This window comes from Hypomesus transpacificus, chromosome 21 (assembly GCF_021917145.1).
Source record: "Hypomesus transpacificus isolate Combined female chromosome 21, fHypTra1, whole genome shotgun sequence".
In the NCBI taxonomy this organism is placed as follows: Eukaryota; Metazoa; Chordata; class Actinopteri; order Osmeriformes; family Osmeridae; genus Hypomesus; species Hypomesus transpacificus.
Window position 1 is genome coordinate 3,991,960 of NC_061080.1, and position 66,519 is coordinate 4,058,478.

Sequence of the window (66,519 nt, forward strand, 5' to 3'; positions counted from 1 at the left end):
GATGTAGTGGTTAAATAAGAGATTGTCTTCTAGCGATTCACATCGATTCCCAAATTTCAGAAATCTTGTTTTTATTTTTACGTAAACATATATTTAATCAAAACTTGACAAAAAAAAAAAAAAAAACGTGAATTGATTTATCGAATCGTGACCCCAAGAATCGAATTGTGAGGTACCAAAACATTCCCACCCCAATAGACGGTAAGCTGTACATTTATGGTGAATATTTAACCGTGTTGCAGAAATAAGTCTATTAAAGAATTGTCTAGTAAAGAAGTCAACTTATCGTCACTGTATTTCGTGAAAGATTTTCTTAGAAATCCTTCAGAAAACTTTCACTTGTTTTGTAAGTATGATTAGAAGGCAGAGTATTCTGTTTTATAACTTGGCAGTAGCAGAAACAAAACCTACGTTGTTCTTTGGCATTCAGTAGTGTCACAAGGGCAATTACACTGTCTTGTAGAAAGTAATTTTGTAGGAACCCTCTGTGGCTCAGTGGGTAAGCATTTGTATCATCAGGTCTACTATCAGTTAAGTAATATATATGTTATCCACAACTCAATAAATGGAGGGAAATAACCACACAACAACTTGAGGCTTTTAACTTTTTTTTGTGTCTGTTTTGTCTGTATTATGAGATTCAGTTTGGAGCACTTTAAGAATAATTCAGAATTTCACACTGTTTGGTGAAATAGTTACTTTAGTGCCTGAAGTTACACTGTTGGGACTTATGGGATTTAGATAGGGACACACCTTTTAACAAAAGAGGCAGAATAATCCTTCATGATGGATTGAACATGAACAATTCATTATTTTTTTTATTATTATAAAGCATCATCATATCAACTCAGACAAAATTATTACACTTATTTATATTTTAACCAAGTAATTTGTGGGGGCACAGCATTCCATTTGGGCAGGCATTGCCAACTATTAATTCTATTTGACTGGTTAATCTAATTGATATAGTCTAACAATTTACAAGCATCGTCCTCACAGGTAACCTAAAAACACACAGAAACAGGAAAGAGAACTCCAGGAAAAAATCATTGAGAGGAATCTGACTTTTGGGTTAAATCTACAGCAGTCCATCCATGGTCCGTTAAAAGTTAATGGACCGTAGAATGTAGATTTCAAACAATCGTCCAGCCAAATGTGTCAGAAAAGGTTTTGTGGCAAGGCCAAGTTCAGACTTGTATTTACAGCGTATACAAATAAACGTTTTACAAGCAAAGCCACAGAGGGCTTCACATACGCCCATAGAACTGACCCTCAACCAACCTAAACCCTCAAGGAAGACAAGGAAAAACTCCCAGAAAAACAAATTGGAAGAAACCTTGGGAGGAGCAATTCGGCGAGGGATCCCCTCCTCCAGAGATGGTTGGTGACAGAGGAAAGCAGAAGTTTGAACTGTCCATCCCGGCCTTCGTCAACCTGTATCTTGAATCAGATGATCAATGTCATTGTGACAAGATGTGCTTAGTCGTCATCATCAAATCCTTTTTGCCTCCAGGTCCAGAAACTTGGATTGCTTAACTTCTAAATAAATAAATAAAGACACCCAGATTACAGAATTAGCCATCCCGAAATATTGATCAGAAGCTGGTCTTAAAAAATTGCGCCCAATTGTGTGCATCTCATAACAGTACGAGCATCTATCGCAAGCAAAGAAAGGAAGGGATTGTAACATGTCAGTTAACATTTCTTTCATACCCAGTCCATCTCCTCAGATTCCTCATCGTTGTGACAACAGGTTATTCCTCCAGACATATCAGCCTAAATGAACATAGAAACCGCATTCTACATGATACCATATTGACAGTATATCGCTTCCATTGTCTAACCCTTGAAGTCAGGTCACATACCCAGTCCATGTCCTCCTCTCCAGACAAAACTAGACCCTGGAACTTTACGCATTGCTGAATAAGCTCCTAGTAGAAAATCAGAGTTAATTAAAAATTAGATTGAACCCTGTTGATATGCTTGACAGTCATGGATTTAGGTTTGTTTACAACTAACATGCTTGACCATCTGATACGGATATGAAATAAACCGGTTAATCAATGAGAATACATATTCATGGGAATATGGGCAAAATGTATCTGTACCCAATCCACTTTGAGCAGGTTGTGTGTCGCTTGACAAGCCTAGGGAGATCCAAAATTATGATTAGAGAAATGACAGGTGATATAAAATCTTATTCTGCAAACTAAACATTAATTGAAATGACTGTATTCAAATGAAAACAAGGAATACATGACCGGAGTCAACTTGGTGGCTTCAACGCAGTCTGGTAGTGGCTACACGCCGCTGGTAGGCATACGTGATCTGGTAGGTAAACGTAGCTGGTAGGCATACGTAGTCTTGTAGTAGTATCAAGCCATTTGTTTGACGGCACATTTTAGCCATTTGTTTGGTAGCATATTTCAGCCGTTGTATGTTTTTTGTACATGTGTACTGGCTACATACAGCCATTTATCTGCGCCCTTCCGGCCATCACAGAGGGAGAATAGAGACAGAGAGAGAGAGTGCATAGAGTACACCACAGAGTGCAGACAGTGCAGAGTACAGATACTCAGAGAAGAAGAGATGCAGAACATTGACACAAAAAGCAAAAGAGGATGGTTATACACCACAATTAATAATCCTTATAACAATACATCTATCATTTGAATTGAATATCAATAAACATCAATGGTTTTTGCTCCAGAAGCAGTTGCATTCTGTGTATACCATTATGCCAATTCAAGTGGATTTTCAACTGTAGCTTCTAGACTTGTGGGAACTTGCAGAAGAAAGAACAGCACTTCTCAGGTATTTTGATGTAACGTAAGAACCTGTAAAATGTAGAGAAGTCATTAGCTCTGGCTTCATTTTGCTTTCACGGTTAAAGAGACAAATGCTTAGGTCCATGTAAAATAATCCTACACACCACTGAAAGGCAACAGTCTTTTGTTTAAAATGAAATGTCTTTAAAAGTGTATTACTTTAAAACATTGTATTATCTGCCCCATTGTTCCCAAATGAATACTAATTGGCAATTGTCTCAATAATTCTAGTTCAACCAACATCAAAAGGTAAAATACAATGTTTCATTGTAGAAATACAAATCTGAAAAATTCAGATTTCAGAAACATGAAAGGAAATCATACTCACCAGACTTAACAGGCAACAAAACTGTTGATGTTTACCAGCTGTGGTTTTTATACACCCCTTCGATTCACGTCATACCAGGGAAATGGTGACTGTCAAGCTGAAACGAAACTTAACTATCCTGGAGCATTCTTCTGCTTATGCAGATGTTCATCAAAATAATTTCCTTGTACAAATTATACATATATATAAAACGTTTTATTTTATTTTTAAGTAATGATAAACGTCTGATGGTCCATCCACTGTTCAGCTTTGCCACTGTATTTTGTAGTAGCAATAGAAGCAATGAGGCTGTAATCAACTTTCAGGTTAGTGCATACACCGTCATGACAAACATGTCATGACAGTTGTGTTACAACCTCATTTTGAGTATGGTTTTTATTTCTACCAGGGATAATTTGACCGGATGGTATGTCACAAGCCTGTTTCAAACCCAGGGCCTGAGAGGAGGAAGCCCACAGCGGCACAGTTCAGCCAGAGTGTTTAAGAGAACAGTTCAGCCAGTGTTTAAGGATTCTCTGGTTCAGCTCTAGAACAGTTCAGCCAGAGAGTGTTTAAGGATTCTCTGGTTCAGATCTAGAACAGTTCAGCCAGAGAGTGTTCAAGGATTCTCTGGTTCAGCTCTAGAACAGTTCAGCCAGAGAGTGTTTAAGGATTCTCTGGTTCAGCTCTAGAACAGTTCAGCCAGTGTTCAAGGATTCTCTGGTTCAGATCTAGAACAGTTCAGCCAGAGAGTGTTTAAGGATTCTCTGGTTCAGCTCTAGAACAGTTCAGCCAGAGTGTTTAAGGATTCTCTGGTTCAGCTCTAGAACAGTTCAGCCAGAGAGTGTTTAAGGATTCTCTGGTTCAGCTGTAGAACAGTTCAGCCAGAGAGTGTTTAAGGATTCTCTGGTTCAGATCTAGAACAGTTCAGCCAGAGAGTGTTTAAGGATTCTCTGGTTCAGATCTAGAACAGTTCAGCCAGAGAGTGTTTAAGGATTCTCTGGTTCAGCTGTAGACACCGCAGCTGCACTGGGCCAAACTATTAAACCCAACTGTCACAGTTTAGGAAGACTGAGCATCAGATGGATAAAAGAAGCATCACAGGAGTTAAGAACCTTTAGTTACCATACTGTATTTTATTTTTGACTGTGTACTTTTGCCAAAGAAAAATAGAAATATTAATTACAAATATATATAGAAAGGCACATTGTCAAAATACAATTTGGCATGCATTTTACTTTTTAAAAAATTGCAGTAAACATTCAAAAAGACTTGACCCATCTTGCCTGCATCTAGGAACCAACAGGCCTCAGTCACACTATGAGCACCCACCATCTTGGTCCTTGTACAATAGAGACCACCGCAGCATCAGGAGAGGGGCCCATGTACTTAAATATACACATAAATATACATTCACAGGAGAGGGAAATAAACATGCAGTAAAATACAGTTTGGTCCAACTTTACAGTAGTCAGCTCAAGTTGAGTATTGACCCAAACTCATCCTGAGAGAGACACACCAATCACTTCACCTTTTCCCCAAAGAACATGCAATACTAGCTAGACATGAGGGAGGAGACCATTTTTGTTTTTGGCACATTTACAAGACCATTTTTGTTGTTTTGGGTCTAATTCTAATAAGGTCCCCTTGATTTGTTCATAGAACCAAATGTCTGACTTTGACATTATTAGCCCTGTCCAACATTGGTGTCTAGTGGTATATACACAATTATAATCATGTTCTTGTTTTTTTTTTTGTTGCATGGCTTTAAAGCAGAAGCGAAGCACATAAAAAAATATTCCAGTAAAATAAGAGCGGTGAGGATCAAACAGATTAACAGGAACGGCCTACAGTACCCTGTAAATCCATAGGAGGTGCTGTTCAGCTTGGTACACAGTGGATCGACTAACTTGAGGCCAAACCACAGAAATAACCCTGAACATCTCGTCTTTCCAGTTCCTGGTTAGTCGATAGACTAATGTGCTGTCGGTCTTTCAAAACCAGAGCAGTGGAAGGACCTTGTGTTCCCTGGTTTGTGCCTTTTGAGATGGGCTAAAGAAGGAATTTGTTACTTTTAACACTTTGCTTCGCGGGTCTTTCGCAAAAGGCGAGCCGCTCATTTGGAGAGTTTGCTGATGACTCGGATAAGGGCAGAATTCTCATCCTTCAGCCTCTGGTTGTCGGCTCGGAGGTCCACCAAAACCTGCCGGGGAGGGGGGGAGAAACATCATCAAGTAAGTAAGGGGCAAGACTGCCTTCATGAACTTCCTGACAACGCCTCGACAGTCCTGAACAGAGGGATCCAGTTGTCGTTCTATGTCCTGCCACTGAGCCGTCAGCGTGGCGTAACCCTAACTCTAACCATGTGACTTAGGATACACCAAAGTCTCCCAAGTATCTTTGGGGATAAAGAGAGACTCCAGGTAGCATCATGACAAGCCTTAGAAGATTAATGATGGCTTTAGATGATGTATGATAGCTTTAGATGATGTATGATAGCTTTAGATGATGTATGATAGCTTTAGATGATGTATGATAGCTTTAGATGATGTATGATAGCTTTAGATAGGCTGCTGGGGATAGTCAAGTAGAGCAGACTCCAATGTACCTGTGTAACTTTGATACAAATGGCAATAAACCTGAAACTTTAACTTGATAAAATGGTCTCATTTGCAATGTGCCTTTGTACCTTTAATTCATCCTCCAGTTCCAACGCTCTTCTCTGGAGTGCTCTTTTCTCCTGCAGGAAGAAAAACTAGCAATGAAAATCATCGTTTCACACAAGCTTTCCAAGCGTGCTCTACTGACAACAATTTCAATAACACAGTCACTAGCACTAATAAACAGTCGTGAATACAAAAGGTGAGTCGACAAATCGCTGGCAGTTGGAGACTTACAAATCGTTCCAGTTCTAGCAGAGCCGGTCTGTCAGCACTGCTCTCTTCTTGACTCTGTGGTGGAGACAAACATTTAAGCGTGGTGATGCATGAGCCACACCGCAAGGCTAGTGAGCAGCCGCTTCTCCAAATTGGAGTACTAAACACTTTTCTTTTTTTTAAGGGGATTGTGGGTCGGCCCCGTGCAGCTGTGCAGAAATCCCTAGGTGTGGTGCATTGTGGGATGCGTGGTGGAGGCTGACCTGTCGGAGTTTCTCCAGCTCCACCTTGCTCTGGCTGAGCAGCAGCTCTGTCTCCTGCAGGCGCTCCTTCAGCAGGCTGTTCTTCTCCACCACCTCCGAGTACAGCTGCCAGGGAAGCAGCACAAGAGACGCTTTTAGCTTGGCATCCTCCCCCCCCCCCCCCCCCCCCCCCCCGCCACCCACACTGTTTTAGGCCGTTTCCGTGTGGCTGTATCAACAGGACGTGTCCGCGAATAGAAAGCGCCACTCACCGTCTTGTAGTCGGGTGAAGAATTCCCAGCTTGAGACTCACTGAAAAGGCAGGGCAACAGACGGGGGTTATTGTTGGGGTTGCCCCCCCCCCCCCCCTCACACGCCGGAAACACGTCAAGGTCACAAAATGCGTTGCCCGGTCGGAGGGGACACCTACCTCGGAGGGTCCTTGGCGTGAGAATCACCCAAACAGAACTCGTTCTCGTCTTCATTCTGAGCAAACGATTGTGACGTTAAATCGTTGGCATGGTAATACAAAACCAGCATTTGCTGTTTTTTTTTGCTCAATTCACAAGATTAACTAAATGATCCAGATAGCAGTCGCTTCTCTCCGTGACGATGTGTGTAAGGTCTGTGAGACACTGGTGGGACAGAGGCCACATGAGACCATGGACGGGGTCGCTCTCACCTCTCCAGGCAGCTGGACGATCCCAGTGGAGCGTCTCTCCTTCCTCCCCCTCCGTCTCTCCCTCACTCCCAGACGAGACTCTCCCTCGGGCTCCTCCAGCCTCACTGGGTCAGTGTCTGGAACACAGACACACAGCACACTGTTCACTATACACTCCTGACCAAAGACCTCTGAATCGAGACTACTCACAATAGAGACTACTCACAATAGAGACTGCTCACAATAGAGACTACTCACAATAGAGACTGCTCACAATAGAGACTGCTCACAATAGAGACTGCTCACAATAGAGACTGCTCACAATAGAGACTACTCACAATAGAGACTGCTCACAATAGAGACTACTCACAATAGAGACTGCTCACAATAGAGACTACTCACAATAGAGACTACTCACAATAGACTACTCACAATCGAGACTACTCACAATAGAGACTACTCACAATAGAGACTACTCACAATAGAGACTGCTCACAATAGAGACTGCTCACAATAGAGACTACTCACAATAGAGACTACTCACAATAGAGACTGCTCACAATAGAGACTACTCACAATAGAGACTACTCACATTAGAGACTACTTTATTGCACTCTTTATTTTCTTTATTTTTAAGGTTAAACTGTAAATTATGGCTACTTATATTTTATTTTTATTCCCTTTAGTATTATCTAAACGCCCCTTAGTATTAGCAAGACTTTGCTCCTTTTGTATAGTTAGTCCACATATTTAAGTTTCAATATTCCTATATGTTTAATGTATGCACCTCCCTGCCAAAGTTAATTCCTTGTTTGTGCAAACATTCACGGCGAATAAAATCCCTTCTGATTCTGATTTTACTCACAATAGAGACTACTCACAATAGACAAAACTAACATAGTAAACCCTGATTGTTTTTTGTAATTGCATAAACAGTAGGAAACTCATTCTTGTGCATGTGTATTCTTTCAGGGAGGGCTACAGTTGCTTCAGATAAGTATAAAATCAGATATGTGCGGCGCGTGTCCAGTTCCCCTGTGGTCTGGGCCCCCACCTCTCTCTGCAGGCGTGACGGTGACGATGGGACTGACGGGCTGGACGGAGCGCGCTGGCTCTGTAGGTTTAACAGTCTTCTCTGCCTCCTTCAGGTCAGTGAGGGTCACACCCTGTCATGGAAAACAAGCACGCTTTGATGAGAGAAGTGACCCCCCCCCCCCCGGACCAGACCCGAGATGTATAGCGTGTTTGATTTGTCAACGGCTGTCGGTTGAGCGCTGTTCACCTGGGTGGAGCGTCGAGACTGTCGCATGAGACGTGAGCGGGCTTTCCTCTGGAACTCGGATTCCTCGTCTCTGACTGGGGCCTGGAACCTGAGAGAACACACATCCACGATGCAGACGCATTAGTACCCATCACCAGAACCCCCGGTGGAACGTTCATTCCGCTCCAAATGGAAACCTCCGCGTTCTTCTCATCTGCAAACACAACTCGGTTTCGCCAGCCTAAGTATCCCTTCACTCACTGCATCCATGAACACTGTCATTTGACAACAGCCGGAACTTCAGAATCTCCCCTCTCTGAGGTCCACCTAGGGTGTTTGTGAAGTGGCGTGTGGGGTGGGGGTCTTACTTGCGCCTGTCAGCGTTGGGGTTGTTGGGGCTCTCTGCCGGGCTGTCCCTCCTCTGGGGGGTGGGTGGGACCCGGGCGGTGCGGCTGGCCAGGTCCTGCTCCTTCTCCTCCACATCCCGCTCCTCTGGAGTCTGGGAGGCAGCAAAAACAAAAACGGAGAAGGTGATTCAAATTACAAAAAAAAAAAAAGCGGACTCGTTCTTTAGATACCTCATTCACGTTTGTAGGTTAAGCTACTACAAAGAGCACTCTGTACAGGCAACAGATCAATACGGTTACACAGTACAAGGAGAACTACAAATATGGCCGCGTGCGTATTACCTTCTCAGCGGGGCTGTAGGCGGGGGTGGGGACACTCTCACTATCAGGACTGGACACAGCGGAACTCTCTGTCACACAAAAAGGTCATACGTCAACACCAAAACTGAGGTCCCTCTGGTTGTGCAATCTACAGCGTGAAGTCTAAACCCAGTCAAAAAGGAAGTCACGCTCAGGAAAACATAGCACGGTGCAAATTTGAATCAATTTAACTTATGCCCGACATTAGTCTTTAGCCTAGCAGTGTTGTAATGTGTGCATTTAGCAGACACTTTAATCCATAGCAACGCATAGGTGGTGGTGGTGGGAGGGGCATCCCCTTGATCTAAAAGCTCCACCCACCGAGTAACACACAGTTTGTTTACCTGAGCCGCTCTCTCTCTCCTCGTTCAGCTCCAACCCTCCCGACACGCCCCTCTCCTTCGACTGGTCCTGGACGTTCATCTTGTCCCTGCTGCTCATCCTGCACACGGAGCTCCTGGACACACAGGCCACGCAATGGGGTTAGCCTCATTAACATCGCTAACGCTTCAGCACGCCACATGGTTAGCCTTGTTAGCCTCGCTAACGCTTCACCACGCCATGGGGTTAGCCTTGTGAGCGTGCGTGTATGTGTGTGTGTGTGTATATATATATATATATATATACACACACACACACACGCTATAGCCTTCTCTAGACTCTCCAGGTAAGGACATTAATCCTTAACCCATTGACTGGTGTCAGAATTTCCCCCTAGAGCAGCCTTTCCTGACCCTGGTATTCAGGGACCACTGCCCTGTATGTTATAGTTTCCCTGTTCCAGCACACCTGATTCAAATGAAGGGTCGTTATCAGGCTTCCATAGAGCTTACTAATGACCATTCACTGGAACCAGGTGGCCTTGTGCGTGGTTAGGAGACCCCGGTGTGGGAGAGACAGATGGGCTGGGCCTTCAACACACCTCCGCCGTTTGCTCTGGGCGTTGGCAGCGGCGGATCCCGGCTGGTTCAGTCTGTCCACGAACGACTGTTCGTTACGCCACTGTGGGGGAGAGGGGACACGAGAAACCACAATGTTTGATATTGTACCGTTGTCAAACAAAAAGAGACAGGTTATCACGGACGACGTCCGTGGCTAACAGGATATACGCCGCCAAATTTGATTCGCATGAACGGAAAAATACCAACATCGAATGGATGAGTAATTAGCATGTTTAGGTTAGGAGGCTGATTTGCATATGGCATAGGCACAAATCATCTTTTTGCACAGTCAAAAGAGTAGGACATGAATCTCACGTTGGCTTGCTTCAGCGACAGCTCCTTCAGCAGGGCGGCTACGCTCTCGTCAGCGACATCAAACGGCGTCTGACCCTGGAAGAGTTATTTTTGCAAACAAACTCAAGTTAAGAAGAAGTAGCAAAACGTGACACAACGAAAGCCCCGCTCGGCTCGTCTATAAACGTTGTGTGTGTAGTTATGCGTGTGTGGCTGTGTGTGTGGGTGTGTGTAACAGTGTGTGGTGTGACCCGCGTTCGAAGTTCAGACACAAGGCACGGAGCGCGTTGTCAAGAGAACAGTGCGCATACCTCGCATTGCTGAGTGACAGTACGAGCAGAGGGTTCATAACACCAGGGTTTCTGCCTTAATTACGTTGTTTTTAATTAGCGATATTCACAGTTTTCTCCCTTTCATTCCAATGGCAGTCTCCCTTCTCTAGAGAACTTCGTTTTTGGAGGAAAACTCTCCCCCCCCCCCCCCGTCCATCAGCAAATCTCACCTTGACTAACACATTTTCTGCAGGAAACCCTGATAACACACAGGAGCCCCCCCCCCCCCCCCCCTCCCCATATCACCTCCAACCAGAACAGTTCAAAGCGTATATCCACAGGTGCTGCATTGTCATTCCCCCACAACACACAAGGCGTCCTACTACAACGTGTTTGTGTAGCAGCACCTGGATCACACTGATTGAAATGGGGAGTGGCGTGTCCGCCGGGTGTGTGCCTGTGGGTCTCACCCCGTTGCTGCGGGCCTCCATGTCGCACAGGTGTTCGGCCAGGATCTGGCAGGCCTCTCCCTGGCCCCAGTGAGCCGAGGCGTGGAGGGGCGTCCAGCCGTCACAGTCCATGGCCGACACTTCCAGCCCGCACTGGCACAGCAGCCTGAAAACACACCCACGTGAGGATCCCCGAGTTAGGGCTCGACGCGAGGCTGGGACGAACCGTACGCGTCCAGATGTGTCGATATCGGCAAACCCGGACGGCTTGTCATGGTGTACGACGATGTGAAATGTATCGTACAAGGGAAGAAGAATAAGGAAATAAAAAACAGTTGCTCACTTGATGGCTTCCAGGTAACCCTTGGCTGCCGCTACGTGCAAGGGTGTGGCCCCGGTCCGAGGGTGGCGGAGGTTCGAGGGCAGCCCCTCCGTCAGCCAGGCCCGGGCGTCCGTCATGATCTGCTCCTCCTCCACCCGCTTAGCTGCCTCCACATCCACACCTGACCCACAGGAGGACAACATACTCAATACATACATACAGTCCAGTTGGGAGGCCTCACAGGGAGTTGGGCTATTAATCAGAAGGTTATTGGTTCGATTCCCGGGCCCTGCCAAATGACGTTGTGTCCTTGGGCAAGACACTTCACCCTACTTGCCTCGGGGAGAATGTCCCTGTACCTACTGTAAGTCGCTCTGGATAAGAGTGTCTGCTCAATGACTAAATGTAATGTAATGTCCAGTGTTTCCCACAGATTAGAAAAGCAATTTATGGCTCGGGAGGGGGGGAGGGGTAGCATTGCTAGTGCTAAATAACTATTTAGCTGGTCGGCTTCATGACGCCGGGTAAGTAGGGCTTGTGAGACAGCTCACTAAAAATTAAAACATGTTCGTAGGTACCTAGCGAAAAGTACCCTAAACTTTCCTAGACTTTTAGCTACGGTACTAATGCGGAAGGCTCGCTGATATTGCATGGCATCGTTGCTTACGTGTGCTGACGTTGTGACTGTGTGTGTGTGTATTTTAGAGACGCGTGAGTGACAGAGACAGAGGGAGAAAAGGGAAAAGTAAATGCAGCTGACCGAAAACGCTGCGTGTTTTAAATAGCATTAAGAATAATAATAATAACGAAACGCAATATGTGGCAGCTGGTGTTGATTCTGTGGCGCACCGCCACAAATTAGTCTATGTGTGGGAAACACTGCAGTCATATGCAATGCTCACAGTCTATTTGAATGATTTCTTTTTTTGGGGGGGAATGCATTTGAACATAATAATAATAATAATGTTATTATTAATGGGACGGCTATAACCAACAGCTTAGAGAAAATGCACCACATCTGCGCACTGGCCTTTGACTTTGTTTTTTAACTCTGCATGGAAGTTAAAACACAGGAAGTGGCAAGGCTATGAAACTAACTTTCGAACCTGACGAAAGAGGAAACTCCATCTTGCCAGTTTAACAGGCCAAATGTCAACATGGTGCAATGATGAATATACCCCTTCCCCCTCTCTCTGTGTCTCTCTCTCTGTGTCTCTCTCTGTGTCTCTCTTTGTGTCTCTCTCTGTGTCTCTCTCTCTCTGTCTCTCTCTCAGTGTCTCTCTTTCTGTGTCTCTCTTTCTGTGTGTGTCCCTATCTCTCTCGTCTTCTGAGCTGTGACTCAGGTCCTGCCTACGGGTCTCCCGTGGGCCCACCTTGTCTCTGTGTGTACACCTGGAGGAAGGACTCGGTGGCCTCGTCCTCGGCAATGTCCAGGGGGACGTCCCCGTCACAGTTCACGGCACACAGGGAGGCACCCCGCTGCAGGAGGAAACTGCGACACAGACACATGGCAAAGTTATTACCCGGGCAACGTTCAGTGCGAAACTCTTAACAGCTTTTTCAACAAACTCAAGTCTACTCAGTGTTTTTTGGGGGGGTTGTTTGATTGAATCTTATTACACACAATAATGGATTAAGCTTTTTCCTCTTTCTATCGTATCGAGGCCACGGTCGGTTAAAAGCCGTCAACAAATGGGGGGAAAAAAACAGCTCAAGCTACTAAGAGAGGAGGAACTAAGCTTCTGGGAAAGAGGGCCTTTGCCACACAATCTGACGCCTGTGTCCATTTCTGCTTCAGCTTAAATGCTATGGTCACGCCAAACAAGGCAACAATAGAACGCATTGTTTGACAGCACAAAATAGCCCGCTGCCCACACAAACTGGCCACACCACAGAATTTGACCAAGTCCGCCCTTTGGTTTATGGGTCAGGGCAGTTTCACAGAGTCCTTGGCCTTATCTAGGATTAAATGGTTAAGTAGGTACATACTCAATGATCTCCAGGTTTCCACAGGTGGCGGCCACATGCAGAGGAGTCCAGCCTTCACTGTCCACCTGGTTGACATTGGCACCATGGGCCAAAAGAAACAACACCACATCCATGCTCCCATCTATACATGCCTGGAATGGGAAAACAAACTGTTTAGGTATGGCAATGATACAAATCTGATACGGGCAGCTGCTCAGTGGCACTTCAGAACCATGCAGTCCTTTACCTGGTGAAGGGCTGTGATTCCGTCAGCGTTGGCACAGTTGACAATCTCTGCCTGGTGACGTTCTCCGTTCTTTCCCTCCATCTCACTCGCCTCTCTCAGCATCTCCTTGGCTTCATCTATGTCTCCACTGGCACAAGCAGCCAGGAACTCTGCTGCTATGTCGAACCTCACTCGCCTCCTTTCCATTGAACAATTTAACATGTTTTTTTAAATAGTAACTTAATATGTCTCACATGACAACTCATTTGACATAGATTGGACGTGGGTAGATAGAGTAGTTGTTTGCTGCCTATAAAGAAGCGTTAGGATCATACAGTAGGTCTTAGCTACTTATTTCAGTAGCACTATCGGGCCAAATGTGTAGTGTCTTGGTGGAAATAAATATGTTCATGTAGTTCAGCTAGATGGATAAAATGAGCGTATTGGGCTAAACAGGCTAGCTAGCTTCCTAGCCCACGCACAACATTCCTCTCTAGCATCCGGTGTAGATACTAGCTAGCCTAACTTAAGCTATCTTAGAAAAACTAACAGAAATAACATCTGTATGTGTATGATTTTTGTTGGATAATACGTAAATAAAAGTAGCTAGCTACGACACCTTCGTTTGAGTAGGTGACTGGCTTCCCCTGTGGTATTTACATCCCGAGAAGGGTCCTTTAGCTTGGCGTTGTCTACGGCCTCCGTCTGGTCAACATCCTCGACATCGCCCCGCCACCTTCGTCTGGGCACAGGCGGTTCTCGGTCCGTGCTCGAGCCAGCCCAGCGCTTCAACTGTTCCCGCCGTTTAACCTTTGCAGCGTCCCCCATTATTATCCAACGAGGACTTTATAAAATAAAATATATATTTCATGGAAAAGACACACCCTCCATGTGTATACTTTCACTTCCTTATATCGAGCAATGGGTGTGAAACTGGGGTCTATTCGAGAGAGTAGTGAGAGCGCAAAGCTGCGCAAAACTGCCTTACGTCATGAACCTAGTTCTTTTTGAGGGGGGGGGGGGGGGGGGGGGGGAGACAGTGCCTCCTAGTGATTAGGCCTATTACATTTCCAATTTAGCATCATTAGAAACAAAAACATAATTTGTCAGTGAAATATCTGCAGAACTATCAACAGACAATTTGAATTGCATTAATCGATTGCTGCTAATCCGAGAAGGGTCTGGCTAATCCTGCTAAAATTGCTTGTTAATTGCTTGTTAAATTGCCATCAGATCGTATTCATGATACTCGGTCAAATGTTGGTTTAGTGTTATACAGTGAAAATGACAACATACAGAAAATCTAAAATAAGAAAACATATTTTGGAAGTTTTACCCCACTTGTATCGAGATGACTGAGTTCACAACTTCTTCAGTCAGTGTGTCAACATTGAAGGGTCAAATTCCAATACTGAAGAGCATGTGTAACTACTAGAGACCATTCAACAAAAGAAGAGGATTTTTTAGTCCATTGCCAAGGAATATATAATATTGTTTGATAAGTAAGGTCAGTAAATAATGTAGTCCTATGTTCCGTATTTAATTTAACATATTCTGTAGTTCCTTTTGTTGGAATTATGTATCATTTAATTAATTTAAACGATTAAACAGGTTATCACGTATTTGTTCAGGCTGTGTTTTTCCTTTTACTTTATAACCTAATTTACAACACTCAAAATGTGTTGCGTCTTAAAGGTCTTAAATGACTTAAAGATCAGTCCACACTACGTCAAATTATTAACTTATTTTGTCTCCGTTTTTTGTAAAAAATGTTTCGATGATATGCTACCTTAGGCCAATGGTTTAATGTGAAATTGAAGTGATATTTGGAAACGTGGACTCGAGTCATATGACTTGGACTCGAGTCATGTGACTGTTGGTTGCCTTCTACTGTCATTGGACTTCCGACTTCAACATTAGTGACTCGTTCTGTGTGAAGCGCTCGACTCTCACAATACTTTTATCATGTCAAGCAGGAAGCCAAAAGTCATTGCTTATGGTTTCAAACATTTCAGGGTGGAGAACAACAAAAGAGTAGCTGTATGCAAAATATGTGGCAAACAAATTAACGATGTCATCTCAACCACTTCAAATTTTGTGCGGCATCTGAAGTCACATAAAGAGAGGTGAGAAAACCCGTAAAGGAACACATGTGCAGTTCCAGATAGCAAACTATAAACCTGCGAAATTATGTATCCAGTAACCACTGACATAAATATTCCATTGTTGCCTATCTCAAACATTATGCAGAGATGGCTAAACTGGGATTGGGTTGCTCTGGTGACGATGATGCATGCAACTATTTGCATGCATGGTCCTTCCCCACGTTACTGTTTTCTGAAAGCGTTCGGGTAGGGTTTGCTATGTGCCCTAGTGCAAAGAAGATGAACTGTTGGATACGTTTGACAACTTTACTACCAAGATAGTTATAACATGATATTATATGTATTATTGAAATTAATTTTGTCTACCCGCAATGTTTTTGGGGCTATCATTGTTTATGAATATTGACCTATGCACTTTTTGTAAAGCTCTTTCTTGTAAGTCACTTTGGATAAAAGCATCTGCTAAATGAATACATGTAAATACATGTACATGATACAAATCTGCAACTAAGATGAGTAGGTCAGATAGGGCCTACATAATTGGGCTGTGCTTGCCTTCGGCGAGCGCAAACCATTGTTATCTCACATATATATTTATGTATTTATAATGATTCATGTATCAAACTAGTTTACCTGTCCAGTTTGCCTCGGACAAATGTGGTGACTGACTGTCTATTTTGTAGTTTTACTGAATACCAGAACACAACATCCATCCACATTGACCCTCTGCAACCTGGCACATTCCAGCTAGAGCATCAACAGATAAAAGTAAACCATCCAAAACACCAAAAGACACTATTACCTTTGAATATCCGCTAATTTCTCTGTTGAGACTTACCTAGAAAGGGGTTATTTTTCTGTTTATACCAATGGCAATAAACTTGAGTAGTCTATTATGCCATCGCTCTCATACAAACGTAAGAGAAAGTCTAAAGGGAACTATGTAGCTTAAATAAGTTAATTTATCATGTAAACTGTTATCATATTCAAATACCAAATCTAATGTCATTCTTCTTTTCAATAGGACGACCCATATTCACCTATCAGTATGAGCCAGCCACAACTCGACCTATCACACTCAATCCCACCCCACGCGATTACTCGCCTGGTACGTGATTGGCTGGCAGAGGACACGCCCAACTTCGACCCTGCAGGGGTGTGTGTGGGGTCACAGGACGTTGAGGCTACGTTGTTTTGTAAATCACCCTGTAGTATTTTGGCGGGAATCCCCTTTTTCACAGCAGTGTTTACCGAGCTTGGCTGCACTGTGGAATGGATGTACCAAGAGGGGGCAGACCTGGGTATGATTCTGTGAAATTCCATCCAAGACTAAAATAACTTGCAGTAATCCTACTGAAAAAGTGTTTTTTGTTATCATATTAGTTGTTGAAAACATGACTGAAATCGCCCCATTCCAAAGCCAGGCAAACATGAATTTGAATCCAGGTCTTACATAATTGAGCAATCTTACCCCACCAGGTCCAGGGGCTGTAACCCCAACTGCTGTGGTGAGAGGCCCAGCCAGGTGTGTCCTCCTGGGGGAGAGGCCAGCCCTCAACTGCCTGGCCCGAGCTTCTGGGATTGCCACTCGCTGCTCCAAGCTGCAGTACATCACCTCAAAAGCTGGATGGCAAGGGCAGGTGGCAGGCACACGAAAGACAACCCCTGGCTTCCGATTGGTGGAGAAGTATGCCATGCTGGTGGGCGGAGTGTCCATGCATAGACAGGATCTGAGCGGGATGGTGATGCTGAAGGATAACCATGTTTGGGCTTCAGGAAGTATCACACAGGTAAAGCTCTCTTACATTTACATTTAGTCATTTAGCAGACGCTCTTATCCAGAGCGACTTACAGTAAGTACAGGAACATTGCTCCCAAGGCAAGTAGGGTGAAGTGCCTACTCAAATCAAATCAAATTTATTTGTATAGCCCTTTTTACACGCAAGCATGTCACAGAGGGCTTCACATGCGCCCATAGAACTGCCCCTCAACCAACCTAAGAGGGGGTGTGCAGGACACTCACATACTGTACCCTGGTCGGGAACCACACAATAGGATGTAAATGTGTTAGATCGGACACTCAAATGTATAAGATATTCAGTTACACGTGTACCATCCTTAACCCCCCCCCCCCCCCCCCCCCCAGGCGGTTATGGATGCCCGTGCTGTGTGTGGCTTCAGCAGTAAGATCGAGGTGGAGTGTGGTTCCAGGGAGGAGGGCAGCGAGGCAGCAGCAGCAGGAGCTGACATAGTAATGCTGGATAACTTCAAGCCTGAGGTGAGACTGTCTGGGATTGATAGTAAAAGTAGTCGGTCAGATAGTAAAAGTAGTCGGTCGGACCTGGGTCAAATCATATTTGAAAAGTTCTGTTACATACTTTTGATTGGAGTTTTTGGTTTGATTCAATTTTCTGGTCCCTCCTTCACACAGGAACTGTGTGTTGCAGCCCGGCTTCTGAAGGAAAAGTTCCCCTTTCTGCTGATTGAGGCCAGTGGAGGGGTAACACCCAGTTCCCTCCTTGAATACCTCTCCCCTCATGTGGACATCATATCCCTGGGTTGCATAACGCAGGGTTGCCCCATTGTTGACTTCTCTCTCAAGGTTCATAAAACAGTTTTTGAACCCTTTTATGGGGAATCTAAATCTTAAATTTAGTAAAGAGTAAAGAAGAATCCAGCTAAAATAAATTGCAGTTGCGATACTCAATTCTATTTCCATTTTTTGTTAAGTGATTTTGTTATTCTATTTGTTTGAGGATATAAACCTGGAATTACTAGAAACAGTATAACATATTTGATTAATTGAACTGTAACACACCAAAAAAATGTAATAAAAGAGAAATGAAACAAGACTGTTTCCTCAGAGCATTGATTGCCAAATTGTACAAAAGTCTTAGGCCCACAAGAAAACAACTATTTTCTTAAGTAAGCATTTGACCAAAAACAAAAACCTGAGAACATCTTGGGTGTCTGAGCTTTGTACTGTACATTTAAATAGGCTATTTACATTTTATTCATTTAGGAGATGATTTTATTCAAAGCAACATAAGAAAAATACATAGTTCTAATAGAATTGTAATGGTTAGAGCCAAGGGACATTTTACCAGAGGGTGTAAAGGTCTGGGTTTAGCGTCTCATCCTCAATTGACACAGACTTACCATTAATTTAACATCATGTCCATATTTGTATCCAATCTGTTTTAGTATAGCAGAATATATTTGAATCATGTAAAAAAAATTAAGACAAAAAGAGAACTACAGAGACTAAAACGCCAGCCTTAGCAACACCTCAGCTGAACAGGTTGTGGTTTTTGCACCTGTCACACCCAAACACAAATGCTGATTATGCAGTGACGTTACCACACCAAAATACACAAGTACTTTGAGGGGTTTGGCCAATTCAGTCATAATTGTACATGCATGTTAAATTTAGTTTTATTATGAATTGGACCACGGGTTATAACATATATTCTTTACAGATATGTTCAAATTGGTCTTAATATGGTGTGCCTCTGAGAAGTTAAATAAAGAGGCCCTCTAATGACGAATATTAAAACAAAAAATTCTAGGTAAAATATAAACTAAAAGTAGGCACATGAAGTGTGGCGTCTGTACAAACTTCACTCTACGATGAAAATATATTTCATTTATTTGATAAACACAACAAAATAGAAATGCAGTCTGTTTGCGGAGTATGGTGCAGTGTAGGTAGTCAGTGAAAAAGTCTAACGTTTTGGTGGGTTTATTCTCCAATGGCAGGAAAGAGGAAATTGCACATAACAGAAATGTCAGAGATGAGCATCTGTGTGAGAACATGGATGTGCGACCAACGCAAAACAAGAGCGGAAACACCCTTGTATAAAAACCTGACAGGAAGAACAGTCACTTTCATACTTCATGCTTACAAGACATAGAGGGGATATTTGATCAGCATCAAAAAACTGAAAGAGAAAATGGTCAAAATACGACTTATTCCTTTGCTCACCTGCATGACAAACATGGGTAAGAAATGACAAGGATCTTTGATTGTAAACTGTCAGCAATATTAATCTATCAAGCATTAAACCCTTTTATTTGGTTTAATATTGTGAAACAATCTAATCAAATGTTTGGGGGGTTGATAAACGTAAACTCTGTGTAAACTTTGAAACAAGAAATGAGGACAGTAGGTCAGTATGTGAATTGACCACATGTGCTGTGTACCTGGGCTGAACACAGGAAAAACAGTGTATAGGTTCAATGTGTATCTACTTTAGGATCTTTCAGTGCTAATGTGAACCTAATTCATGCAAAAAAAAATTATCAGCATCAAAAAAACTGAGGAAGAAGTGAATTAGCCACATCATGGCCACACTTTTTTTTTTTTTTTATCTCTTTCAGTTTTTGGGAATAATTTACCTTCACAAATGCAATTTAATTAAAAAAAAAATGAATTGCATATAGGTTAAGTGGACAGCTAAACATTTTGTATTGTGTTATGAAAACACTGCAAAATAGTGCCTATTATTCAGATTCAGTAGTGAAGCTGTTGAACTGTTCCAGAACATACTTTTTTCACCTCGCCAGGTGCTGACACACACAAAACTTAAGTAGTCGAGATCAAATACTGATTTACACTAGTAGTACATTCTATGATGTGACAGCAGAAGATCTCTCTAATTTTGTCTTTTTGCTAGTTTTCTCTGCTTCCTGGGCTTTCAACATTGATGTTGCAAACCCCCACATCTATACTGGAGAGAAACAAGATTTCTTTGGTTACAAAGTAATGCAGTACATATCAGGCAAGGAGAAAGGGTAAGTTAGAAAGGTTACCAGGATATTACTATTGTAACAGCAGCAGAATGTTTTATTTTCTTGAAGCGGACAAAAGTTTCTTTGCACCTACAATCAAAAGATCACATGGCTATTAGTCCAGATATTTTGAACTACATACATTGTTTTATTTATCTATAAAAGTAATGTGAATATTACAATGAGCAGAGGAAATGTTGACTTCATTTCCTATCACACCTCAAGCAGACACTTCTGCGATATGGAGACAAAAAACAAGCCATACATGGAAACAGAGCTGCAATTGGTGTAGCCTTGATTTAGCCTTTTCATAACATACTGAAAACAGCCATAAAACATTGGTACCCCCCCCCCCCCCCCTTACAGGATAATGGTCACTGCACCACTTCAGCAAAACAGATCTGGAGGAATCTGTAAATGTGTTCAGAACCAAACAGTTTGTTACAATCCAGGTATCTGTGGGATTCAATACTCTCCAATTTCTAGAAACAAACAACACCTAATGTTATATTGTCACATTTAACCTCTAAATGCAGCATGAGTTAAGTTGACTATTAATTGTTTACAATTTATTCTGACTTGCGTTGCCCAAAAATGCCATAGCCATAGCCATTCCTCTTCCAACCGAAGATAGCTCATTGAAATACACTGGACTGTCCTTGGCAGTTGACTCAAAAAATCCCCCAAACTTTGTGGTAAGATGTTAATCTTATACCATTATATGATAAAAATCTTGTACGTTAGATGATGAACTACAGGATTATATCTATAGCTAACATTTCTATTTTTATATCCTTACACAGGCCTGCAGCCCAGGTCTGGTTCATGAGTGTGATGAGAACTCCCATCTGAACAGTGTGTGCTACAAGTTCAACAGCCAGTTCCAGAAAACCGCAAACTTCACACCTGCCTTTCAAGGTACAAGAATGAGCAATGCTTCAAATAGTACTAAAAGTAATACTTAAATGTTCAACAAAGAATCTCACTGCTATTGCACTTCATAACTTCCGCTCTCTACTTATCTCCTACAGAATGTACGAAGAAGAAAGTGGACCTTGTGTTTCTGTTTGATGGATCAGAAAGCATGACAGGGGATGAATTTAACAAAAACAAAGGATTCATTTTGGATATCATCAAACCACTCCAAAAATCCTCAATTAAGGTTAAGAAATGCTATACAAGGTTTCTGAACACAAATGTTCAACAACCCAATGCAAACCAAATACATTTTTGGTTCCCCCCACAGTTTGCTGCAGTACAGTTCTCAAAGGAATCCAGGACAGTTTTTGACTTCAACGACTACCAAAAAGGGACGGCCGAAGTAAAGCTTCAGAAAGAAGAACATTTTAAATCCTTAACCAATACACACAAGGCGATAGACTTTGTACTGTGCGTAACTTGAATGATTAAATAACGACATCGAAGCAAAATTAGTGACATTTTAAGTGCAAGAAAGGCGCATTTCACATAAAATCTATGATTCTTATTATTATGATACTATTATAAAACACAGAAAGGAGAAGGAAACTGCTAAAGAAACTCATCCACAGAAAATGGAAATACAATAATATAATAATTATTAATAACAACAATAATTTTGCATAATAATCTGACAGATGTGAGAAAATGCACAACCTTTCTTTTTCTGTTTAAGGAAAAACCTATTTGATAACTCAATTGCTGGCGCCACGCCTGATGCAACAAAGGTCCTGGTTATCATCACAGATGGAGTTCCCACTGATAGTGATAGGAATTTAAAGTCGATCAAAAGAACAAACGAAAAAAACATCATACGCTTTATTATTGGTGTAAGTTCTCATGTTCAAGATCACATTTGATTTTAAATACATCTACAGTAAGACATGATGACCTGCTTTTAGTTAACATTGAACTACTATCAAACCCATCAAATGTACGGAAGTTTTAAGTGTTAAATATATATGAATAATGATTTACACAATATCATACAAAATCTGCAGGTCAAGAACCCCTCAAACAAAAAGAACTCCAACGTAGATTTTTTGGAAAAACTACAAAAACTGGCATCAGAACCAAAGGATGACAACACATTCCTCATTGAAGACTATAATGGACTGTCAAGAATCCTGGACATTTATCAGAAAAAGATTTTTAACATCGAAGGTACTGAAATTAAGTTGGACTTTACTTTCCAGTAAAGTGCAATAGCTTCCTTCTGTTGTTTTTAATGTTGTTATATTTCTGATGCTTTTAATGTTTTTTATATACCTCTGTACGGTGTCCTTGAGTGCCGAGAAAGGCACCTTAGGAAGTAAAATGTATTATTATTAATATACTTCCAATGTTGCTTTTAACTCTGCAGTTACGATAAACTGTTTAATGGTAGATCATTTTGATAAAATCTACTCCACTTTATATTTAGGTACCAAGACTGCTCGGGCAGGAAACTTAAAAAAAGAGATGTCTCAAAGTGGATTCAGCAGTCAGTTCCAGGAGGTAAGATACCTTTCTTTATTTTCCAAAATACATTTTCTTAAAACTGTCGACAGTCCCAACCTAATTTGAATCAACAAATGCAAGAAATAATTCTCAACCGCACTTTATAAATCCTTGCGCAGGATATCTTGATTTTAGGGTCTGTGGGATCAAATGACTGGCGAGGATCTCTCACTGAGATTCAGGGCCCAGGATCGGAGGAAAGAGAAATTGTGGATCCCTCCTTAGAAAAGGACTCCTACATGGGTAAAGTCATGGTCTTCTCAGAGCACAATCGGGCAAATAGGTCTTTCCTAAAATGAATTAGGATTGACCAGTAACCTAGTTAAGGTTACTTAAAATGTTTCAAATTATTTTATCACCATTGCAGTTGCGTTTTCTCCCGCTAAATGTGGATGATAGTATTTGTAGTGTTGCTAATATTATTTTCTTTGCCTTGTAGGATACGCTTTAACTGTTGCAAAGAAGAACGATCACCGTCTGTACCTTACTGGTGCTCCTAGATTTAAACATAAAGGACAGATCCTCCTTTTTACTAAAGATGAAAACAATAACTGGAAAGTGACTACAAAAGAGTATGGGGAGCAGGTTGGTTACATTGTGTCTACTTATGATGCATTTTTCATAGAATGATAATATTCAATATTATGTCATTTGGATAACTACTGTCCATGGTGTTCCTCTTAGATTGGGTCCTATTTTGGGGCAGAGCTGTCTGCAGTTGATATTGACTCAGACGGCAACACAGACTTTCTGCTGGTGGCGGCTCCAATGTTCTACCAGTCTCAGAGTGAGGGCAAGATCTATGTCTACCAACTGACTGATAAGGTTGGATTTTCCTTGGCTCTGACAGCTGATTAAGTAAAAAAAGTTGTCAAAATTCAAATAGGATAAGAAGAAGTCTTATCAAGACAGTTGAGAAAGTGTGTTCTGTTTCCTCTTCCTAAGCTGGAACTGAGGAGTGTGATGAACGTGTCAGGACCTTTTTGGGGAAGATTCGGGTCATCCATCTCCTCAGTCACAGATCTGAACGGTGATGATCTAAAGGATGTGGCCGTGGGCGCTCCCCTCGAGGATGAAGGCAGGGGGGCTGTGTACATCTACCTGGGTGACAAACTTGGAGGAATACGCAAAAGCTACACTCAAGTGTGGAAGCAAAAAAACACAAATAATGAATGTTTGTTGTTTAAAACAAACTTTTGTCTCACCAAAACTATATGATTTAATTGCAGAGAATCGCTGCCAAAATGCTGAGTAATGATCTGGAGTTATTTGGCCAGACACTTGATGGGAGAATGGATATGGGCCATGATGGCTTGATTGACATTGCAGTTGGTGCCAAAGGAAGAGTTGTTTTGTTAAGGTAATACTTTACTTATACAGTACTGTGCAAAAGACAGTCACACAATTTTTTGGTCTTCTGTATTTGTGTGGCATTTAGAGTGGAATGTTGAGAACATTGTTGTACTCTTTTTATTTAATTACTTCTAAAGCATTTTGGCTTAACCTTTTTTACTGTGCCTATAATTTTGCACAGATCTGTGTATTGAGAGATAGACAGACATTGGAAGAGAGAAACATACATTTCCTTTCTAATACAATCTTTGTTAAAGCTATGACTTATTTTGGTAACTTACAGGTCCAAGTCTGTCTTCAACGTCTCTGCTGGTCTCTCATTCCACCCCTCTGAGATCAGCACTGATCAATTTGACTGTCTCACCAGTGAGGACCAAACCTTCCCAGTGTTCACTATAACAGCCTGCTTTAGTATGGTGGAGGCTACCAAGAGTGGTAAGAACTCACTACCAGTTATATCTGTTCTACTGGCCTCTTCAACAAGGCCAAGGACTCCCACTGACATTCATTTATTTAACTTTTATAAGTCCATCTAATGGCAATTACACTATGCATAAGCCACCTTTATCTTAGTATCTGATTGCACTGTTGACCACTCAAGCTGCAGATTCTTATTTTTAAATATATTTTATATTTAAATTGTTTTATTCTCAGATTGCTTAGTTCTTAGATTGTTTAGTTCTTAGAAATAGTTAAACTTTTGACTTACGTAATTTAAGATTCGTATATGTTTATTGTTTGCACCTCCCTGCCACAGTCAATTCTGTGTTTGTACAACATACATGGTGAATAAAGCAAATTCTGATTCTGATCTATGATGAAGTTCAGTGGAATGATGGTAACATTGTCTGAATGTGTCCAGGAGTGCGGAATGCAGAGATAAATGTCTCTTACATGCTGGAAGTGGATCCTATGAGGCACACCAGTAGAGGTCTCGTCGGCAGGAATGGAACCAGAGGACTTCAAATGATTGAGAAGCTGAGCAAAAATGTGACCTGCTTTAACCACTCAATCCACATGAAGGTAAAATCTTAACACGTCAGAGCCTGCATTAACACCTTTATGCAAAACATATATATTAATGCAACTGCAGTGTAAATCTGGTGATGACAAATGGAAAAGGTTTTGATAAAAACAATTCTTCACTCCAGAAATGCGTGAAGGATACATTGTCCCCAGTTGTTATCAAACTGACATTTTCTCAGAACTCGACAACACCACCAACTGGCATCTTGAATGTTGACAGCCCTACACAGGCTTCCATTGAGGTACTTCAAAAGGCTCTGATTACATACCATTGAATTAACATTCCCATAGTGCCAGACAGTACTGTAAGGCTTAACTATGACCTATCCGGAGGGTATTTAAAATAAAACAATTCGCTTCCTTGAAGCTTCTTTGGAAATTACAATTCACGATTGTCATCAACTTTGTCGTTCTGGATAAGAGCGTCTGTGACTTAATGACTAAATGTAACTTGTTGTAGGTGCCCTTTACGAAGAATTGTGAAAACAAAGAAAAATGTGTTGCAGAGCTTGAAGTAAACTTTAACTTCACGTATGTATTGAATCGTAACAAAGTCAATGAAGTCAAAAGCCAACCAGGAAGCACCAAAGGTATACAGTATAAATACAGACTATTCAATTTGAAGTGCCTCTTTTTTATTACCCAGAACCTCAACTTTAATTGTGATGGACCAAAGCTACTTCAACGTAACAGTAAGACTGTCCAATCATGCAGATGATTCTTATAACACCAGCCTCACATTCCTCTACCCACCTGGCCTATCCTTCTCTAAGATGCATCTGGAGAAGGTATATTTAACATTTTTTCCATTTCAGTACTTGCAATTAAGAATATATTCCTGATCTCAATCAACAATATTCCATACTATTGGTGTTACAAAAGTACTGTAGCCAGGCTTCCCTGTTGTAACTTTATGTACTAGGCCACAAGGACGACCCTCCACAAATGCAGCGATCTAGAGGGGGTCACTGACAGGACCCTGTGCAGCATCAGCCTTCCTGTCTATCGCAGCAAAACAACAGTAAGGGGTGTACTACCTGTAAACTGAGCTGACACTGTAGAATGTTCACAGTAGAAAACAGGTTTTCATCCCCCAAAAAATTTCTTACCAATTTATTAAAATGTTGTTCTATTACATTTACATTTGGTCATTAAGCAGACGCTCTTATCCAGAGCGACTTACAGTAAGTACAGGGACATTCTCATCGAGGCAATCAGGGTGAAGTGCCTTGCCCAAGGACAAAACATGGGAATCAAACCAACAACCCTCTGATTAATAGGCCAATTCCCTAACCGCTCAGCCATCTACCCCCCCCCCCCCCCCCCCCATTAAAATATTCACTAGTGTGATCCCAGATTCATCAATATTTACATTATTGCTGCAGTTGTCAATTATTAACTAAGAGCAATATGTAACACAAAAATGTGTAATTTTCTTTTTTTCAGGCATCATTCAAGAGTTTATTTCGCATTTCAAATTCCTATAATTGGAATGACACCATGTCCATGACCATCATTGGACACAGGTATTAGTACAACTCCATTAAACAATTTTCTCATATACTGTGATTGTAAGAAGTAACCCACACTGTTTACAAGACTTGATCTGGATTCCATTGTTTATCTACAGTGATAATGACAACTCCACCAATGCTACAGTTACCAAATCCATTCCTGTTCAGTTTGCAGTTGATTTGGCAGTAAAGGCGTACGTTCATGTTTTTACACTAACAATACTTTTGTTAAATACTTTGTTGAATCATTCTGGCATAACAATTCAGGTTGTATTTCACTTTAGGAATTACGAATACTCCAACACGTATATTATCTTTGATCATGAGGATAAACGACCAAAAAATCTGGTCAACACATATGAGGTATGGCATAAGTTCTTCTTGAACAAATCAACTTCAGATCCACTTTTTGCATGCTCAATGTTTTTTCTCCTACAGAATGTACCAAGAATAAAGTATTTCTCAATGTTTTTCTACTAATGCTACATCAGGAAGTCTTTTGAATTAGGTTGTGCAAAAATATTAATACAAATAAAATACTAATATTTGAACGATATTCACAGGTGAAGAACTTGGCTTGGAAGTCTTTGCCTGTTACAGTAACCTTCACCTTCCCAACTCTGCTTGGGCATCGATTTGAAATGAGGAATTATAAAGTGTCAGTCTCAGAGGTAACTTGTTCAAAGTTGTTATGTATAATACTTGACATTCTTGTTTTGCTGTCACTTTCAACAAAAATATTCATCACAATGCATTTCTTATGTTTTTTAGAACCAAACTAAATGTAAACAAACTATAATGGCAACATCTGATGTGAGTAAACCATGTAATTACATATATAGCAATCAAATTTGAATGGAAGTTTTAAAATATCTACTGAAACTTATGAATAAAAAAAAACTGTTCTTTTACAGTACTGCACTAAAGAAAAGAACTGCAAGTCCATTAAATGTAATGATTTTATATTGGACAAATATTCGACTGTTCAATTCAAACTTTGGGGAAGTGTATCTTTTGAGGGCCTTGAGCAGTTTGTAAAGGTATGTCTTGCACAAAGCTATATTGCTATCAGTTCTTACCGTAATTCATTAGAACTGTACAGAGTTAATTGTACAGACTGAAATATCGTAAAATATTTTACAAATGAATCCTCAATTCACAGGACATGCCACTGTCCAAAATGTTCACTGGCGATGAAGCAGACGTCAGATTCAAAAGTTTTGTAAATGTTGACTATGACAAGCAACGATATGTCCAAAAATCAAGTAACCATGAGGTAAATTTAGTTAAACTACAAATAATTTAATCCTAGTAATAAAGGCAATACATTTAATTCATTGGTTTTGTTTTTGTCAGAACAAACATTATACAAGTTTCCACCAGGCACAGGTAAAACTGAGATTTAAATTAAAGGAGTTCCGATTGTCTGTGTTTATATCAAACTAATCTGAGCTAATCTCCCCGTTTTTCTTACACCTCTGACATTAACAAAATGTCTCATTTAACAGATTGATGTTCGAGCAGAGTTCATCATTCCCCCAAACAAAAAGCTGATTATAGCAACAGGTGCTGGTGGGGGGGTCCTGCTTCTCCTTATTATTACTGTGGTCATGTTTAAGGTGAGAACCTGTCTGTGAACCGCACCTCAAAATCTAAATGTTTCGTGTAAGAAATAGACGTTTTGACAGTTTTTCTTTTTCATTAGATGGGATGCTTCAAGAGTAAAAAGCCCATGGAACAAGAGAATGATGGGAGCGGACAGTTTGAGGAAAACTGTATGAATCACGATCCCGAAAGCATGGATTCCAAAGACAAGGAAATACCTGAGTCTTGTGGTAGCACAGAAGCAAAAGCACTCATGGAAAATTTTCAAACGCCTAAAGAAGAATAAGGAATGGAGGAAAGTCTTAAAGGCTGCTACTGTACCTCCGTGGCAGGCTGGACTATTAGTATATTTAAGTTCAAAAAGTGATATGGATGAGACAAAGCCACATCTTACCACATCATCATCCTGGAACACCTTATTTGGACCATGAACATTGTTGGGAAGTTTATCCAACTTTGAACTTGTGTTTTGTACTGAAATTGGAGCGATACAGGATCTTTGAAAGTTGTCACATTGTTTCAGTTTCAAGTTACCTTGTACACCAAACCCCGCTATAATGGGTTATTTATTTAACAAATTCCACAGGGGGGGGTTTCTGTAAGGGTGGCAGTATTAGGCTCCCCCCTTATGTGTGTCAGTGGTGTGCTGTATTATTTTCCCCCGCCTCTCTCCTCCTCCCAGGTGTGTCTGTCCTCCTCTGGTGGTGGTGTGCTGCAAGTCATCTGTACACTGGCATCCCATCAACGGACAGTCCGTTTGCTATACATCTGCTTCTTCCTTTTATGTGTGGGAGAAGATGTTTGGAGTACGGGGTGGTTCCGTATTGAGACATTTTCAGTCCTAATCTTTGACCCCCATTTGACTATGGTTCAGTCTGGTTTTCCAATCACTATCAGAGTAGGGCTTGGTAAGAATGCTCATGTGTAAAAATATCATATAACCTTAATAATAGTAACAGCAGATACCCTTTTGTTAAATCCCATAGTTTTGAAACAAGTGGGTGAAACCTTTTTCTGTAGCACTCAGGGTTATTAGGTCAACTTTGGTTATTACAGTAGCATCTGGTTAGAGGTGTTGGCAAGCCAGGGCCCTTTGTAATTCTTTGTGGTGAACGCTTGCAAGGTCCTTCTGCTTCCTTCTGTTAGTTTAGATTCCTATTTGTTTGAGGATTTAAACGTGGAATAACTAAGAATATTGTAAAATATTCCGATATATCAATTGATTCATTGTAACATCAACATGCTTTATAGTCAAAGTTAAACAAGACTGTTTCCTCAGAGCACTGATTTGCCGTATTGTGCAAAAGTCTTTGGTGCAGAAGTAAAAAAAATGTTTGTTGCCTTTGTTAAGTAAGAATTCCTAATGACAAATAAAAAATCTAATAAAATATCTCACACAGTGTAAAAGACTTTGGGTGTTTGAGACTTTCACTTTGTACTGTACATTTTCATTGGCAATTTACACCCACACGCAAGGGAAACGAGGAAGGCTCTCAAGAACCAAGTATGTTAAGTGAATTAAGTACTAAATATATATATTGTAAACAGGAACAAGGCGTGAAAAGGACTGACAAAGGGGGGAAACATACGGGGCAGGGCAGGAATGAATGGAGCCAGGAGAGAGAGGCAAAACTAGGGCGGGAAAAAAAACACTTGGCAAGGAAGAACTGAAACTACAAGACAACAACAAGGGCAAAAACAAGAGTGGAAACAACCTTGTATGAAAGATCGAAGGAACAGCAGCCTCTATTAAGCTTCATCCCTACAAGAGACAGCAAGGATCTCTTTATATTTGATCAGCAGCAAAAACTGATGAGAGAAAATGACCAAAAGAAGACTTATTCCTTTGCTCACCTGCATGGCAACTATAGGTAAGAATTTACTAGGATTTGCGATTTTGCTAAACCCTTTTATTTGGTTTAATATTTAGAATAAATGTGTTACAGATGTTTGAATGAATCACATGTTTGGAGGATGCATAAACATGAACTCTGTGTGAACCTTTACACAAGAAATGAGGATAGAGGTTAGTATGTGAATTGACTACATATTGTAACGTGTGCTGTAACACAGGAATAATGGAAGGTTCTATTTGTATCTACTTTAGGGTCTTTCAGTGCTACTATGTATGTTGCCATTTTGCAATCCCCACCAAGAAAAAGAAAAATCTAATCAGTCACATCATGGCCAATACTCTTTAAGCTTTAGAGATAAATACATTACAAACAATAAAGGTTTACTTGTCTTGTGAAAATACTGCACAATAGTGCTTCTTACAGTTTTTTACAATCGCTATGAGAGTTTTTTTAATACCTTAAACAAGTTTCCGAAACTCTTAACACAGTTAGCACAACATCCGTCTGTGTTGGCTATACAACACATTTCTTGTTGCTTTGACACAAAATGCATAGAGTAAACACACATTTTAAATGCTTAAACTTCTTTTACACACAAGCTCAACCAAGACCAAAACAATCGATTTTTACGGACCAATTTACCAATGCTTTAACACTGTATGTCAGAACAGATGACACAATGTTCAAAACCTAATTTATCGGCTAAAGTCAAAGTGAACAGCTGTTCATATTGTGAATTGAAACACAAATATATCCCCTGTATTTTATTCCATTGCTATTGAGATAAAGCTGGTTGAAGTTATGCAAATACTACAAATTACAGTTGATTCCCAACTAGGAAGCACTATGGTGTTGAGGTTCTTTCAATCGCATGACTATATGGTATATATACTGCAAAGTGGAGCTCTTTGTGCTGATCTTGTGTGGGAAAAAAACAATATAGAGCAACATACCGTAATACCTGCATGAAGGAGAGGAAGCCAAGTACCAGGACAAGGGAGAGGGAGGCGCTCAGAGAAGAGCCAGAGCTAGGGTAATACTGTAAATGGCAGCTGTATTGCATATTTCTTGCATTAATGTGCTGTTGCAAATGAAGCCTTTACTGCAGCAATTATGTTTCTGTCTTCTTTTTTTCAATACAGTAACCGTACATTCTATAAAGCTACTCTGACATTGGTCATTCATTTTTTGTTTTGAATTTCTGCAGCAAAAGAAACTAAATGCATGCATTTACTAAACCCAACAAAACAAAAATGTAGAGGCTTCAAAAGAAACTGCATCACAAACACAATCTATAATCTATATAATGTGAGACCTGACACATATTAAAGAATGCAGTTTCTGTAATTCCATCTGATGTTAGTGTTTTTTTATGACAATGTGCTATGATTGACTAAATGTTCCTGTGAAAAGAGAACATGTGTTAGTGTTAGGTAGACATGGTGTCATTTTAAGTGTATTTTTGTGTTATGACGATTAGTGTTTGAGTTTAGTTTACAATGTGTGATTCTGAGCATGAAATTAACAGTTTTGCCAATTGTGTGTGGTAGGTGTGTTGGTGTGTTAAGAGTTTAGAAAACTTGTTTAAGGTATTGAAAAAACTGTCATAGCGATTGTAAAAAAACTGTAACAGGGTCATTCTATGATCAGGGTGGTAGCCATAAGGTCAGGGCCGGCGCAAGCACCTTCGCCGCTCTAGGCAAGATATTTCAACAGCACTGAAATATATGGGAGCGCAAATCGGAGAGACGCCCCCCCACCCCGCCCTCGGTGCCCTCTGCTGGTGGTGCGGGACGGTTAATTAATGGTCACGTGGTGACCAGGGGGGGCCACGGCCACCATTGGTCAGAGAATGTTTTTTTGTTTGTTTTTAAACCCTCCTGAACAGAAACGTTATAAAGCTGAAATAAATGCATTAGTATTTTTTTTATAAAGTCGTCTTATATTGTCATTGGTCACTTACGCTACAAGTTGGGCCATGCCCCCATCAACAGCGCAACACAAACTAACGTAACTGAATTCTGACAGCGCTTCAATGGAGACTAGCAGCTAACCACTGGATAAACTGCTGCAGTGATGCAGTGTGTGAGTTTTAAAATAGTAGTTTTTGACAATAAAGTGCCAGCCCATATAAAAGACTGGCCAGAGCTGGCCCCCCCAGAAATAATGTCCTGGCTACGCCCCTGTCTATGATATAACAGTAACTCTAATGTCGTTTTTTATGTTTGTCTTTTTGCTAGTTCTCTCAGCTTCTTGGGCTTTCAACATCGATGTAGCAAACCCCCACATCTGTACTGGAAAGAAACAAGATTTATTTGATTACAAAGTAGTTCAGTACATATCAGGCAAGAAAGGGTAAGTTAGAAAGGTTACCAGGATATTTCTATTGTAACAGCAGCAGCAGAATGTTTTATTTTCTTTGAGATTCAATTGGTCTAGCCTTGATGATGACATACGGAAAACAGCCATCATAATACATAGGTACTTTAACCCCCCCACCCCCCCTTTACAGGATACGGGTCACTGTACCACTTCAGAAAAGCAGCACTGGAGGAATCTGTAAATGTGTTCAGAACCAAACAGTTTGTTACAATCCAGGTATATGTGGGAATCAAAACTCCTAACAAAATTCAAGTTCTAGAAACAAATAAGACCTAATTGTATTATATTGTCACATTTAACTTTTACATGCCCCATCAGTTTTGTTGACTAATGATTGTCTACAATTTATCCTGACCTACGTAGCAAAAAATGTAGCCCTTCTTCCAAACGGAGATAGATCATTGGAGTACATTGGACTGACTTTAGGTGATGACTTAATGAATCCCCCAAACTTTGTGGTACGATCATAGATGTTAATCTTTTTCCATTTTATGATAAAAGTCTTGTAAGTTACTTGATAGAGTACAGAAAGCTAATTATTGTTTCAATTTTATATCCTTACACAGGCCTGCAGCCCAGGTCTGGTTCATGAGTGTGATGAGAACTCCCATCTGAACAGTGTGTGCTACAAGTTCAATAGCGAGTTCCAGAAAACCTCAAACTTCACACCTGCCTTTCAAGGTACAAGAATGAGCAATGCTTCAAATAGTACTAAAAGTAATACTTAAATGTTCAACAAAGAATCTCACTGCTATTGCACTTCATAACTTCCGCTCTCTACTTTTCTCCTACAGAATGTACCAAGAAGAAAGTGGACCTTGTGTTTCTGTTTGATGGATCAGAAAGCATGTCAAGGGATGAATTTAACAAAAACAAAGGATTCATTTTGGATATCATCAAACTACACCAAAAATCCTCAATTAAGGTTAAGAAATGCTATACAAGGTTTCTGAACACAACTGTTCAACAACCCAATGCAAACCAAATACATTTTTGGTTCCCCCCACAGTTTGCTGCAGTACAGTTCTCAAAGGAATCCAGGACAGTTTTTGACTTCAACGACTACCAAAAAGGGACGGCCGAAGGAAAGCTTCGGAAAGAACAACATTTTCAATCCTTAACCAATACACACAAGGCGATAGACTTTGTACTGTGCGTAACTTGAATGATTAAATACTGACATCAAAGCAAAATGAGTGACATTTTGCGTACTATAAGCTATTGTGCCTGTATAGCGGTTTAAGTGCAAGAAAGGCGGATTGCACAAAATCTATGATTATTACACAAAGAAGGAAGAAGAACAAAGAAGAAAACTGCTAAAGAAAGTCATCCACAGAAAATTGAAACATAATAATAATAATTATTAATAATAACAACAATAATTTTGCATAATAATCTGACAGATGTGAGAAAATGCACAACCTTTCTTTTTCTGTTTAAGGAAAAACCTATTTGATAACTCAATTGCTGGCGCCACGCCTGATGCAACAAAGGTTCTGGTTATCATCACAGATGGACTTCCCACTGATAGTGATAGGAATTTAAAGTCGATCAAAAGAACAAACGAAAAAAACATCATACGCTTTATTATTGGTGTAAGTTCTCATGTTCAAGATCACATTTGATTTCAAATACATCTACAGAAAGACATGATGACCTGCTTTTAGTTAACATTGAAGTACTATCAAACCCATCAAATGTACGGAAGTTCTAAATGTTAAATATATATGAATAATGATTTACATAATATCATACAAAACCTGCAGGTCAAGAACCCCTCAAACAAAAATAACTACAACGTAGATTTTTTGGAAAAACTAAAAAAACTGGCATCAGAACCAAAGGATAACAACACATTCCTCATTGAAGACTATAATGGACTGTCAAGAATCCTGGACATTTATCAGAAAAAGACTTTCAAAGGTACTGAAACTAAGTTGGACTTTACAATGTTGCTTTAAACTCTGCAGTTACAGTCAAATGTTCAATGGTAGACAATATGGATAATATTTACTCCATTTTGTATTTAGTATACAATACTGCTTGGGAAGGAAACTTAAGAAAAGATATGTCTCAAAGTGGGTTCAATAGTCAGTTACAGGAGGTAAGATAAGCTTTTTAAATTCTCCAAAATAAATGTTCTTAACTGTCGACAGTCCCAACCAAATTTGAAACATCAAATGCAAGAAGTAATTCTTAACTGCACTTTCTAAATCCTTGCACAGGATATCTTGGTTTTAGGGTCAGTGGGATTATATGAATGGCGAGGATCTCTCTCTGAGATTCAGGGCCCAGGATCGGAGAAAAGAGAAATTGTGGATCCCTCCATAGAAAAGGACTCCTACATGGGTAAAGTCATGGGCATGTCTCAGAGCACAATCTGGCAAATATGTCTTTCCTAAAGTTAATTAGGAGTGACCAGTAACCTAGTTAAGGTTACTTAAAATGTTTCAAATTATTTTATCACCATTGCAGTTGCGTTTTCTCCCGCTAAATGTGGATGATAGTATTTGTAGTATTGCTAATATTATTTTCTTTGTCAGGGTACGCTTTAACTGTTGCAAAGAAGAACGATCACCTTCTGTACCTTACTGGTGCTCCTAGTTTTGAACATAAAGGACAGATCCTCCTTTTTACTAATGATGAAAACAATGACTGGGAAGTGACTACGAAAGAGTATGGGGAGCAGGTTGGTTACATTGTGTCTGCTTATGATGCATTTTTCATAGAATTATAGCATTCAATATGATGTGATTTGGATAACTACTGTCCATGGTGTTCTTCTCAGATTGGGTCCTATTTTGGGGCAGAGCTGTCTGCAGTTGATATTGACTCAGACGGCAACACAGACTTTCTGCTGGTGGCGGCTCCAATGTTCTACCAGTCTCAGAGTGAGGGCAAGATCTATGTCTACCAACTGACTGATAAGGTTGGATTTTCCTTGGCTCTGACAGCTGATTAAGTAAAAAAAGTTGTCAAAATTCAAATAGGATAAGAAGAAGTCTTATCAAGACAGTTGAGAAAGTGTGTTCTGTTTCCTCTTCCTAAGCTGGAACTGAGGAGTGTGATGAACGTGTCAGGACCTTTTTGGGGAAGATTCGGGTCATCCATCTCCTCAGTCACAGATCTGAACGGTGATGATCTAAAGGATGTGGCCGTGGGCGCTCCCCTCGAGGATGAAGGCAGGGGGGCTGTGTACATCTACCTGGGTGACAAACTTGGAGGAATACGCAAAAGCTATAATCAAGTGCGGAAGCAAAAAAAAACACAAATAATGAATTTTTGTTGTTAAAACTAACTTTTGTCTCACCAAAACTACATGATTTAATTGCAGAGAATCGCTGCCAAAATGCTGAGGGATGATCTGGAGTTATTTGGCCAGACACTTGATGGGAGAATGGATATGGGCCATGATGGCTTGATTGACATTGCAGTTGGTGCCAAAGGAAGAGTTGTTGTGTTAAGGTAATACTTTACTTATACAGTACTGTGCAAAAGACAGTCACCCAAATTTTTGGTCTTCTGTATTTGTGCGGCAGTTAGAGTGGAATGTTGAGTACATTGTTGTACTCTTTTTATTTAATTATTTCTAAAGCATTTTGGCTTAACCTTTTTTACTGTGCCTATAATTTTGCACAGATCTGTGTATTGAGAGATAGACAGACATTTGAAGAGAGAAACATACATTTCCTTTCTAATACAATCTTTGTTAAAGCTATGACTTATTTTGGTAACTTACAGGTCCAAGTCTGTCTTCAACGTCTCTGCTGGTCTCTCATTCCACCCCTCTGAGATCAGCACTGATCCATTTGACTGTCTCACCAGTGAGGACCAAACCTTCCCAGTGTTCACTATAACAGCCTGCTTTAGTATGGTGGAGGCTACCAAGAGTGGTAAGAACTCACTACCAGTTATATCTGTTCTACTGGCCTCTTCAACAAGGCCAAGGACTCCCACTGACATTCATTTATTTAACTTTTATAAGTCCATCTAATGGCAATTACACTATGCATAAGCCACCTTTATCTTAGTATCTGATTGCACTGTTGACCACTCAAGCTGCAGATTCTTATTTTTAAATATATTTTATATTTAAATTGTTTTATTCTCAGATTGCTTAGTTCTTAGATTGTTTAGTTCTTAGAAATAGTTAAACTTTTGACTTACGTAATTTAAGATTCGTATATGTTTATTGTTTGCACCTCCCTGCCACAGTCAATTCTGTGTTTGTACAACATACATGGTTAATAAAGTGAATTCTGATTCTGATCTATGATGAAGTTCAGTGGGATGATGGTAACATTGTCTGAATGTGTCCAGGAGTGCGGAATGCAGAGATAAATGTCTCTTACATGCTGGAAGTGGATCCTATGAGGCACACCAGTAGAGGTCTCGTTGGCAGGAATGGAACCAGAGGACTTCAAATGATTGAGAAGCTGAGCAAAAATGTGACCTGCTTTAACCACTCAATCCACATGAAGGTAAAATCTTAACATGTCAGAGCCTGCATTAACACCTTTATGCAAAAAATATATATTAATGCAACTGCAATGTAAATCTGGTGATGACAAATGGAAAAGGTTTTGATTTAAAAAAAATCTTCACTCCAGATATGTGTGAAGGACACATTGTCCCCAGTTGTTATCAAACTGACATTTTCTCAGAACTCAACAACACCACCAACTGGCATCTTGAATGTTGACAGCCCTACAAAGGCTTCCATTGAGGTACTTCACAAGGCTCTGATTACATTCCATTGAATTAACATTCCCATAGTGCCAGACAGTACTGTAAGGCTTAACTATGACCTATCGGGAGGGCATTTAAAATTAAACAATTCGCTTCCTTGAAGCTTCTTTGGAAATTACAATTCACGATTGTCATCAACTTTGTCGTTCTGGATAAGAGCGTCTGTGACTAAATGACTAAATGTAACTTGTTGTAGGTGCCCTTTACGAAGAATTGTGAAAACAAAGAAAAATGTGTTGCAGAGCTTGAAGTAAACTTTAACTTCACGTATGTATTGAATCGTAACAAAGTCAATGAAGTCAAAAGACAACCAAGAAGCAGCAAAGTTATACAATATAAATACAGACTATTACATTTGAAGTGTCTCTTTTTCATTACCCAGAACCTCAACTTTAATTGTGATGGACCAAAGCTACTTCAACGTAACAGTAAGACTGTCCAATCATGCAGATGATTCTCATAACACCAGCCTCACATTCCTCTACCCACCTGGCCTATCGTTCTCTAAGATGCATCTGGAGAAGGTATATTAAAAAAATTCCATTACAGTACATGCAATTAAGAATAGATTCCTGATGTCAATCAACAATATTCCATACTATTGGTGTTACAAAAGTACTGTAGCCAGGCTTCCCTGGTGTAACTCTGTGTACTAGGCCACAAGGACGACCCTCCACAAATGCAGCAATCTAGAGGGGGTCACTCACAGGACCCTGTGCAGCATCAGCCTTCCTGTCTATCGCAGCAAAACAACAGTAAGGGGTGTACTACCTGTAAACTGAGTTTACACTGTAGGATGTTCACAGTAGAAAAAATGTTGTTAGGTTAAAGAATTCACTAGTGTGATCCCAAATTAACCAATATTTACACTATTGCTGCAGTTGTCAATTATTAACTAAGAGGAATATCTAACACAACAAATGTGTTTTTATTTTTTCAGGCAACATTTAAGAGTTTATTTCGCATTTCAAATTCCTACAATTGGAATGACACCATGTCCATGACCATCATTGGACACAGGTATTAGTACAGCCCGATTAACCAATGTTCTCATATGCTGTGATTGTAAGAAGTAACCCACACTGTTTACAAGACTTGAGCTGGATTCAATTTTTCATTTACAGTGATAATGACAACTCCACCAATGCTACAGTTACCAAATCCATTCCTGTTCAGTTTGCAGTTGATTTGACAGCAAAGGCGTACGTTCATGTTTTTACACTAACAATATTTTTGTTAAATACTTTGTTGAATCATTCTGGCATAACAATTCAGGTTGGATTTCACTTTAGGAATTATGAATACTCCAACACGTATTTTATCGTTAATCAAGAGGATAAAGGACTTAAAAATCTGGTAAATGTATACGAGGTATGGCATAAGTTCTACTTGACCAAATCAACTCTAGATCAATTTTTTGCATGCTCAATATGTTTTGTATTTTTTCTCAAGGTGTTTCTACTAATGCTAAATCAGGAAGTCTTTTGAATTAGGTTGTAAAAAAATATATTAATACAAATAAAATACTAATATTAGAACAATATTCACAGGTGAAGAACTTGGCTTGGAAGTCTTTGCCTGTTACAGTAACCATCACCTTCCCAACTCTGCTTGGGCATCAATTTGAAATGAGGGATTATAAAGTATCAGTCTCAGAGGTAACTTGTTCACAGTTATGTATAATACTTGATTGTTGTTGTTGTATAATACTTGATATTCTTGTTTTGCTGTCGCTTTCAACAAATATTCATCACAATGCATTTCTTATGTATTTTTAGAACCAAACAGAATGTAAACAAACTATAAACGCAACATCAGACGTGAGTGTACCATATCATTACATATATGGCAATCAAGGAAATGTAAAATTTGAATGGAAGTTTGAAAATATCTACAGAAAATTATGAAGAAAAAAAATATGTTCTATTACAGTACTGCACTAAAGAAAAAAACTGCAAGTCCATCAAATGTAATGCTGTTATATTGGACAAAAATGCAACTGTTCAATTCAAACTTCGGGGAAGTGTATCTTTTGAGGGCCTTGAGCAGTTGGTAAAGGTATGTCTCACACAAAGCTATATTGCTATCAGTTCTTACCATAATTCATTAAAACTGTACAGAGTTCATTGTACAGACTGAAATATTGTAAAATATTTTACAAATGAATCCTCAATTCACAGGACATGCCACTGTCCAAAATGTTCACTGGCGATGAAGCAGACGTTCGATTCAAAAGTTTTGTAAATGTTGACTATGACAAGCAACGATATGTCCAAAAATCAAGTAACCATGAGGTAAATTTAGTTAAACTACCAATACATTTATCCTAGTAATAAAGGCAATAAACATAATGCATTATGTGTTTTTGTTTTTGGCAGAACAAACATTATACAAGTTTCCACCAGGCACAGGTAAAACTGAGATTCAAATTGAAGAAGACCGATTGTCTGTGTTTATATCAAACTAATCTGAGCTAATCTTCCGGTTTTTCTTACACCTCTGATATTAAATAAATGTCTCATTTAACAGATTGATGTTCGAGCAGAGTTCATCATTCCCCCGAACAAAGAGCTGATTATAGCAACAGGTGCTGGTGGGGGGGTCCTGCTTCTCCTTATTATTACTGTGGTCATGTTTAAGGTGAGAACCTGTCTGTGAACCGCACCTCAAAATCGAAATGTTTCGTGTAAGAAAGTCATTTTTTACCGTTTTTCTTTGTCATTAGATGGGATGCTTCAATTCAAAAATGACATGGACTCCTGGGAAAGAGGAGATTGATGATGGAGAAGAGAATTATGGGAATGGACGGTTTAAAGAAATTGGTTGGAATCAGATTGCCTGACAAGAAAATGCCTGAGTCTTGTGGTGGCACAGAAGCAAAAGCACTCATGGCAAACATTTAAACGCCCCAACAGGAGTAAGGAAAGGAAGAAAGCAATGGCTGTGTGTGATAAAAAGGCTAAAGACGCACTTGTTCTGGGAGTACAACAATACTTAAGAAATATTTGTTGGATCAGAAGTTTATTTCCTCCAGGAACACAATCACACTTATTGAGGGGATTTGTAGCACTTGTTGAGGCTAGCTGTAACTGATTGAACTACTTTTACTCTCTGTGAATTATATTATTGGGTGTGCTCACGCCTTTGGCAAGCATAACCATTGTTCTCTCACATATATATTATTATTCTTTTCCCACCCCTAAGGATCCATCAATATTCTGACTACATAGACAACGTTGATGTCAAAAGTTGTCTTGGTCCCGATTGAGTTGCTTGTATTTTTATGTACGTTCCGTTGCACAGTTTAGGAGGTTACGTTTTTGTGGAAAAAACTGCCTTATGTCAATGAAGGGTACTCAGTGCTAGCCTACCTCACAACGTCAGCAACGATAAAAGCGTCTACTAAATGAGTAAATGTCAAATGTAAATAATAAAAACATATTTTTATTTGTTTACCTTAAATAAAATTTAAATTTTCTTTTTAAATCAATGGTTGAAGTTGTGTGCCTCAAGGCTCCTTCACACCATAACGTTCTGGCTAACGTTCTCTGAAAGTTCTAATCGTTCAATTTCGAGCGTTCTAGGGCGAGGTGTACACATCTGGCGTATGACTAATGTGTGACTATAACGCATGACTAGCGTGGGACTGACCATGAGGAGCGTGTAACAGCGAACAAGTAAGACACCCCAGAAAACTATTAGCGTGTGAGGACGTGTTAATGGGTCGCGACGATGTGTAACGAAAGCAAACAATGAATAACAACCAAGTAACGCTAGGGTAACGACTGACTAACGATAGCCAAACGCGTGCAACGTTAGTCAAACATTCCATAAACATTCATCAGCGTTATCCAGCGTTTAAAAATAAATGTTGAAGAACGCTGGTCTCCATCAGAACTTTTGTGCATGTTCAAAACTTTTTTTTTGGACCAGCGTTCTCCGACGATCACCGACGATTACCAGCATCACCAGCGTCCACACAGCGCTCATCTGGCGCTATACCAGCGACCATGGATGATTAACAATGTTTCCCTTTAACGTCATAGAACGTTGACCAGAACGTTATGGTGTGATGGGGCCATAAACACCATTTAATCCAGGTTATAGTGAAATAAAATAAACCTGAGTTTATTGTAATGTAGCAATTGTTTATTTGGGAAGTTTTGCAATTTAGTGAATACTAAACCATATTGAGAGTGAAAATAAAAACAATCATTAAGAAAACAAACAAACAAACAGTGCTTGAACAGATAGTTACCATTTTCATGTGGGAATTTAAAAAGGCTTCCTTACATTTACATTTATGTTGCTTCCTTCACCTTATCAAGTGCAAATGATGATCCTCTCAGCTCCTCAAAGGATAATGTCAACACACTTATAAAAACAAAAACGTACGAATCTTTAGAGACTGCAATCACAAAAGCTACTGACCAAAAGGGGATGCTGTTGGGTCAAAAGTCTTGAAAAGATCCTTCAATTGCGTCATGCTTACATTGCTCTCGTTCCTCGTTTGTCTAGACAGCGCTTTCTGCGACCCGTTGGTGGGAGGTCGTGTCAGTAGTGCCACAGCTTGAATAGGTAGGTTGTGGAAACCAGGGGCACCTACCTGGGCTTGACTCTTCAGGGAAGGACGAGGTTCTACCACAGCCTCATGGGAGATGGAGTCTTGTAGGGACGGCTCTTCCGTCCCATTACACCCCACAGGCGACTTTGTATCATCCTCCTCCGTCTTTACGTCCTTTTTTTGCTTTTGTTTCTCAGTGCAGGGAGGTTGTTTGGCGTATTTACTGACGCTGAAGCCATCTCTTACTGAAAGGCAGCAAAAAGAAAGTTTTGTTAATTCGAGTTGGATGGTTAAACAATGGGTGTGCATTATTACTACATGAAGTTTGTCGTTTTGTTCATCCTTTATGTATGAACAAATCACCCACATTAAACCTGCTTTGTTTTTACAGCATGAGGAAAAAGGAAACAAACATGACATATTTTAAAGGATAACACACATGACCATACCAGTGTCTTTGCTTTGCTTTCCCTCTTGGCGACATGGAGTTAGGGACTGAAAAAGGGTCTTGAAAACCGCCTTGGTCTCAGCTGGTTCTGCAGTCAATAAAAACATCGAAAACATTTTTAAATCAATGTTTTGGTCATATGAAAAGACAAATTAAAAGCAAAGATTAAAAGGCAATAACTTCACCTGTGTGTGACGCAAGATCTTGTGGTCTGCCTTTGACCTGGTTGCTGCAGAAATCTGGCTTGGCCTGTGTGGGAGACTCTGGTGGGATGGCCTCACCAATGGGTTTAGCAAAGAGGCTGGAAAAGGGTTTTTCCACAGGCTTAGAAGACTCGAGCGGAATCTCAACTGAACAAAGACCTTCATGCTTATGATCTGACAAGCCGATAGGACTACTGGGCGAATTCTGAGTCTGAGGGGTGTGCATAGGAGCCGGGTTGATGAGGCCGGAAAATAGATTATGAAAGGGTTTCCTTAAGGGATTAACATCGATTTCTCTGGGGCCTGGTGGGGAACCTGGGGTCTCTTTTGACTTTTTGTGACCAGATAGGGTTGGAACAGGAGGAGATTGGGCAGTAGAAGTCTGGCCTATTGACCCTGCAAAGAGGCTATTAAATGTTTTTTGAAGCGGTTTGCCGGATGCAATAGACTCAGTAGAAAGGGAAGCCTTCCTCTTACGATCTGTAGATAATCTTGAATGAGTTTGAGAAGACGGTATCATCCGCAGACCGGTTTGAGTTCTGAGGGGATATTGATTTGCCTGTGCAGGAGCTGTGGAGCATTTAGGAGCTGTCGTCTGACTGATGGGAACTGCGAAAAGGGAGAGGAAGGATTGGTCCTGGGATGGTTTTGTTCCTCCCTTATCTGAAAAGGACACTTGGGAGCTATGTGGAGGATCGGCACACATCTTCACGGGACTATGCAAGTTCTGATCGATGGGGCGTGCAAAAAGCTTCTGGAAAGCTGTTCCGGAGGGTTGGTTATTTCCAACCATTTCAGCAGGGCGTTTAGTTTTGCAGTCTTCAGAGTACGACTTGGAACAATGTGAGGATCCTTCTGTACTTGGGTGAGTTCTCAGGGTACCAGATTTTGTTTGAGGAGCAAGAGGCCTGGGCGAGCTATAGGCCTGAATGATAGGACTGGCAAATAGGCTACGGAAAGGTTTTTCTTGCATTTTTTGTGACCCGAGGGAATTCGCAATTGCATAAGAAACCTTCTCCTTACATTCTGTGGAGCTTGATGGATGACTGGGGGACGTTCGCTGGGACCAATGTCCAGGGGATGGCTGTCTACCAGGGTGTGCAAAAAGGTTGTTGAAGGGTTTAGGTTTATCAGAGAGTGTGCGAGACCCAAGAACTGCCTCGACGGAATAGGAGACCGGCACCTTACTGTCGGTGGTATTTGCATATGAATCTACGGTGTGGACTGAGTCTATGTAAGGGGTGTCTTTTGTCTCTGCAGGTTCTGGCGTGTTCCACAGATGGACTCTCTGCTCGGTGTCTGGCTCAGAGGGGCAGGCGCTGTTGTAAAAATTTGGCCTGAAATTCCAAATGAGTGAATTGTAAGAGATCTTAAATGTATCAAAAACTTTAACAATTTGTAGATCAAGGTTCTTTACGCTTAAGAATTAGCACTGGAGTGTGAGCCATGAAACTACTTGACATAGGGAAAAAAACTGGACACTATTACTTTTACTCACCTGACAGGATCTAAGAATATATCAATATCAGACTTGGGTTTGTCAGCATCAACGGTGTTTATTGTTTGATCTTTGGTTGTCTCTTGCTCTGTGTTTTCAGGCTGATTCCCTGTTGTCATTTCCTTGTGCTGTTTCCATGACTGCAAAGGAGGCATACACAAGCTTTGAAATACGTACCAGGTTTAACATGAAATTGTTGTAAGCTTTTAAGGCTTGCCACATCAGATTGTGGACCCACTGACCTCCTCGAATAGTTTTCTGGTGAGGTCAGTCAAAGGTTCATGGGAAAACCTGCACCCATCTCTTTGAAAGCACTTTCCACCAGAGTGGAAGAACTTACAGGGGAAATCCTGTGGCATCCGTCAAGGAAACACTAGATGATAATCATTTTAACCACAAAACCATTACCGTACAAAGCCTGCATAATTCATTTACACACACACGTCTTCCTCTTAATATTGAAATCAAATTAAAAGGATATCATGCATATACGGGCACGTCGTTCCTTTAGTGCAGAACCCCTGAATATAAAATTTGCACGCTTCTTTGAATGTATTATGGACATCCAGGGCATGTTCCAGTTGACATTCGTCACCCTGTTGGGAAACATAAGTGACCAAATCCATTACAATGAGACAACACATCCAGGACTTGACATAGATTTGTCCCTCCCCACCATCACTTGTAGTCCTACATCATTATTTTATTACATTATAACTTTGATCGGCGAAGTTTTCCACTGCCAAATGTCTAATGATGGCTGGTTTACACCATTAGCAACTTGCCTTGATGCACTTTCCCAAAAGAAAATGTCGACAGATGAACCTCCCATCCTTCTCTATCACATTCTGGTCCTTGAACTCCTGTGTCATCACGCGCTTTTGCTCCACCACATTTTCCTGTGGGAAAAAATGGGAACAGTAAAGTCATCCAGCTTAGTGAGCTCACTAGAATTCAAATGGATGCTGAGCTTTCTGAACTCGACATACCTGCTCAAACTGCCTCCTGCCGCCACGGAACCCCCGACCATTTCTCTGAAAGCGGTTGGTATTTTGAAAACGGCCCATCTGGTCTTTCCTTCCGCCTCCATTCCTGGATCCATCCTGCTGCTCCCGGGGTGAATTACTGCCTTTTCTAGACCCGGCTTGGCCTCTGTCAGCACACTGTCCACCTTTATTGGCGAAACCCCTTCCTCTCATGGAAGAAAAATGTGTTGACTGGTGAGCTTGATGGCCACCTCTTTCAGTAGGGTTTCCTCTCCAGTTGGTTTGACTTTGCAGTTTCATATCCCATTTCTTCTTTTTGTTCTTCTTTTTCTTCTTTTTTTTCTGCTGCTGTTGATTATCTACATTTTGGACGCTTGCGTCTTTTTGCTTGACACCATTGTTCTGGGCAGACTCCGCAGTCTGACTGCTGCACTGATCTGCTAGTTTAACTCGGTTATAGTTGTCCAGTTCTCTGCTGAAGTCGATGCATGGTTGCTTATAGTCGTTCCTCTTCATGTGGTAGTCTCTGGCCCTGGAATCTAAGTCACTGAAATACGCATTATCCCTTACCTTTTTAGATGGACCCTGGTGAGAGAAACACAGCAAATCAGGACATTAAACGGATCTCCATGACAAAAAGTGATGATGACACATGCAAATTGCTTGCTTTAAGTGTCATAATGGTTTGTATGGAGCGCATTAGGGCAAATGGCATCCATTAATGAATGAGCCTTGAGATTACCTTTGGAAGAGCACTACTAAAACTCTTCCTGGCTCTTTTCTTCTTCATTTTGGAGGTACTCTGTTGTCCACTTAGCAAAGATCTATTTCTAGACTTGTTCGTCTCCTCATTGTCTTTACCCAGCTCATCTGGTTCTAGTTCGCCGTCCTCCCTTAATTAGATGGTAGACAGAAACAAACAGCATGAAATCAAAAACATACAGCATACTGTAGTACTGCTATTCTATCGCATCGCCTATCAACATACCGCTCAAAAGAAGCAGGTTCACGTGGAGATGTGACATCATTTGGGATACTGGTGAAGAGGTTAGCAAATGCCATACTCCTTGTCTCGTTCTGTCGACTAGATTGAATCTAAATGTACGTTTAGTCAAACGAATATTATTAGGTAGCAAGCTAGACGTTTGAATTCAGAAGTAAACAACTATGCTACTGACACTTTAGCTCGCGCTTTTCTAAAGCCTAGATTTATTCCACAGTTTCCCTGTTACTTTCACTATCCACGAATCATTAAGATGCATTAATTATCTGAAATACAAATGCTTCGACTTTGACTTTGTTTGTCAAAACAATGCTAACTTTCTTCTTGCTCTTCTGAAGCAAGTTGAGGTAGCATCAGAGCATCATCTTGTAGTTGTCGTTCCCTTCTTCCGTGCACATGTTCACTCAGTTGCCGCCTACTTTCAAAATAAAAGCCCATTTGATGTCTGAGACAGAAAATTAGTTTGTTTTTCAAAGATGGAAAATACTTGAACAATTATAATATGACAACATTATCCAAGTCATTTTTGGTTGACTTTTGGTTGATTTTGGTTGGCCTACTAAAATTCAAGACAAATATCAATAACCTTGAAGTATTTCCTGTCGTGAGTCATTAAAGCGCATGACATCACCCATTTTTACAATTAACTCTATGGTTGCAAATGCTTGTCACAATAGTACTCAAAGAAACAACTATTTGTAAACAAACAACACAAATACACAAAACTATATGCACAAAAACACAAATATCAATAACCTTGAAGTATTTCCTGTCGTGAGTCATTAAAGTGCATGACATCACCCAATTTTACAATGAATTCTATGGTTGCAAATGCTTGTCACAATAGTACTCAAAGAAACAACTATTTGTAAAAAAAACAAAAACACATTTTGAACAACTAATCATGAAAAAAAAAAGAAATATAAATACAATCTCAGATAGCAGGCTAACCTTTGCTCTTCCACAGTGGAGGCTGTCCTTGAGTGGGCTCAAAGTGCAGGTGAGAGTGGCTACACCACAAAAACACAGTCACTCTCCATGTGTTTCTGCTTAGGACACTCTCCCCATCTGAACTTCCAGGACCACCAGCTCAGAGTGTCTATCTCTCCTACCGTACAAAACCTCCAGTATGTTTTACAGGGCGCCCCTCTCCCTGCTATTGATTCTGGGCCTCTGCATCCATGGAGCGTCCAGCCAAGAGGTCGACGCCCCGCCACCAGAGGCAGGACAAGCTGATCCACAGGCTGAGGAAGAGGACTCTGATTGGGGCCTGAACTCCCTGAGGGGCAGCTTTGAGGCAGTCAATGGATACTTTGATTCGATGCTGGAGCTATTGGGGGGACGAGATGGAGTGTGCCAGTACCGCTGTCGCTTTGGTGAGTCTCGTTCAAAAATGACTTTGGATCTTCCCGGGGAACATTTTATGGATTGTCTATGGGTTGTATTGTTCATTTACATTTTGGCATGCCCAATCCAGACGCCCTTTTATGGTCACCCTGACATTGACGGTGGCTAAGTAGGAAACTAAAATGCTAAAAGAAATGTTTTCACATCTTAACCACTTATCTATGTCCTGTATTTGAAGTAGTAAAATAGAACTTCATAACCTAGTCGAGGAAGGCGAGCATTGTGAATTCCTCAACAGTTCGAAACACTGTTTATCAACAGATAATACTCCCTCAGCCACAAATGGCCTTAAAGTGGACTATGAGCCGTGGTGAGTGGGTAGAGTAAGATACTAGATATCATGAGGAGACATGCGAGGAGACTATGATAGATGTCTGTGTTATCTGCTGCCATCTCTATATCAACCATGTTATGTGGCCAGCTATGTTCTCACTGTTTACCTCAGCCTTTCTCCCAGGTCTTCCACCTGACATTCGATTCTCTTTGCCTGTCAATACATTTACATTTAGTCATTTAGCAGACGCTCTTATCCAGAGCGACTTACAGTAAGTACAGGGACATTCCCCCCAAGGAAAGTAGGGTGAAGTGCCTTGCCCAAGGACACAACGTCATGAAGTGCAGCCGGGAATCGAACTGGCGACCTTCAGATGACTAGCCCGATTCCCTAACCGCTCAGCCACCTGACTCCTAGTAGTTGATGGCAACTACATCTTTTTCACAGGCAAAGCTCCTGTCCCTCGACCAGACTATCAGATGCCGGAGCCGAACGGGTGCAGCTCTTACTTCATGGGCCTCCCTGTGCCTAATGGGGTGGGTATTCTTATACACAGGACACACACACACACAGTCACACATACAAGCACATGTGAAATACATCTGTCCGGCTTTCAAATTCAAAGGTGAGGTACCTGTACATTTGAGTGTTGCTGAAACAATGAGGGGAAAGTTAAGTCATACATCTTCCCATCTTAGATGATGTGTATTTGACTCACCACCTTTGCCCTGTTTCCAGGTGGATCTGGGCATCCCTGCCATGACCAAGTGCTGTAATCAGCTGGACATGTGTTACGACACCTGCGGCTCCAACAAGTACCGCTGCGACTCCAAGTTCCGCTTCTGCCTCCACAGCATCTGCTCAGACCTCAAGAAAAGCCTCGGTTTCGTGTCAAAGGTCAGTAAGACGATGACACGAGCGCATCTCGACTGTCATTTAAATGATCTATACATTTCCATTTACTTTATTTTTGTACTTTCTTGTAAGGCAAAAAACGTACTCATAAACCTCACCTTAATATCAAAATGTTTCTTAATATTTAGGTGTACTTCCAAATATATAGGTCAGTTTTTCCAGTTGTACTGATTGTGTACCAACGTCTCTCTGGCTCATTGTGTGTGTCTGTTGGCAGCCTGCGAGGCGGTGGCAGACACCCTGTTCAACACGGTGTGGACTCTGGGCTGTAGACCCTACATGAACAGCCAGCGGGAAGCCTGCCTGTGTGGGGGAGAGGAGCGGGACGAACTCTGAACACCGCTGCCATCCACACATACACACACACACAATACACACACACTACACACACACACAATACACACACACACAATACACACTTTGGAGCGTTGTAGAGAGAAAGAAATGTGCACTCGAGACAATGTGATGCATTAGGTCAGGGTGTTTTCAAAGACTTTGTTTTTGAATGGTTTAATTTATTTGTATTTGACTTTGTTTTGCTCAGCAGAACCACAGATGTATGTTACAAATTGTAACTTATACAACTTACAATACAGGATTGTATTTTTCTGTATTCAATACGTGTAATAAAATTTGTGACACACATGGTACAGTATGAGATCCAAGTGTAAAAAAAATGCATTGCACACAAATTTATATAAATTTGTCTTTACAACAGTCTTTACAAAATCTAGAGATTATATGAAAATAGTCTACATTTCAGAGATGGGTAGTAAAACCCCTGTTCTTAGTTATTGGGTAATGATCAACATGAATATAGAACTGCCATTCAACACTTATCCTATCCCATTCTAATAATGTAGATAAAGACCAATTACTTGTGTAAAAAGATTGTGTGGTTAAAGTCATGTGTTGTAAAACATGTCTACGTTAAATAGTTGATGCCGATTGGTAATATGGTTTGCAGGATGTCGTAGGTGTATCTTGTGAAATACAGACATGACTGAATCCAAATGTTCAATGACAGTTTCTGCCAACATAGTGGAGGCAGTGACAGAAGGCTAGGGTGTAGAAGGCGGTTGGTCTATTTCCTTCAAGTTTGAATGGACCTGGAGCATGATGAAGGGGGGACATCGAGATACAAAGCTCCGTGAAAACAGGGAACACTTTTCATTTTCAATTCAACTTTGAAAAGGGTTAATAAAAGGGAGAAATGTATCTTGTATTTTCTACCTATTAAGAGAACAACAATCACAAATGCGCCTACTTACGTACACTTGCGTTTTAGGTTAGCCTAGTCCATTTCGTCAGCCATTGAGACGGTTTCTTTAGGTTGAATTGGATTCTGCTTCATCTTCAGGTTGAACTCTACAAGCTATAAAATAACAGACACACAAATCATCAAATCCAGCACCTACTCAATAACAACACTGAACGACAAGTGGTGTGAAAAGCCTGTTCTACATTAATCCACTGTTAATTTATCAATAAGTCTCAATTGATACACTGGGATTCAAAGTGCTGCGGAGACAGAAAATAGTTGATTCAGCCCAATGTGGATACATTAAACAATGACACAAGATCCATGTATACAATACAATCATTAGCTTCAAAAGTATGACAAACCTTTTTCTTCAGTTGAGCCTTCATCTCCTCTTCAGTCATAATTCTTTTCTCTGAGAGAAGCAGTGGTGTCTTGTGAGGGATCTGTGTGTTTTGCTGCGTGGCTGCTAGCCCACGGACCCCCTGAGAAGGGGCCTGGGGCCCTGGTGTGCTGGAGGCCTGGGGCCCTGGTGTGCTGGAGGCCTGGGGCCCTGGTGTGCTGGAGGCCTGGGGCCCTGGTGTGCTGGAGGCCTGGGAGTCTGTGGTGCGCCGGGGGCCCCGTGCATTCCCCTGAGAACCCCCACGACCCACCAGACCCAGACTGAACCTCTTTTGCCACCGAACTTTCTGATACTCAAGCCTTTTCTTGGTCTTCCTTGATCCGTGGGCCCTCTTCTTCTTTACCACCACCAGCATGTTCACCTTCTTGTTGCTCGTTTTCATCTGGGGCTCCAGGAGACAGCGAGGCCTCAGGTTATCCATCTCCTGGCCTTCACTCAACGACAGGTCCGGATTGAACAACTGGCTGAAGTCCTCTGGCTCGACGTAGGCAGTGGGCTGGTTGTATGCGTCCGTATGGGTAGAAGCTGCTGAAAGCTCATTATAATAATGCAAAGGACTGACAGGGTTCGGAGGAGGATACCCAGAGGGGTAAGGGGAGGGGGGCATGATGCCAGGTGGGAAGCCCCAGTTAGGGAGACTCGCCCCGGGATAGTGGCTACTGAGACATGCAGTGTACTGGGAGGTGTGGGCTGTAGTGTAAGGGGGAATCACAGGAGGAGGGTAGGGGTATGGGTATGCTAGGTTTGTGGGGTATTGACCATCGGTGGCTTCCCTCGATCTGCTCCTGTTTTCCTGTCGGTCTCCATTTCTGTCTTTGTCCCCGGTTCTTTCTCTGTCCTTGTTCCTGTCTCTGTTTTGACCTCTTTCTCTATCTCTGTCTTTATCCCTGTCTCTGTCTCTATCTCTCTCTCCATCTCTGTCTCCATCTCTTTTTCTATCTCTATTCCTATCCCCATCTCTTTTTCTGTCTCTGTTCCTATCTCCATCTCTGTTTCTGTCTCTATCTCCATCTCTGTTTCTGTCTCTATCTCCGTCTCTTTTTCGGTCTCTATCTCCATCTCTTTTTCTGTCTCCATCTCTGTCCCTATCTCTGACTCGTGAGTGTGGGTCTGCAGAGGTGCGACTCCTCTCTCTGATGTCCCTGGAAGCCTTGTCTGAAGAGTGCAGCTGGTGAGGGGGGCTGGAGCCGGGACTACTCGAGGACGAGGACGAACACCTGTGAAGTTCCAGCAAACGCTCCTTCAACCTCTCCTTGTCCTTGTTCTCCTTCTTCCCTAACAGCCTCTCCTTGTCCTCCTTCCTCCCAAACAGCCTCTCCTGGGTGCGGTCGGTCAGCCGGCCTAGCTCCTCCTCCCCCAGGGTCAGCCCGATGGTCTGCAGGAGGCCTTGGAGCTGCCCATGACTCAGATCATTCTCAAGCCCCGGTTCCTTCCGGCGTTCCACTGGAGCTGGAGACCTGGATCGAGTGCTAGAGCCAACATGGCTGCCGGTTGCGCTGTGGGAGCGACAGTGGTGCTTGGCCTGGGTTCCGTCCAGGCCGGTAAGCCCCATCCTTCTTCTCTCTCCGCTCGGGGAGAGGCCGTGGTCTCTCCGAGGAGCTCCAAAGTGGTCTCTCCCTTGGCTGTCGCTCCTGTGGGACCCTTGAGACTGGCTGTCCAGACGGGAAGGCGAGCAGGGAGGCAGGGGATTCCCACGTCCGTCGGAATCACCGTTGACGATCTTGGCCAGCCTGTCGATGTCCACGCCCCTGTTGAGAATGTTGATGAAGCGCTGGAAGCCCTTGGAGGCGGGGTCCTGCTCTGGGTCTGGGCCAACGGGGTTCTGGATGGGACGGACACAAGGAGACCAATCATGATTATCCAGCGTATGCTGAAGTACACCAACAAGAAAACATAATTACTCATGACCTTTACAACCATACAACATATACTATTGGGTTTGTTAGGTCTTTGTTCTAAATTACATATGAAACGGACCAAATTGTGGTTTTCATGCTCAAAATAAATGTGACGTTCCAGAAGGAGTGACACATACCTTGTTGTTCGATGTTGCAAGCAACATACTGCGACGATGGTGCATCAAAGCTGTCACTCTGCGTTTCACTGGAGGTTCTTCTTTGTACTCCGAACAAAAGCCGCCTTTTGGATCTTCGCTCAAGATGGAATCATTCCTCCTCTCCAGAAAGCTACGGAACCTTCTGGGTGACTGGTCTAGGGTTTTCTGACAAGCAACCGGCTTGGAAGAGACCTGGTCAAAATTGTAGATTTAATTGAATTTGGTTAAGGCCTGGTAGCAGGGTGTGTAAGTCACTTAATAAGGATTGATTTTTGCTTTTGTAACAGTGTCTGTAAAAGAAACAAACATTTATAATAGTGGCATCTCATGATTTATTAAACCTACTTAGATGGTAACTTCATAAATAAAATGCAGTAAGTAGAGCTTACCATAGAAGGATATTCCTGCCACCTCCTCCTCTTTTTTAAGATGGCATTCACTCGTTCTTCTAGAGGCAAACCACCGTGTGCTTTTTCAGCAATTAACGTTTTCTTACGCAGGATCTCCTTTTCGATCAACAGCAGCTCTTTCTTCTTCCTCGCGAGCTCCTGGTCCCCCTCGCTGAGTTCCAACACGCCCCCGTCTACAGCTTCTCCGTATAGCCCCACGTCAAGGCCTGGGATGAAGGCAGCGCTAGCAGTGCCAACGCACACTGGATTCTCCTCCCTCATTGAATCCCTCTGAGCTATTCGATCTCTCTCCCTCCCGTTCCTCGGACCTCTCTCCCACACCGGGTCTGTCTCCATTCCCGGATGTCTCTCCCTCATGGGATCCCTCAGCCTGAACGAATCTCTTCCTCTGTCTCTGTAGAGATGTGTGTTATGACTCCTATCAAGGGGGTCACTGCACTCCCTACCGCCACTACTCCACCCTGGGCGGGTGTAGGGTTTTCCAGTGTTGCTGCTGGACATCGGACGTCCGTTCCCGTTCCTTTCCTCAGAGTAATCCAACGACCATGGCTGAGGTGTTCCAGTCGCCCTCCATTTAGACATGTCTTATTCAGACACCTTTGGTTTAATTGCCTCGAAGTTGAAATGTGTTGAAAATGTTCACTGCAAAGCAAAATGAGAGCGCTTACTACTGTAACTAGCTACATGGCTTTGTATGTATTCACTCCATGAATGGGCAGATGAAAATGTTTAGCAGAATTTCATTAGCCATAACTCGAGAATTTAATTCACCAATATTATAACCAAATAAAATATAACGTGAGTATTGACGCTTTAACAACAGGATATTGCGCTTGAACAATGTGCAGTAAACAGAGAGAAGGTAGAGGTATCTCACCATTACAATAAAATAGATGGAAATCATTGTTTACCTCTCTTACAGTAGTACACCTTTCAAGCGAAGTTTCAACTGTGGAATTTCAGAGGGCACTCACAAATATCGTTATTTTCAGGAAAACGAAGCCACAAAGGAATTATGTGGAAATTGTCATATTTAATATGACATGCGACATGTTTTCCATAACATAGATAATATCTAACAACTATTTAGCCCAATGGCTACTTTACATAGCAGCTGGCTGGCTAAAGTGAGGCTTCCTTTGGTGCTGCACGAGAAAATCATAACAATGATTAAGCACTACTGCCACCGTCTGGGTGGATGACCCAACATTTTTATTGCCATGTAAATTAACACAAACAACATTTACTGTGACGGGAAGGTGCATACAATGTACATATACGGAACTTGATTAAAAAAAAATATAAATATAAGTAAATAAATATCCCAATAATAAAGAGTTAAACAGGTCCTAAAGAGCTATACAATATACTAAAGAGCTAAATAATGTAAATATAAAATATAGAAAATGAAATGTTACAAGATGAAATCGGGCAGCATAGTGCAAAAGGAATTGTTCAAAAACGTGGTGAATTATAATATAGATGAAGTGTTCTCAATGCGAGTCCTTGGCCTTGTTGAAGAGGCCAGCAGGCTTCCTGTCAGACAGGAAGTCTGTGATCCACCTGCAGGTGGAATCAGGCACGTTCAGCTGGGAGAGCTTGTCCACAATCAGGATCCTGGCGTCAGAGGCACCCTGTTCTCTCTTGGAGTTCAGATCTAGTGATGGGATGTGTATAACGTGAGAATAGTGCCAGATAAACCAAAACAAACCAATGTGTCAGCACCTTTTATTTTTTACCACATTGGAACATCTACAAAATGTGTATAAATTTGCTTCAAGCAATACCATAACTTTTTTAGAACAAACTTAAAAATGTTTTAAATACTCATAACAAAATACAGTGGGATTTGAGGTAACGCCAATTAAATATGACATTCACATTTGTTGGATTTCAACTCCCATTTGAACACCTTATTCTATCAAATAGGAACATTTGTCACCATAATGTCATTTGACTAATGGCCTAGTCACTCCTTCCCTTCAGTGGCTCTTTAACTTGCTCCGTTTTGTTTTGTTTCAGAGACTCAGATCCCTTCACAGGGGCCTGGGGAGCACCAATTCCTCATCACTGGCAGTTCATCCTCACCTATTAGCAGACATATTTATCCCTTCTTATGTTAATGACAGTCCAAAGCTCCTCCTTCCTGTTAGTGTTTCACCTGCAGTGTTTCATGCAGCGGGGAGTGGTCTGCGGACGGCCGGGGGTCGTCACCACCCGTGCGGTTGGCGAGTTACACTCCAGTGGGCGTGGCATGGCCCTTGGACGCTGCTCGCGTCTGGAGGTGGAAGGTAGCCGGGCGGTGGATAGCATACCTGTGTGTGGCTAAAGGCCGCAAGAGAGCCGTCAAAGTAATACGGTGGATTAGGATGATGATGAGGATACGGTGGGGCGTAAGGCAAATATACATCGGGACTAGGTGTGTACCCCCATGCAGGGGGGATGGTGTTAGGGTGGTGGCTTAAATGCTGTGCCATGTATTGAGGTTGCTGAGGCGGGGTGTAAGTTGAGGTCATGTCTACAGGAGCTGGAGCAGGGTAGGGCATGGGGTGGCTAGGGAAGGAGCGAGTCAGAGTCGGGATGGACTGTCCCATAGAATTATCTAAACAACCGTCCTGGTCTTTGTCCCGGGAGTCACCGTCTCTAGCAGCTGGGTGGACCTCGCCACTGTCCCGAGATGCCTTCCTCGGAGAACGCCGGTGCGGTAGAGGGCTGGGACTGGTGCTGTCTGACGATAGAGAGCTATGATGCCGTTTCGGCAAATGCTCCCTCTCCCTCTGTTTGTCCCTCTGCTTCCTCTTTCTCTCGTCCTCCCTCCTCCCTCTCTTGGTCTCCGTGTGCCCGTTCTTGCCGTACAGCCTCTCCTGGATGCGGTCCGACAGCTGTCCCACCTCAGCCGCCCCCAGGTCCAGCCCGATGGTCTGCAGGAGATCGTGCATCTGCCCGTACTTGCGCTCGTCCTCGGGGTTCACGTCCTTCTTCACCTCCGCCGGGAGAGGCTCTGACCTGCGGCCCGTTGTTTGGTCCCTTGTGGGTGACTTTTCTCTCAAGAGAGAGAGTGTGTGATTGTCCGCTGCTGTTCCGACCGTCCTCTCTCCACTTGTGGAGCAACTGTGGTCCTGTGGTGGAGCTCCGCCGTGGGACCCTTGCCGTGGTGGAGCTCCGCCGTGGGACCCCTGCTGTGGTGGAGCTCTGCTGTGGGACCCTTGCCGTGGTGGAGCTCCGCCGTGGGACCCTTGCTGTGGTGGAGCTCTGCTGTGGGACCCTTGCCTTGGTGGAGCTCCGCCGTGGGACCCTTCTCCACTCCCTTCAGGCTGGAGATGTCCAAGCTCCGTCTCTTCACACGGAATGTCGTTGACGATCTTGGCCAGCCTGTCGATGTCCACGCCCCTGTTGAGAATGTTGAGGAAGCACTGGAAGCCCTTGGAAGCGGGGTCCTGCTCTGGGTCTGGGTCAACAGGGTTCTGGATGGGACGGTCACACTCAACTTCGAGAACCTTGAAGAAACAAGGGAACCATCACTAACTTCAACCAGTAACCATAACCATATGGATCTGGATAAGAGCGTCTGCTAAATGACTAAATGTAACAAGTGATTGCTCCACTGGTGTTTGTCGCTAACCTTTTGATTTGACGGCGGTGCAAAACCAGGATGACACCGCCGCTCCATCAGATCCTTCACTCTGTGTTTCAACGGATGTTCTTCCTCTTTCTGCTTTGGAGGGCTCTTCTTCAGGTACCCATCCTTTTTCAAGATAGAAGCATTCATCCTTTCCACAAAGCTTTTTGCCATTGTGGGTGGCTGGAAGAGAGCTCTGGGCTGCTGAGGAGATCCTTTCATTGGCTGGGCAGATGCCTGGTCAAAAAAAGACAATACAAGCCAAGGATTTTAGTCACATTTGGTTTTTATTTTGTATGGCCTTTCTGCTTTTAAGGGATAGGGATGTCTATCTTAAATGAATGCAAGGGAGATAAAGAGGAAGGACACGCAGGTAATGACTGGGCTGGATTCGAACCCAGGCGAGAACTGTAGTGTCATTTTATGACTGCTTCCATCTGCCCTTTTGATGATGAAACAACTTGACTTCGCGGAGCAAATCTCTGTGATAACATCCTAGCGCTACTAAATGAAATATGAAAATATACTCACCTTTGCAGGACTTTCTCTGGTGTTCTTGCGGTTTAGTAAAATTCCATTCACCCTGTCTCTAAAAGGTGCATCTTTAACATACTGGGTTTGGAGTTTGCTGCCGCTTTGAGTTTTCTGCTGCGTGAGGTCATCTTCCACTTCTTCAGCAAACTTTCTTTTATTCAACTCTTCAACTTCCATCGCCTTTAAAATAGGTGCCACTTGTTTCATCGCAATGGAAGCCTTTTTGAGGATGATCTGCTCCTCAATCAACTGCAGCTCTTTCTTCTTTCTAGAAAGCTCCTGGTCGTCATCGTTGAGTTCCACAGGCTGTCCATCCACGTCCATGTCAGTGTCCGCGGTGAGGGAAGAACTTCCGTCCTTCTGTGGGTCTCCATCCTTCAAGGGCTCAATCTCATTTTCTCGACCGCCCTTCTGGACCATGTATGAATCTGTACTGAAACTCGTATCAATGGAGTCCCTATCTTCCCACCCACCACCAGTCCAATCTCTGCTGGTGTAGTCTCCTGCACCATAATTGATGTATGTATTGTAATATCGAGCATCGTTCATTGTTCTTCTTGGATAGTAATTGGCTTCCCTTACGTTCATTGTGGCAAAAGTTAGTAGAGATGGGCTTTCATGTCACGTTCTGCAGTGACAGAAGAAGCGAAAATACGTGCATGTATCTCCTTCAAGCTCGTAAACCTTTAGCTGATGATTAATGAAAAATCAACACAATCAGGAAGAAAAACGGCCAGTCTGTTTACCTTTTTTGTCGAATACTTTTAGCCGACATTTATAGTTTTGCAGTCCTTTCTTGCCAGTTCTTCCGTTTCGAATTCCTGGATTGAACTATCCTATAACAGTGCTTGAACTGCAAAGAAAATGCTTGAGGTATTTTGGCTTCGTTTTCAAAATGTGTGACATTTCAATCACATTATTTACTGTATTCACTGAGTGTGTTCATCGTCTTCTAATATACGCCATCCGTTTTCTTCCTTGTCACTGTTTAGCTGACGCACATCCGCTTTGAAACATCACTACCGCCACCTTCAGGAACCGTTTATAACTCGAGTTGAAAAGGATAGTAGGATTTTGAAAAATCTTACCGTTGGAACGTACATCATGATAGACATACGACCATTGACAGTGTAACTTGCTGTATTAGTGTACACGCTGCAGAATGTGTTCTTTCCAAAACCACAGCATTGTATTACTCAATCCAGTCCTTGTTCTCTCTGCATACATACATCCATCAGATCACAAATCAGTCGACAGAGCACATTCTTTATTAATTCTTTCACGAAAGGGCAGCCAGTCAACAAACTCCTGTTCACTTGCAACAATGAGTAGCATGTTAAATACAAATACTTACAATAGTTGTGCAATACCATAGAGCTCTACATACACACCTGTGTGGTCTAGTTCACATACTCACTAATGTGGTGCGGTCAAGTGATCCCTGGAGGTGACAATATTAATGATGATTAATGATATTCCAATCACATGGAAACTTTAAGCCTTTTAGTCTGTGATGAATGATGGAATGACTTCAGGGATATGAGTGCATGAAAAGGGAGCCAACCGAACAGGGCACACAGGATGGAACAGTCCCCTGGTCTCCTGCTGTTCTGCAAGCACAAGCAGTCTCCACATGAGGGCGCTGTAACAGAGAGAAAAAATGGTTCCTGTGAGTCAATCTTTTACACCAGAACTGTTGACCATTTTAATTCAGTTTCCTGATTAGATGAGACAACTTTGGAAAAAATGGAGCTGTCACGCAAAAATATTGATTGTAAATGCAGTTCAGCCCACACATGTGTGGATGAACTTTGTATAAACAAATTAACAAATGACTAAAACATTCAAATGAGATCAATAAAATGTATTATTTTTGTATTATTTGATGGAAAATTGTGGTAAGAATTTCCAAACAATTTCACACCAACAACACGCATACAAAATGGATGACCCTACCTTCTCACTGGTAGAACTTAATCTCTGTGTCGACACAGTCAAAGAACAGGTCTCCCAGCTCCTCCCCTGGCAGCTCTCCACTGAGCATGGCCAGGATGTCCTTCAGACACTGGGACTCCAGGTCCCTCAGGATCTCCTGCAGACCGTCCCCCTCCTCCTAAACCAGTCCCAGACACACATGAGCAGACACACAGATGTATTGGCAAACGGTATAAGGTCCCTCCACATTTACATTTAGTCATTTAGCAGACACTCTTATCCAAAGCGACTTACAGCAAGTACAGGGACATTCCCCCAAAGGCAAGTAGGGTGAAGTGCCTTGCCCAAGGACACAACGTCATTTGTCACGGTTAAAATTCAGTCCCAGGGACTGTTCCGGTCTGATTAAAAGCCCGATTCCCGAACCGCTCAGCCATCTGACCCTCACATGCTAGCACACTACCCTGGTATCCATTCAGAATTTCATACCACCACAGAGAGCGATGGTGCGTTATCTACGAATGGATGTTTCTACTACCAACGCTACACACCGGGTTAGTCTCCATGTTGCTAAGCGCCACCTGGTGGGCTTTGTACAGGCTGTGCCGACGGTCCACCTGGCTCTGGAAGCGAGGCTGCTTCCTCGCCGGGTCGTCCAGGCCGTAGTGCGGGGACACCACCCTGGACACCGGGGTCATGCACTCGGAGAAGACGAAAGGCTTGAAGATAGACCTGCCCAGAGAGAAGACCCCACCCAGGGGGTTGAAGGGGAAAAAGGAAGAGGGAGGGGAACAGACACAAGAGAGACTCAGTTCTGCCTGAGGGGTGGGAGATTTGCAAAGAGAAGATGCAGAGAGATAAAAGGAAGAGAGTATCTCAGTCTGAATCTGAAGGACTTTCAGATCACCTCAGGGGAGGTTCACATGTTCCTAACCAATCCCTAGCTTTTCATCCTTTACAGGTGAAAAGATATACTTTACAGGTTGTTCAATTTAATCTGAAGTTAGCTCTCTGACAGTATTCTCTGTGAGATTAAAATCCCACAGTAATACTCCCTAATTTCCTGACTTGGCTCAATATCAATTGAGCAACTGTAACTACTGACATGACGCAATCCTTCCATTTGTTTTAGGTCACAATGAACAGTCAACAAGGGTCTAGGCCCTAGGGTATAGGGCGCAGTGGAGACACTGGTTTGGGACTGGGCCATAATATGGTTTAGGGCCTGGCCCTGGGGCTCACCTGGAAGGGTCTGGGGTGGCAGTGAGGAAGTGTATGCAGGGCAGGCTGGGGTCCCTTGGCAGGATGGATACCATGCTACCAGTGGTGCAGAATCCCCCGGAATCCATGCAGATCCCACTAGGCTTGTCTCTAAGGATGGACATCATCACCTCTGCTGTCATGGAGCCTAGGGGAAGAAAAGAGAGGGGGAGGAGGAGAGATTGGTGAGTGTGGGATACAACATTAACCATTTCAATCATTTGTTAATTACCCCGTGTGTACACTCTGAAACGCGTCTTTTAAGTACTTCGAAAAATAATAAAAGTCTGGTGTTTTATTATTATCGTTGTTAATTGGATGAGACAGCTGATGAGACAGCCGGGGTCCCTCACCATCATGCTGCTGGAGCAGCTGGGTGCCCCCGCTGTAGCGCTGCTTGGCCAGCTCCATCCTGGCTGGGGGGTTCTCAGGACTGAACACCTGGGAGTAGTTGAACTCCCCCTCACCGTTCCACCAGCCCTGGGCCTGGGCCACGCTCCGCAGCTCGGGGTGCTCCGCCGAGATCTCCGTCCCGATCGTCAGCTGGTTGGAAATGTTCTTCACCCCCGCTGCAGACGACAAACACAACCTCCGTTGGATATTTCCTATCATTTTCACCCATTCGCATTTCATTCGCTTCTGTCACGACAACCACCCCCTCCCCCCCCCCCCCCCCCCCCCCCCCCCCTCCCGAAATGAAACTACCGATTGGCTGACACACGCTGCAGGTGTGACCGCGCCCCCACCTGTGACTTTCTGCGCCACCCACAGCTTCCCGGCGGTCTCCAGGACCCAGGCCTCGTTGCGGTCGACCAGGAGAAAGGTGTTGTGGTAGCTGAAGGGCTCAGGGTCTTCCCTGCAAGGTCCCCCCTGGCCGTGCTCCTCCAGGAGGCCTGTGATGACCGTCAAGGCCCCCCAGGCGTTGTCCCCGCGCTCCAGACCTAAGCTGCCAATCAGAGAGCACACCTGGGTCACATGTCACTTGCAAACGCAGTCTGGGAATTCAGTCAGACACTGGGTTTAGATGAGCTCAGGGAAAGGTGCCACTGTGGCTGACTTGTCAAGAATTTGATGTGTTGTTTTTTTTTTTTTATGTATTCAGTCACATGTCATAAGCCTAGTATCCTGATACCATAGGCATTCTTGGCCAATGATCTGTCACAGATAGTGAGCCAACAACATCTGTCTACAACAATTCATTTGGATGCACTCCACAATGTCTGAGCATAAAAATATTAATCTCCCTCTGGCTTAATAGAGATCGTAAAAGGATAAGAACAGACTACTTTACCTATGGTGTGTCATGTAACGCTTATGACCAAGAATAGACAACTTGATCAGTGATCAAGCTCAAGGCAATCATAAACTAGTGTCCTTCAAGTAGTCTAATTCAGCCAGGGTCACTTACTTGGCTAGCTCTAGTCGTCTTGCAAAACTCCCAGAGTCGACAACACGCAACACAAAGACAATCCCCCCAAAAACCTTTTCGGACACCGAATTCAGTCAAGTGTTCCACGGGAGCTCATAGGGTGTGTGTGTGTGTGTGTGGGGGGTGTGTGTGTGTGTGTGTGTGTGTGTGTGTGTGTGTGGGGGTGGGGGGTGTGTGTGGGGGGGGTCTTACCGGACCAGGTCCATTCCGAGGAGGGCCTCTCCAGGGCTCACAGGCTCGCGGGTCCACACGGCTTCGTTACCGATGCAGACGCCCTGGTCGTTGGCCCCCATCTCGGCCCCCCATAGCCAGGCAGGCCGGCTCAGCACCACGGCGTGGGTGTGTCCCATCTGGGGGATCTGGATGTAGGTGCACTGTAGAGATGAACACACACTGGCACTTCATTCCAGCACATTGACGTCGACAACGTTTCCGGTGGATACTTAAGTTGAGTTGAGAATGTATGAAATTGTTTACGAGCGCGCATGCCACAGGACTGTGGACAAAATCCATTATGTGTTAGCTTATTGAGCTTGCTGAATCATGCATGGTTAACTGAGCATCCTCCATCACACACCATGGTCAAGGTGTCTTTTGTCCTCGTTTAACCGGGGTGAGTTCCTGAGTGACTTTGACAAAAACGAGCATCTCGGGTGGGGTTTGCAGCAGAGAGACAACCAGACAGCCAGACAGCCAGACAGCCAGACAGACAGACAGCCAGACAGACAGCCAGACAGACAGCCAGCCAGCCAGCCAGCCAGCCAGACAGCAGTGGGGGAAGACCGTACCTCTACCACGGCCCCTGCTGGGTGAGAGGCAGCAGGGTAGTAGACCACCTCCTGGACTTCATCTCGTGGACGGTCCGAGTTCTTACCGAAGATGACGTGGTCGTCATGAGAGCCGGGGGGCAAGGATACAAAACAGTCACATGAAAGGGGCGGCTCTGCCATACTGTAGGACAGAAAGAGGAAACGATTTCATGATTTAGTTTAACAACGTCTGAATGCAATCACTCAATCAGTGAAAAGGTGACAGAATTGGGACACACAAGAACACAGTTTCAGTTTACTACTACTACTACAGTAAACTTTGACATGGTTGGTATAATAATCAAAAGTAAGGCTGTGTTTTGTTCAGCCTATACACGTTGACGTGCGTAGGCATACACGTCAACACATCCGAAGCGATCCCACCCTTATGTAAAACCGAGTCTGATTGCATTCAACTATAGTGCACGGTATACCACTGACCATTCCTTCTTAACAGATTAGGAGGCGGTCTTGTGCTCTGCACTTTATTGACTGTAATCTTCTCAAATCCCGATGGCACGTTGCTGTACATTTTGCTCCTATCGTCAGTCACCAGGTAACGCTTTCACAAAGAATCCGGAAATAATGTAACAAAGTGTCCGACGTCTTATCGAGACATTCATAAAATCAGCTGTAGTCTAATGTTGAGAGTGTGATCAGATAGGGCCTATGTCGCCTTACGATGTTCCCGTCGCTGTCATTTCCCTATTAAAGAAGATAACTAAACAAAAACAAAACGATCACTTAATTTCTTTTCGTGGGATGGTTGACATTATAATCGGTTGAGAATTTGGGCAACTGTAACTACTGACATGATGCAATCCTGCAGAAAATTGTTACCTTTTATAATCGCAAGACCGGACAGCTAGCTGCGAGAAGGCAGGTTGGAGTGGTACTGTACCACGTGACCAAATCCAAAGGTCTGTACTTAAAGGTCTCGTCTCGTCTCGCCTGGCCAGAGTATTCCCAATTTGTTTGCAAAAAATACAGTGCAAAGCGAATGCATACTGTAGGCTATACAAAACAGATATATTGGACACATAACAGTACTAACAGGGGGAAAAATAGAGAGACAGATGTAAAAAACACATATGGGTTATATAAGCTCTATTTTGAATTTTGGTTATATCCTAAGTTGTAAAATAGAAACGTATGAATGTCGCCTATGTCATTATTTTATGTAAGTATTTTAGTTGTTTTAGTGGGTCTTCTGAAGTCTGACATACAATACGTTTTTAAAGTATTCTTTACATTTTCATAAAGAAGCTGCAGACTTGCATCCGTATTTGACCCCTAGACCCTAAACAAGTTATCATCCCAAACCGACCCTCTTCAGGATTTTAGAACGGCAGTTACGTCACTTCATCACAAAAGTGACACAGAGGCTTGTAAATCTGGCACTCCCAAGACACTAACCTCCACACCCAAATGTGGTTTGTCATCACCTGTCCTGTGCAAGACTATCTTAGTCAATGAAATGGCAAACAGAACATAGCTTGGCAATAACTGTAGAAATTATAGGAACCTGCTCGGCAGCATTTTAGGGACACCACATACTAGACAGACTGTGCGGTTTAACTGACGTTTAAGACTGTATTATCATGACGGTATGGATGAATGGGTGAAATGTAAACCATCTCTGAGATGTAGACACTTTAACATCGAAGGTTTCATTAATTATTTATGCACAAAGCACAAGCCGGATGGCTGTAAATGACACCACACATGGAAGCACATTTAAACATATTTAAACGCCAACATGACTCATCTTGATTTGTTGGCCTAGTTTCCAGTTTTTTTTGAGGGGGGAGACATACATAAGCACCTGGCTGTAGCATTGCTCAGCTATGTACATGTTTGTGTGGGGCGTTGAGTGCTCAGAGGAGAGAGGATGCCAAGGCAACAGAGTGCTGAGTGGCGTTTCCTTGTGGCACTGGAGAGCGCGACTTGGAATGTACTCCATAGATGGCTGGAGGTTCAGATTCCAGCGAGGAGACAGCCTGTTACCTGAATGTACGCTTGGCTTCCTACCCACCCCCCCTCCGGCCTTTCATCTCCCCGATCTCGCTGACAACTTCTGCACATCCTGTCTGTGCTAAGACACAAACACTATAAACGCCATGAGCAGTAAACATCGACCTCAGCCAGAAAAACGGACACACCCGGCAACACACACGGTAACACCTTTACGCACGCGCACACGCACACACGTGCACTCATGTCCAAACTCCAACTCACATCCGTGCGCATGCACTCGCTGACACACTGTTGCGTGTACACGCACACATGCTCACTGACACACACCAATACTTAAATTATACTTACACACTTATGCACTTACACCCAAACACACACACACACACACAGAAACTTATACTTACACATGACACACAAAATACACACGTACACAAGTGCAGACTAAACATAACAAACACACTGTGGGCGTATGCAAAAGTATCAAGCTCTCTCTGAAAACAAACACTGCAACATGACGTTGTGTACGTAACACGTAATTATAAGGTTTTTCTCGGGAAATCACTACCAAAACAATCTTCTTATGTGAAAACCAATAAGGTTTCTTCTTTATTACATGAGACATACAGTATTACAAATACCCTTACAAAAGGTGAGGTTCCTAACTTCTTCAGTTTCAGTTTGCCTCCTGACCTACAATGGCCCACTTAACTGTTCCAAGAATGAAGCGAGTAGGCTAGCTAACTAAACTGCTGTTAGCTGCTTTCCTGTCTCTCCCAGAGAGAGAGAGAGAGATGGTCAAACTGGGATGTCAGGCCCCTCCTGGAGAGAGAGACAGACAGGCCTCTCCTGGAAAGAGAGACAGGCCCCTCCTGGAGAGAGAGACAGACAGGCCTCTCCTGGAGAGAGAGACAGACAGGCCTCTCCTGGAGAGAGAAAGACAGGCCCCTCCTGGAGAGAGAGACAGACAGGCTTCTCCTGGAGAGACAGACAGGCCCCTCCTGGAGAGAGAGACAGACAGGCCTCTCCTGGAGAGAGAGACAGGCCCCTCCTGGAGAGAGAGACAGACAGGCCTCTCCTGGAGAGAGAGACAGGCCTCTCCTGGAGAGAGAGACAGACAGGCCTCACCTGCTGCTACCTGAACCAGGGGCCAGGAAGATGAGGGGTGTTCTGGGACGGAAACAGCTGTTAGTGAGCGGAGAAGATATTAATCTGGGGGAAGACAGGATGGCAGGGATGAGAGGCCAGCTAATAAAGCCTGGTATTACAACTAGACTGAGAGTGTGTCGGTGTGTGTTGTGTTTTCCTTGCTTGTGTGTGTGTTTTCCTTGCTTGTGTGTGTGTGTGTTTTCTTTGCTTGTGTGTGTGTGTTTGCTTGGAAGTTGGGGGCGAGTGTGTGCGTGTGTGTGTCTGGCTCACCATCTCAGCCTGGAATAGACCATTCATAAAGCCTAAGACAAGGTAATCAAACTTAGAGCATTTCGGCACTAAACCCACCCTACGTTTTCTTTATGTTGAGGAAGAAACTCATAATCCAGTCAGTTAACAAGGAAATTTACAGCTCAACTCCTGACACACCATTTCAATCACATTTTAAAGCTCATATTTTTACGGCTATCATGTGTGACCAAAAGAGAAGTCCTGTTCATCGAAAAGAGACAACAGCTTCTGAACAGAGTTACATGGGGGGGGGGGGGGGGGGGGAAGATGGAGCCCGCCATATTCTCGCTGAGCAATTAAAGTTCGGTTGAAAGGCGGTGGTGGGAGGTGGGAGGGGAGGCAGGGGCGGCATCAGGCGCATAGACGGTAATGACGGCGCCACCGCTGTTTAACTATCAAAGATGGGGGGCGGGGGCTAGCGAGGAAGTCTCTCCCCGAAAATACAGGTGTTTGGTACAATCAAAGTGCAGCTTGCAGAAATGACTGGGTTTGAACTTGAAAGGGGAGGTAGGAGAGGGGGAAGGAGGGAGGGGGGGGGGTGTGTGTGAGCTGTGGTGGTGAGTGAGTGTCTGTGTGTGTGTGTGTGTTTGAAGAAGAAGAAAAAAAAGGTCTCAGAGTTGCTCACAGAACTTGTGGGCCGGTCCCTCCTCCGGGATCCAGAATGCTCAGCCAGGATAAGGAAGTGGACTTAAACGACTGTGTGCTCATGGTTTAACTCTGTTTGGATGTCACCCCCTCCTGAGGGGAAGTGGGGCTTTACCTGGCCTATCTCTCTGGAAGCGTGCACGTTGGCACAGGGTTGGTCTGGGAGACTATTACAGTTCCCGTGGGACAAGGATAAACCCTGCACCATGGTTTGCCATGGGCTAAATAGACAT

The 66,519-nt window shown here is 42.6% G+C and overlaps 9 protein-coding genes and 1 long non-coding RNA gene across 20 annotated transcripts; 4 read left to right on the plus strand and 6 right to left on the minus strand.

Moving 5' to 3' along the window:
- Positions 1-787: 787 nt before the first annotated feature.
- LOC124483293 lies at positions 788-3,262 on the minus strand. 4 transcript variants are annotated; one of them, XR_006957801.1, is made up of 6 exons: positions 3,157-3,262; positions 2,257-2,837; positions 2,109-2,147; positions 1,866-1,931; positions 1,714-1,776; positions 788-1,539 (listed from the first exon to the last, which is right to left on the minus strand). It is a non-coding gene; the product is annotated as an uncharacterized LOC124483293 (long non-coding RNA). The 4 variants fall into 4 exon arrangements; XR_006957800.1 differs by having other exon boundaries at positions 2,109-2,574; positions 2,734-2,837; positions 3,157-3,261; XR_006957802.1 differs by having other exon boundaries at positions 2,109-2,486; positions 2,734-2,837; positions 3,157-3,260.
- A 997-nt stretch (positions 3,263-4,259) lies between these two features.
- Positions 4,260-14,322, minus strand: ppp1r12c (protein phosphatase 1, regulatory subunit 12C). The gene is made up of 20 exons (XM_047044005.1): positions 13,974-14,322; positions 13,376-13,553; positions 13,150-13,280; positions 12,534-12,652; positions 11,182-11,341; positions 10,860-11,004; positions 10,139-10,213; positions 9,805-9,884; positions 9,227-9,339; positions 8,865-8,932; positions 8,544-8,674; positions 8,197-8,284; positions 7,969-8,080; positions 6,936-7,051; positions 6,684-6,739; positions 6,526-6,565; positions 6,275-6,379; positions 6,033-6,086; positions 5,825-5,875; positions 4,260-5,338 (listed from the first exon to the last, which is right to left on the minus strand). The coding sequence occupies exons 1-20, from the start codon at positions 14,180-14,182 to the stop codon at positions 5,252-5,254; spliced, it is 2,118 nt and encodes a 705-aa protein (XP_046899961.1). The 5' UTR covers positions 14,183-14,322; the 3' UTR covers positions 4,260-5,251.
- Positions 14,323-14,893: 571 nt separating this feature from the next.
- LOC124483515 (nicotinate-nucleotide pyrophosphorylase [carboxylating]-like) lies at positions 14,894-18,295 on the plus strand. 2 transcript variants are annotated; one of them, XM_047044006.1, is made up of 6 exons: positions 14,894-15,480; positions 16,143-16,227; positions 16,484-16,760; positions 16,939-17,249; positions 17,606-17,737; positions 17,891-18,295. In XM_047044006.1, the coding sequence occupies exons 1-6, from the start codon at positions 15,320-15,322 to the stop codon at positions 18,107-18,109; spliced, it is 1,185 nt and encodes a 394-aa protein (XP_046899962.1). In that variant the 5' UTR covers positions 14,894-15,319; the 3' UTR covers positions 18,110-18,295. The 2 variants fall into 2 exon arrangements, with proteins under 2 accessions (XP_046899962.1, XP_046899963.1); XM_047044007.1 differs by lacking the exon at positions 16,143-16,227 and having other exon boundaries at positions 17,891-18,238.
- Positions 18,296-19,284: 989 nt separating this feature from the next.
- Positions 19,285-29,172, plus strand: zmp:0000001082 (integrin alpha-D). Of its 2 annotated transcripts, none has more exons than XM_047043640.1 (31): positions 19,285-19,461; positions 20,136-20,253; positions 20,617-20,702; positions 20,854-20,945; positions 21,054-21,168; positions 21,282-21,412; positions 21,497-21,639; positions 21,905-22,058; positions 22,230-22,392; positions 22,652-22,725; positions 22,848-22,971; positions 23,168-23,313; positions 23,413-23,553; positions 23,674-23,871; positions 23,958-24,088; positions 24,365-24,516; positions 24,944-25,104; positions 25,233-25,349; positions 25,568-25,638; positions 25,754-25,895; positions 26,030-26,128; positions 26,554-26,633; positions 26,738-26,815; positions 26,906-26,984; positions 27,185-27,292; positions 27,393-27,434; positions 27,536-27,661; positions 27,784-27,897; positions 27,978-28,010; positions 28,130-28,240; positions 28,327-29,172. In XM_047043640.1, exons 1-31 carry the CDS (start codon positions 19,413-19,415, stop codon positions 28,510-28,512), a joined length of 3,564 nt encoding a protein of 1,187 aa, XP_046899596.1. In that variant the 5' UTR covers positions 19,285-19,412; the 3' UTR covers positions 28,513-29,172. The 2 variants fall into 2 exon arrangements, with proteins under 2 accessions (XP_046899596.1, XP_046899597.1); XM_047043641.1 differs by having other exon boundaries at positions 19,291-19,461; positions 21,497-21,571.
- A 517-nt stretch (positions 29,173-29,689) lies between these two features.
- On the plus strand, positions 29,690-40,605 carry LOC124483278 (integrin alpha-L-like). 4 transcript variants are annotated; one of them, XM_047043636.1, is made up of 32 exons: positions 29,690-30,097; positions 30,173-30,252; positions 32,323-32,437; positions 32,595-32,680; positions 32,828-32,922; positions 33,031-33,145; positions 33,259-33,389; positions 33,474-33,616; positions 33,906-34,059; positions 34,231-34,387; positions 34,495-34,568; positions 34,690-34,813; positions 35,008-35,153; positions 35,253-35,393; positions 35,514-35,711; positions 35,799-35,929; positions 36,206-36,357; positions 36,785-36,945; positions 37,129-37,191; positions 37,410-37,480; positions 37,596-37,737; positions 37,870-37,968; positions 38,154-38,233; positions 38,338-38,415; positions 38,506-38,584; positions 38,764-38,871; positions 38,992-39,033; positions 39,146-39,271; positions 39,394-39,507; positions 39,592-39,624; positions 39,743-39,853; positions 39,939-40,605. In XM_047043636.1, the coding sequence occupies exons 1-32, from the start codon at positions 30,039-30,041 to the stop codon at positions 40,053-40,055; spliced, it is 3,525 nt and encodes a 1,174-aa protein (XP_046899592.1). In that variant the 5' UTR covers positions 29,690-30,038; the 3' UTR covers positions 40,056-40,605. The 4 variants fall into 4 exon arrangements, with proteins under 4 accessions (XP_046899592.1, XP_046899593.1, XP_046899594.1 ...); XM_047043637.1 differs by lacking the exon at positions 30,173-30,252 and having other exon boundaries at positions 37,075-37,191; XM_047043638.1 differs by lacking the exon at positions 30,173-30,252 and having other exon boundaries at positions 29,693-30,097; positions 32,828-32,890; positions 37,075-37,191; positions 39,939-40,602.
- Positions 40,606-41,384: 779 nt separating this feature from the next.
- On the minus strand, positions 41,385-46,333 carry LOC124483280 (zinc finger CCCH domain-containing protein 6-like). The gene is made up of 10 exons (XM_047043642.1): positions 45,901-46,333; positions 45,655-45,805; positions 44,916-45,497; positions 44,712-44,825; positions 44,408-44,522; positions 44,169-44,278; positions 43,927-44,066; positions 42,411-43,765; positions 42,227-42,313; positions 41,385-42,022 (listed from the first exon to the last, which is right to left on the minus strand). The coding sequence occupies exons 1-10, from the start codon at positions 45,972-45,974 to the stop codon at positions 41,637-41,639; spliced, it is 3,114 nt and encodes a 1,037-aa protein (XP_046899598.1). The 5' UTR covers positions 45,975-46,333; the 3' UTR covers positions 41,385-41,636.
- A 571-nt stretch (positions 46,334-46,904) lies between these two features.
- Positions 46,905-48,861, plus strand: LOC124483436 (group XIIB secretory phospholipase A2-like protein). The gene is made up of 4 exons (XM_047043891.1): positions 46,905-47,291; positions 48,044-48,132; positions 48,335-48,496; positions 48,725-48,861. The coding sequence occupies exons 1-4, from the start codon at positions 47,045-47,047 to the stop codon at positions 48,845-48,847; spliced, it is 621 nt and encodes a 206-aa protein (XP_046899847.1). The 5' UTR covers positions 46,905-47,044; the 3' UTR covers positions 48,848-48,861.
- A 147-nt stretch (positions 48,862-49,008) lies between these two features.
- Positions 49,009-51,078, minus strand: LOC124483435. 2 transcript variants are annotated; one of them, XM_047043889.1, is made up of 3 exons: positions 50,138-51,078; positions 49,787-49,886; positions 49,009-49,620 (listed from the first exon to the last, which is right to left on the minus strand). In XM_047043889.1, the coding sequence occupies exons 1-2, from the start codon at positions 50,780-50,782 to the stop codon at positions 49,806-49,808; spliced, it is 726 nt and encodes a 241-aa protein (XP_046899845.1). In that variant the 5' UTR covers positions 50,783-51,078; the 3' UTR covers positions 49,009-49,620; positions 49,787-49,805. The 2 variants fall into 2 exon arrangements, with proteins under 2 accessions (XP_046899845.1, XP_046899846.1); XM_047043890.1 differs by having other exon boundaries at positions 49,532-49,620; positions 49,783-49,886.
- Positions 51,079-54,308: 3,230 nt separating this feature from the next.
- On the minus strand, positions 54,309-57,785 carry LOC124483613. The gene is made up of 4 exons (XM_047044131.1): positions 57,541-57,785; positions 56,792-57,422; positions 56,264-56,497; positions 54,309-56,138 (listed from the first exon to the last, which is right to left on the minus strand). Exons 2-4 carry the CDS (start codon positions 57,380-57,382, stop codon positions 54,852-54,854), a joined length of 2,112 nt encoding a protein of 703 aa, XP_046900087.1. The 5' UTR covers positions 57,383-57,422; positions 57,541-57,785; the 3' UTR covers positions 54,309-54,851.
- A 243-nt stretch (positions 57,786-58,028) lies between these two features.
- Positions 58,029-63,130, minus strand: scrn2 (secernin 2). 2 transcript variants are annotated; one of them, XM_047043813.1, is made up of 9 exons: positions 63,068-63,130; positions 62,207-62,369; positions 61,611-61,792; positions 60,736-60,935; positions 60,343-60,558; positions 59,972-60,137; positions 59,281-59,461; positions 58,751-58,907; positions 58,029-58,436 (listed from the first exon to the last, which is right to left on the minus strand). In XM_047043813.1, the coding sequence occupies exons 2-8, from the start codon at positions 62,366-62,368 to the stop codon at positions 58,755-58,757; spliced, it is 1,260 nt and encodes a 419-aa protein (XP_046899769.1). In that variant the 5' UTR covers position 62,369; positions 63,068-63,130; the 3' UTR covers positions 58,029-58,436; positions 58,751-58,754. The 2 variants fall into 2 exon arrangements, with proteins under 2 accessions (XP_046899769.1, XP_046899770.1); XM_047043814.1 differs by lacking the exon at positions 63,068-63,130 and adding an exon at positions 62,669-63,027.
- Positions 63,131-66,519: the final 3,389 nt, after the last annotated feature.

Coding starts and splice junctions, on each gene's coding strand:
- LOC124483280 (XM_047043642.1), bottom strand. CDS start 45,974: ATGGCATTTGCTAACCTCTTCACCAGTATCCCAAATGATGTCACATCT. Junction 45,806..45,900: donor GAACCTGCTTCTTTTGAGCG/GTATGTTGATAG, acceptor CATCTAATTAAG/GGAGGACGGCGAACTAGAAC. Junction 44,523..44,711: donor TTTTGGGAAAGTGCATCAAG/GCAAGTTGCTAA, acceptor GTTTCCCAACAG/GGTGACGAATGTCAACTGGA.
- LOC124483515 (XM_047044006.1), top strand. CDS start 15,320: ATGTCAAGCAGGAAGCCAAAAGTCATTGCTTATGGTTTCAAACATTTC. Junction 16,228..16,483: donor TAGAGCATCAACAGATAAAA/GTAAACCATCCA, acceptor TCTTTTCAATAG/GACGACCCATATTCACCTAT. Junction 17,250..17,605: donor CTTCAGGAAGTATCACACAG/GTAAAGCTCTCT, acceptor CCCCCCCCCCAG/GCGGTTATGGATGCCCGTGC.
- LOC124483278 (XM_047043636.1), top strand. CDS start 30,039: ATGAGAGAAAATGACCAAAAGAAGACTTATTCCTTTGCTCACCTGCAT. Junction 37,969..38,153: donor TCTATCGCAGCAAAACAACA/GTAAGGGGTGTA, acceptor TTATTTTTTCAG/GCAACATTTAAGAGTTTATT. Junction 39,272..39,393: donor GCCTTGAGCAGTTGGTAAAG/GTATGTCTCACA, acceptor CTCAATTCACAG/GACATGCCACTGTCCAAAAT.
- LOC124483435 (XM_047043889.1), bottom strand. CDS start 50,782: ATGCCCCCCTCCCCTTACCCCTCTGGGTATCCTCCTCCGAACCCTGTC. Junction 49,887..50,137: donor AGGCTCAACTGAAGAAAAAG/GTTTGTCATACT, acceptor GTTATTTTATAG/CTTGTAGAGTTCAACCTGAA.
- LOC124483436 (XM_047043891.1), top strand. CDS start 47,045: ATGTTTTACAGGGCGCCCCTCTCCCTGCTATTGATTCTGGGCCTCTGC. Junction 47,292..48,043: donor CCAGTACCGCTGTCGCTTTG/GTGAGTCTCGTT, acceptor TCTTTTTCACAG/GCAAAGCTCCTGTCCCTCGA. Junction 48,497..48,724: donor TCGGTTTCGTGTCAAAGGTC/AGTAAGACGATG, acceptor GTGTGTCTGTTG/GCAGCCTGCGAGGCGGTGGC.
- LOC124483613 (XM_047044131.1), bottom strand. CDS start 57,382: ATGAACGTAAGGGAAGCCAATTACTATCCAAGAAGAACAATGAACGAT. Junction 56,498..56,791: donor CCAGAGAAAGTCCTGCAAAG/GTGAGTATATTT, acceptor TTTTTTGACCAG/GCATCTGCCCAGCCAATGAA. Junction 56,139..56,263: donor CACCGCCGTCAAATCAAAAG/GTTAGCGACAAA, acceptor TGTTTCTTCAAG/GTTCTCGAAGTTGAGTGTGA.
- ppp1r12c (XM_047044005.1), bottom strand. CDS start 14,182: ATGGGGGACGCTGCAAAGGTTAAACGGCGGGAACAGTTGAAGCGCTGG. Junction 8,933..9,226: donor GGAGAGAGAGAGCGGCTCAG/GTAAACAAACTG, acceptor TTTGTGTGACAG/AGAGTTCCGCTGTGTCCAGT. Junction 8,675..8,864: donor CCTACAGCCCCGCTGAGAAG/GTAATACGCACG, acceptor GCTGCCTCCCAG/ACTCCAGAGGAGCGGGATGT.
- zmp:0000001082 (XM_047043640.1), top strand. CDS start 19,413: ATGGTCAAAATACGACTTATTCCTTTGCTCACCTGCATGACAAACATG. Junction 21,169..21,281: donor CTTCACACCTGCCTTTCAAG/GTACAAGAATGA, acceptor TATCTCCTACAG/AATGTACGAAGAAGAAAGTG. Junction 27,435..27,535: donor CTATAATGGCAACATCTGAT/GTGAGTAAACCA, acceptor GTTCTTTTACAG/TACTGCACTAAAGAAAAGAA.
- scrn2 (XM_047043813.1), bottom strand. CDS start 62,368: ATGGCAGAGCCGCCCCTTTCATGTGACTGTTTTGTATCCTTGCCCCCC. Junction 60,138..60,342: donor GCTGCTCCAGCAGCATGATG/GTGAGGGACCCC, acceptor TTCTTCCCCTAG/GCTCCATGACAGCAGAGGTG. Junction 59,462..59,971: donor GCCACCCCAGACCCTTCCAG/GTGAGCCCCAGG, acceptor CTCTCTGGGCAG/GTCTATCTTCAAGCCTTTCG.